Source organism: Microtus pennsylvanicus, chromosome 21 (genome assembly GCF_037038515.1).
Source record: "Microtus pennsylvanicus isolate mMicPen1 chromosome 21, mMicPen1.hap1, whole genome shotgun sequence".
NCBI lineage: Eukaryota > Metazoa > Chordata > Mammalia > Rodentia > Cricetidae > Microtus > Microtus pennsylvanicus.
The window spans coordinates 102,778-174,866 of record NC_134599.1 but is presented as its reverse complement, the minus strand read 5'-3'; the positions used below and the strand labels follow the sequence as shown (position 1 = coordinate 174,866).

Genomic DNA, 72,089 nt, shown 5'->3' with positions numbered 1-72,089 from the left:
ATCTCGGACTTCAACCTCTGGTTCCATATAATAATGATAATGATAATAATAACACTAAGGTTCTCCGGTTGCAAGGGTTCACCTACTATTATTATTTGCATATGCATATTTCTTCCTGCATGCAAGCACAGAAAAGGGTATTAGGGTTCTTTGGAACTGGAGCTACAGACAGGGAACTTTAAAAATATTTTATTTTTAGTTATGTGCATGTGTGTAGTGTTTTATGCCTAAAGGCTACTTATGAGTAAGTACATATTATATTTGTTTTTCTGGGTCTGGGTTACCTCACTCAATATAATGTTTCCTAGATCCATTCATTTGTCCACACATTTCAAGATGTCATTATTTTTTTCTGCTGTGTAGTACTCCATTGTGTAAATGTAACACACTTTCCTTATCCATTCTTTGGTCAAGGGGCATGTAGGTTGTTTCCAGGTTTTGGCTATGATAAACAATGCTGCTATGAACATAGTTGAGCACATGTCTTGTGGTATGATTGAGCATCCTTTAGGTATTTACCCAAAAGTGGTATTGCTGGGTCTTGAGCAGGTTGTTTCCTAATTTTCTGAGAAATCGCCACACTGACATTCAAAGGGGCTGTACCAGTTTTCAATCCCACCAGCAATGCAGGAGTTTCCCCTTTATCCCACATCCTCTCCAGTATAAGTTGTCATCAGTGTTTTGATCTTAGCCATTCTTACAGGTATAAGATGGAATCTCAGAGTTGTTTTGATTTGCATTTCTCTGATGACTAAGGATGTTGGGCATTTTCTTAAGTGTCTTTCAGCCATTTTAGATTCCTCTGTTGAGAGTTCTCTGTTTAGGTCTGTACCCCATTTTTTTTATTGGATTGTTTGTTCTTTTGATGACCAATTTCTTGAGTTCTTTGTATATTTTGGATATCAGTTCTATTTGGGGTTGGTGAAGATCTTTTCCCATTCTGTAGGCTGTTGTTTTGTCTTATTGACCATGTCCTTTGCTTTACAGAAGCTTTTCAGTTTCAAGAGGTCCCATTTATTATTTTTTTCTCTCAGTGCCTGTGCTACTGGGGTTATATTTAGGAAGTGGTCTCCTGTGCCAATGCATTCAAGTGTACTTGCCACTTGCTTTTCTATGAGGTTCAGTGAGGTTGGCTTAATGTTGAGATCTTTGATCTATTTGGACTTAAGTTTTGTGCATGGTGATAGATATGGATCTATTTTCATTTTCTACATGTTAATATCCAGTTATGCCAGCACCATTTGCTGAATATGCTTTCTCTTTTCCATTTGATAATTTTTTTGCTTCTTTGTCAAAAATCAGGTGTTTGTAGGTGTGTATATTGATGGAGGAGTTACTTTCATTGGTTAATAAAGAAACTGCCTTGGCCCATTTGATAGGCCAGTCCTTAGGTGGGTGGAGTAGACAGAACAGAATGCTGGGAGGAAATGAGGCAATCGCCATGCCTCTCCTCTCTGGGTCAGACGTGATGAAGCTCCAGCCCAAGATGGATGCAGGTCAGACATGCTGAATCTTTCCCAGTAAGACACCACCTCGTGGTGCTACACAGATTACTAAATATGGGTTAAGCAAGATATGAGAGTTAGCCAAGAAGAGGCTAGATATAATGGGCCAGAAAGTGTTTAAATGAATACAGTTTGTGTGTTGTTATTTCGGGGCATAAGCTAGCCAGGCAGCCGGGAGCTGGATGGCAGGAACGCAGCCCATCACTCCTTCTACAATATATTTTCTGTGCTTTGAGTTGGATTTCTTCTCCTTCTTCTATCCCTATTATTTTTAGGATTGGTCTTTTCATGGTGCCCTATATTTCCTGCATATTTTATGTTAAGCTTTTGTTAGATTTAATGTTTTCTTTGACCGATGAGTCTATTTCCTCTATTGTATCTTCAGTGCTTGAGATTCTCTCTTTCATGTCTTGTGTTCTGCTATTTATGCTTGTGTTTGTGGTTCCTGATTGTTTTCTCATGGTTTCTGTTTTTATATTTCCCTCAGCTTGTATTTTTTTTATTGTCTCTATTTCAGTTTTTAAGTCTTGAATAGTTTCTTTCATATGTTCGATCGATTTTCTTGGTTTTCTTTAAAGAATTTGTTGCTGTCTTTCAATTTTTTGTTTGTCTTTTCCTCCATTTCTTTGAGGAAATTTTTCATTTCCTCTTTAACATTTTCCTAAACTTATTTTTTTAGGTCATTTTCTTCTGCTTCATCTATATTTGGTTGGTCAAATCTTGTTGTTATAGGGTCACTACTTTCTACTGGTGTCACGTTGCTCTTTGTGGAGGTGCATGTGTTCTTACCTTGTCTGCCCATCTTTTCCTCTGATTGGTGTAGTTGGTACTGACTGTGTCTCTGGTGATTAATCTTCCAGATGTCAGTGGATCCAAGGCTCAGATGGTTGCTCCTCATGGCACAGTCAAGGCCATGGTTCCAGTCACCCCTTTGGTCACTCTGTGTTCCTGGAGGTCACTCAGCACTCCTGGGGGTTGTTTGGGCCTGCTCCCACAGAGGTTGCTTGCTTAGGGTTGTTTCTGTTAAGGTTGCTGCCTCAGGCCTGCTATGGCAGAGATCACTGATTCGTGCCCAGTCCTACAGAGGTCTCTGGTTTGGGCCTGCTGCCTCAGTGGTGGCTCCCTTGTACTGCTCCTATGGAGTTCACTGCCTCAGACCTATTTCCATAGATGTCACTGGCCTGGTCCTGGTCCTGTGGAGGTCTCCAGCTCCCTATTTATTCTTTTGAAGACAATGTCTCTTGTAGCTCAGGCTGGACTCAAAGTCACTAGGTAGCTAAAGATAATGAGGATGAGTTTGAACTCCTGATCTTCCTGCCTCAGTCACCCCAGTATTGAGATTATAGGCAAAATGAACTATTTTTAAGTGAACTATCTGGTGGCATTTAATGTATTTATCATGTTATACATCCATTCAGTGTTCAGTTCTGAACTTTTCCTTTACGCTGAAGAGACCTCATGCCCAAAAGGCAGTGGCACCCCACTTCTTTTCCCTCTTAGTCCCCAGGAACCATCAGCCTGTGTTCTGTCTCCATGTATTTGACAAACTGCAGGTAATTTGCAGTGTAGTTCAGATGTAAATTCACGTGTTACTGGGGATGCACACAGGAAAGAAAGGTCAGGGTAGCATCTTTCCCAGCACTGCTGTGACAATCCTCTCCCTTGTAGTCTGTGTCTTTCTGCTCTGTGGTTCTCTCCTAGGGCCTAAACAGGTAGAGTTCTGCCATACCTTCCCTTGGGCTCAGGATGTAGAAATGAGTTCACCTTTGAAGAGAAGTCACTATGCAACTCTTTTCTAACATTTTGAACCATGTACCTGTATGTGAAGGGGCATAGTAAAGACACTGCCCACGTGACTGCTCCATGATATGGTTTAGCTAGAGAGAGAGAGAGAGAGAGAGAGAGAGAGAGAGAGAGAGAGAGAGAGAGAGAGATTTGTTTTGCATGTGGGCGTTTTGCCTGTATGTGTGTCTAACAGACAGTTGCTGGCTACCATGTGGTTGCTGGGAACTGAATCCAGGTCCTCTGGAAGAGCAGCCTGTTGTTCTATTAACTGCTGAGCCATAGCTTCACCCCCTGTGCCCAGCTTTTCAGGGTAGAGTTAAAAAGAGTTACAGCTTATATGTCTATGGGAAGATTTTTTTTTTGTTGTTTGTTTTGTTTTGTTTTTTCAAGACAGGGTTTCTCTGTTGTAGTTTTGGAGCGTGTCCTAGAACTTGCTCTGTAGACCAGGCTGACCTCAAACTTCAAACTCACAAAGAGCTGCCTGCCTCTGCCTTCCAAGGGCTGGGATTAAAGGTGTGTGCCACCACTACCCACAGGAAGTTTATCTTTGCTTATGAATTGTGCCAAATATTTAGGAAGAAAGAAATAATGTTTATTGTGTCTCGAAAGACTTCCAGAAAACTGAAAACCAAAGAGAAGATTCTCCAACATCCGAAGCAGATGTGGTGCTTGGACGGTCTAATTAGGAAAGTTTAGCCAGAGGTCTCCATGACGGTGTCAGCAGTGTCAGGAGAACTAGGAAGAGATGGCTCTGGGAGCTGCTTCCATCGGGAGGGCAGGGCAGTTCTGGGAACTGGTTATGGGGAAGAGCTGCTCCAGAGGAGCTATGGCGTTGAGTGGGAGATGGTGCAGCTTGGAGTTGTAGTTTGGTAAGGAAGAAGCTGCCTGATAAAGCCTTCAGCACTGTCCTGCCCGTGAAGTCCTGCCTGAGGCTAGCTGAAGCCAGGGATGGGGGCTGGGAGCTTCTGCAGCTCAGACCTGCTCTGGGTCTTAAGAATGTGGGGGATAGTTGATCTGGAGAGACCTGTTCAGCCTGAAACATGAGGCTACCTTTCCCTAGAAGCCAGGACTCTGGAGCCTGGGCGAATGCTCAGTGATGCCCATGATTCTGCTCTTGAGGGTCCTGTCCTTATTGATTACATTGACTTTCACTTTTCTTTTTTAATGTCCTTAAATGGAGTTTTCCTGTACATAGCAAGCTCCCCACCCCTTTACTTCTTAGGGGAGAAGAGGCCTTATGACCAGCCTCCAGGGTGGATCAATATTTATTAAAGCAAAGACATGTTTTCTGAAGGGGCTCATCTATCCTAGCTCTCGGAAGGCCCATTCACCACAATAAGAGGAATTAGCACTGCTTATGCAGTAAACAGGCTAGCCCCCTTCTCTGGAATTCCCCCCTTTCCCTTGCAGTTTGGATGGGAAGTGAGAGCCAGTTCTTGTGTAAACGAAAGGCCTCATGTAGGAGCTATTATTGGGGGGCTCTTCAGTAGAAAAGGGGCTGGGCTAGCGAGGGACAGAATTTACTCATCTCAATCCAAGCAAAGGACAGTAAGTTTTTACTGGAGTTTGAGCAGGTGGGAGGTGTAATAACACACATCAGAAGAAAAAGCAGGGTTTGAAGAATGGAGAAAAGTTATGAACTGTAGTGAGCCGGACAGGATCGCCATTAGAAGATGGCGCCGACATCCTGTCTTGTTTGTTACAAACAACTCCATATTTGGCTATGGCTTTGAGAGCTGCGCTCCCCGCTTCCCGCATGCGCGGTGGATGTAGATTCTTGAGCCTATCCCGGTGCGGTCTGGTGTCAGCTGTTGGTGGCAGCCAATCACAGGGCGACCCGTTTGCCAATTCCCTATTTAAGCGGCTGCCTAAGTGCACCCCCTTCTCTTCGCTTCCTGCTGCCTCTTCCCTGTGCTCCCTGCCCCTTCGCTCCCTGTCCCTCGTTTTCCTGCCCCCTCGTTCCTTGCCCCCCATCAATCAAGGGCACTCCAGTAAAGCGTCATCTGAGTGGAATCCTGGTGTGGTGGTCGTTCTTCCGTCACCGGTCAAGAAGTCCGCCGCAATGAACAGCTTATGAGGAGACAGAGAAGGAGAAAGGAAACATTAAGAATGCAGGAAGACGATGGCAGAAGAGGGAGGATCTCTGGGGTCCAGTGACCCTCACTCAAACCCTGTAGGTGTTTATCTGGCAACAGCGGGGGGGGGGGGGGGGAGGGAGGGAGGAAAAAAAGGAAAAAAAGAAAAGAATTTACTGGTGGTTCATAAGTGGAAATGTCTTGTAGAGTTTTTAAGAGGACTAGCAAATAGTGATTCAGAAGTCCCAGAAGGCAGGTTTCTTTGGCTTTATTTGTCTGCAGGCTGTAGTGTTCAGGCTAATGGGATAATGCAGGTTTCTTGTTTAAAAACCAAGCAAGAAAGATATTTGAAGTCATACTGTTTCATAAAACTGATCTCCTAAGTAGCTCTTTTGTGGGTCTGTATCTTCAAAAAACAAACAAACAAACAAACAAAACCCAGTAAATATACACCCTGGAGAAAAATGACTCTCTTCCAGATCTGTGTGGGGACAGAATGCACCCCTAGAGCAGGAAGGACTGAGCAAGGTCCTGTCCTTCCTCAACTTGCTCCAAGTGGGACACAGATTGACAAGCACATAGGGACCTGCCACTTAGTCTGGAGAGCACGGGCTATAGGATGCAGGCAGCTGCGGACCCTCACGGGCCTGCAGACGATGCACGAGGGACCTGCATGCAGCAGAAATAATACCTCGCTAGCTCTTGCTGACAACTTCTTTACTTCCTCTTATTTTGCTGCCTAAACTTTGGATTTTATCCTGTGATTCCTTTTTTCTTTTTTTCTTTTTAATTTTTTTGTTGCCTGTCTAACTAAGACCTATAAGAGTGTTTTGCCTGTATGTCTGCACATCGTGTGTATACATCATGTATGTACATCGTGTGTGTGCCAGGCCTGCAGAGGACAGAAGAGAGCATTAGATCTCCTTGAACTGGAGTTACAGACAGCTCTATACAGGGGTGCTGGGAACCAAACTGGGGTCGTCTTCAGGAGCAGCCGGTACTCTCAATCAGCGTCTCCCCTTTCGTCCCAGGATTCACGTCACGTCATTGTTGAGGGAGCTGCGGGCTGTGTTCCTGCCGCCCCAGCTCCTGGTCGCCTGGCTAGCTTATGCCCCAAAATAACAACACACAAACTGTATTCTTTTAAACACTGCTTGGCCCATTATATCTAGCCTCTTCTCGGCTAACTCTTGCACCTGGACTAGCCCATTTCTAATAATGTGTGTAGCATCCCAAGGTGCGCTTACTGGGAAGATTCTAGCCTACGTCCATCCTGGGTTGGAGCTTCATCGCGTCTGCCCCAGAGAGGAGAGCTGTCGAGTCTGAGCTCATTTCCTCTTCCTCCCAGCATTCTGTTCTGTTTACTCCACCCACCTATGTTTTAACCTATGAGGTCAAGAAGTTTCTTTATTTTTTAACCAATGACCTTCCTCCATCATGTCATCTTGTTCTTTTCTAATACTTAGCATAAGAAGACACTCAACAAACAGCTTTTAGAGGAAAGAGTCAGAAAAAAGTCAAAGTGTCTAAACTCAGGGTTTCAAAATCCCCTCTAGGCCTGTCCGTGCCCCCCCCCCCCCGCCCCAGTCAGTTTTCCTCACCAGGACCCTCTGCGTCTCGGAAGTCATGGTGCATGGTGGGGTAGTTGCGTGGATGCTGGAGGCCTCTGCTGATTAGGTTAGGCAAGCTGGACAGTGAGTCACCTGCCTCAGACTCACTTGTGATTGGACCACAAGTGTCATCGGGCCTAGTTTTTACATGGGTGGAAGGAACCAGACTCAGGCCCTCACACTCACACAGCAGGCCCTTTACTGACTGAGCTGTCTTCCTAGCCCAATGGCTGAGTTTTATTACTTAGTACTGGGAGTGGGGAGAGATAGACTGCAGGCTAGAACAGAGGATGTGTATAATGCTATATATGCAGTTAAAAGCATGCAAAAATACTTTGTTGTTTTGGAATGTGTAAGCAATAAAACTAAGATATGCAGAGGAAAGGAAAAAAATTCAGGATAATGGTTACTTTCAGGGGGGAAGGGAGACTGGGAAATGCTATGCAAATGTGCTGGGCAGTGGGCACAAGACACTTATTATTCTTAATGCCTTTATATCAGAAATATGCTTTAAATATTTACAAGATATCTTGCCTTCAATTTTGCTAAAATTATTTTATTACCATGCAATCTGACAAGCTTGCTTTTGATATTTGCTCAAAAGAGTTGTGAGTATGTGCTCCCACAGAACCCTGCAAATGGACATTTATTCATAATTTATTTATAATTGCCTAAACTTGGACAGCTACGGCATCCTTTAGTAGGTGCCTGGGCGGGGGCAGGGCGGGGGAGTAGATGAACTTTACCTCTTCCTGTAGAATGTATTCCGTGCTGAATAGATGAATTTGTAAGCCATGGGGAGATCCGGAAGAGACAGAAGTGGAAGAAGCCAATCCGCAAAGGCCTGAGTGATCTCAAATGTGTGTGTCTGGGTTCTCCAGAGAGAAGGACCAATAGGATAGCGGAGGAAAAGACAGACATATGAAAAGACGAAGCCTATCATGACGAAGGCTGAGAAGTCCTACTACAAGCCGCCTGCAAGCTAGAGACTTCAGGATCTGTCTGAGGCCTCACAGCCAGGGAAACCCTTCAGAGGATGGTGACTGAGAACCACCAAGGAGCTGCTGCTGTGAGTCCTGGGGTCCAAAGACCAGACAGCCTTGAGTATTAATGTCCCAGGGCAAGAGAAGAAGAGGGTCCTTTGTATGTTATGTGGACCCCCTCCCCCATTTGGTGGAGCCCTTCCAGGAGAAGGGCTGGTCTTCCTACTCAGTCCGCAGACTTATGTGCCAACCTCTTGGGAAATACACTGTAAAATGGAGGCTTTTATGATCTACCTGGTACTGCAGTCGCTTCTAAATAATCACTCAGAGGCTTAATATTAATTATAAACCACTTGGCATAATAGTTCAGGCTTATTACTAACTAGCTCTTACATTTAAATTAACCCAATTCTATTAATCTATGTATTGCCATGTGGTCGTGGCATTACCAGTCTGCTAGAATCTTGCTTCTTGGGCATCTGCCCCTGACTCTGCCCTTCTTCTCCCTGTATCTCTGGTTGGATTTCCTGCCTGGCTCTATCCTGCCTTGCTATAGACCAAAGCAGATTCTTTATTAACCAATGGTAAAAAAACATATTCACAGCATACAGAGGGGTTATCCCACAGCCACACCCATAAATAGCTAAGTCCTCTTCGTGGTGCTTAATCTAGTCATGTTGACACATAACATTAACCATGTTGTACAAACCCTGTTACCTTCTGGAAAAGGCAAACCATGGAATCCAAAAATACATATATATACACATATATATGTATATACATATACATAAATTAGTAGAGGAGAGAGGGAGGAGCGGATAGGATTGAATACGTGGAACATGGAAGAGTTCTGGGTTGGGGAAGCTATTGCACAGATGTGCTAACAGCACGTGCCATTAGACATCTGTCCAAAGCCAGAGACTATGAACACCAGAGGCAAACTCCATGGTAGTGCTCTGTGGTCCTTGAGAAACAGTGGTATGCCAGTGTTGGTTCACTGTAGCGAATGTACCATCCAGGGCAGGACGGGGCTAGTGAGGAAGCTGCACATGGATGGGAGCAGGAAGAGACCGGAACTTAATACTTCTTGCTCAGATTTGATATGAACCTAAGATAGCTCTAAAAATAAAGTTTATTAATCAGTATATTGTGATGGCTAATCTTGGTTGTCAATGTGACTATATCAAGAATTAACTAAAACCCAAGGGGCTGGGCACACCTGTGGTTTTTTTTTCTTTTTTTTTTGGTTTTTTTTTCTTAATTAAATTATTTGAAGTGGGAATATTTTAATCTGGATCTTTTGAGGTGGGAAGATCCACCTTTAATCTGGGCCACACCTTCTGCTGGCAGCCTATATAAAGGACATGGAAGAAGGGAACTCTCTCTCCTCTCTTTGCCTGCTTGCCCTTACTGTCAACAGCAAGTCCATTCGTTTACTGGAATTAGTACTTACTTCTCTAGGATTCCAGCATATACTGAAGACCAGGACCAACCACTGGGTTCTTGGATTTTTTTGTTTTTGGACTAGCTGGACCACAGCCTGTAAGTCGCTCTAATAAACCTTCTAGAGAATCCTGACTAATACAGATTTTGGTACCAAATATGGTTCTAGAACAAGCCAGTAAGCAGTACCCTTCCTGGCCTCTGCATCAGCTCCTGTATCCAGGATCCTTCCCTATTGTGATAAACAGAGATATGGAAGTGTAAGCCAAATAAACCCCGCCCCCAAGTTCTTCAGTCAATGTGTTTCATCACAGCAATAGTGCCCCAAACTAAGACATGCCTATATTTAAATTCACATGTTTGTGTAGATAAATAAATACTGTTCCTTCTCCGCAGTGTTTCAGCCATAGAATAAGAATCCTAACTCTGTAATTTTGTTTTGTGTTGTGTTGAGGTAGGGACTCAACTCTATCTAGGTTGAGCTGGAACTTACTCTGTAGCTTAGGCTGGCTTTAACTCAAGTGATTCTCTTTCCTCAGATTCCTGATTGCCGGGATTATAGGCATGAGCTACCAGGCCTGGCCAGTGTGAAACATAAGGTGTTGTTTGTAGCATGAATTCTAATTGGTATTAATAATAAAAGCTTGGAATCAGACATAGGGGAAGATGCTGAGAGATCAGAGAGACAAAGGAACAAAACCACAGTCGCCTTACCCACTCAATTTCCCAGGTGAAAAGAGCTTGAGGTCCTGTCTCCTTCTGCCTTATCACTTCCTCTCTCTGCCCAGCCATATTATTTCCTGTCTGTCTGTACAGATCTCCAGACCTCTATGGTTAGCTAGTGGTTAGCTCTGTCCTCTAATCTTCAGGCAAGTTTTATTTGTATAGAGGTGGGCGGTCCTTGGGCTTCCCACAGGTCAGGGAACCCTGATTGCTCTTCTAGCAGATGAGGAAGGATGACTTGATCGGGGGAGGGGGAGGGAAATGGGAGGTGGTGGTGGGGAGGAGGCAGAAATCCTTAATAAATAAATAAATTAAAAAAAAGATATCACCACAGTTGTTATAGGGGCTTAAGATAGGGCTCAGTGGTTAAATCACATTCTGCTCTTGCAGAGGACGAGAGTGGATTTTAGCACCCACATCAGGATAGTTCATTATCACCTCTCACTCCATCCCCAGGATATTTGAAATCCTCTTCTGGCCTCCATGGGCACCCGCACTCATTTGCATATGCTCATGCACAGATACACACAAATATACACATTTTTAATAGTTAATAGTAACCTATTTGGAAAGAAATTCAAATTGCATATGCCTTTGTTTTTACCAATATTCTTTCAGCTATCCTTGGCTGTATGTGATAATTAATGAAAAATTATGGATTTTGATTTGGGTGGGTAGAAATATCCTTTCAAAACATAAAATTGAATCAGCTTTAAGGCTGAGTTAAGTCATCAAGAATGGTCAATGTTAAAAAAAAAACAAGCAAAGGAAACAAATGGAAGAGACCCTGTGAATACTTAAGAGACTGTTGAGAACTTGGTGCTTACTGCTGTGTATTTGGGACTTCTCATTCCTCAGAGTCCTACACATTTGACCGTATGGCAAAAGAGTGCACAGATGAGAAAGCTTTCCTGCCTATCATGGTTATCTCACATGAATAGGTATGACCACGATGGTGGCTGCCCTTGCCGTTTAGATTCCGGAACCACAGTGTTACACAGGTGTCGCCCATGTTTTGAATATGAGTTGAGTGGGCTCCAGCAGTCATGTGCTGCCTCTTGACTGCTACGACAAGCTACGCTTTTCTCTCTCGAGGTTCATGGGCTGGAATCTTGGAACCTTAAGCCTCTAGGGTAGGGTAGATAGTAGGGTTATGGGCTCTCATCCTCATGAGTGGATGAATGCGTGTTTTGCAGTGAGAGTTTGGGTTGTGATTCAATGAGGGAGCCTTACTTCTTCCCATCCCCAGCTACCATTGCTTTCTGCCTCACCAGGTGATCTCATCCATAGGAGCCCTTGTCATTGTGATGCCATCTTTCTCTTCCTTGTTTCCTGGTCAGTGTATCAGACACTGAGCTAAAGAAGACACACTTTGGGTTTAAGTGAACATTTTAAATAAAAATAATTTAAAATGTTTATTACAAAATCAATGTCCAGAATGTTCTAGGCTGGAGAACGCGCAGTGTCACCTAGAATCAAGGACTGAAGATTGATCTAGTCAGCTGTACAGCCTGCAGTTGTTTATGTGAATCACACCAGCACATGCTCTACCCGTCTACCTTTAAAGGTGGGGCTGGGCAGTGATGATCTTTTCTTCTTTTAAACACAGATATGTCATGAATTATCATTGGTATTGATATATCAAAATTCTCATGCAAAGGAGCTGTTTTCTTTTTTTAGTCTACCCCTGACCCAAAGAGTGGATCCTTGTCTGTAGCTAAGCTCTGGTCAGTGATGGAGGAAGGTCATTGGTTAAATAAAGAAACTGCCTTGGCCCTGCTAGGACAGAAAATTAGGTAGGCGGAGTAAACAGAACAGAATGCTGGGAGGAAGAGGAAGAGAGGTTAGACGCCATTTCCTCTCCTCTCTGGGGCAGACGTAATGAAGCTCCGACCCAGGATGGACGAAGGCTAGAATCTTCCTTGGTGCTACACACATAATAGAAATGGGCCAGGCAGTGTTTAAATGAATACAGTTTGTGTGTTGTTATTTCGGGGCATAAGCTAGCTGGCGGCCAGGAGCCGGGCCACAGGAACACAGCCCACAGCTCCTTCAACAAGTCAGCAGGCCGATCTTACCTTTTTGCTAACTGAAAACTAGATGTGGAATTATGTGGCCCCAGGGGAAATACATACTTGAGACCAGAGACAAAGATAACTACTGGAGGAAGTATGCATAATTAGGTTGGCAGAGAGTGTATCAATGAGCAAAGGTGAATTGAAGGTCTGGGGTTTTAGTAGGAGGGAATGAGGAACCAAGGAGGACACCGGGAATAGGCACAGGGCCTACAAAAGTGAAGGATGACCAGATGGAGGCCACTTATTGATGTGGGAGGTGATGTATGCTGTGAATATGTTTTATTGCCATTGGTTAATAAAGAAGCTGCTTTCTGCCAATGGTTTAACAGAATAAAGCCAGGCAGAAAATCTGAAAAGAGATGTAGAGAGAGAGAGTAGTTGGAGTCAAAGAGATGCCATATAGCCGCTGTAGGAGACAGACACCTGGAAACCTTACTAGTAAGCCACGAACCTCGTGGTAAAATATAAAATAATAGGAATGGGTTCATATAGGATGTAAGAGCTAGCTAGAAATATGCTTAAGCTATTGGGCAAACAGTATTGTAATCAATACAGTTTCTGTGTGATTATTTGGGGTCTGGGTGGCCCGTAATGAACAGTCTCCGGCTACAACTTATGGACTTATTTCCTAGTCTGGGAGCAGCGCCTAAGGTGCTGCATGGAGAGGAGTACAGAAGAAGGTAATTTCTGCTTTGGTGGATAGAAGTAGACAATTTCGTGTATGTATGTGTTCACAAGTTTATATGCACCTGTGTGCAGGTTCACATGTTTGTGGCTGTGCATGCATGTGCAGATGCAACGGGCCCTCAGATAGCACAACTGACACCAGGATGGAAGTATCATTCAGGCCTCGAAGCCCAGACATAGAGAGCAACACCTGCCAAAATGAGAACAAAGACCTATTCCATTCAAGTCTACGTTCTGGAAAGGCCCTGAATGTCCCTGTTTTGGCTTCTGTTCTTCCTACCTGAGGTATGTCAACCCAGGATGTAATTTTTCTGCTTAAAAGTTCACCCTGAGAAAGGCTCAGGGTGACACTCAGGTCCTGAATGCCCAGTGCAGTCGCTGGCCTGCTGATGAAGACTTTCTATTGGCTCGAACCCTTGTCAGAGTGGTCTTTGGTGGATACCTCACAGCACAGAGACCAGAGGTCAAGATTGTGTCTTATTCTTTAGAAGCCATCCGCCTTGGTTTTAGAGACAGAGTTTCTCACTGGGGTCTGTGGCTCTCTGATTGGAGCAGGTTGGCTAGCCAGTGAGCTCCAGGGGTCCTCTGGCTTTGCCCTCCCAGAGTTGGGATCACGAGTGTGTGTATCGAATGTGGGGACAGAACTTAGGTCCTCATGCTTTCTTGGCAAGCATTTTACCAACTGAGCTATCTCTACAATTCCTCAAATACACTATTTTTATGCCGGAAAATTCCAAGTCAGTGTGACTCAGCTGAGCACAAGCATACCGAGGAGACTTCCCATCAGCACTCTTCTCTCAAAGGAGAATGCCAATCTCTTTTGAGGCCCATTTCCATCTGTCCTTTGCCGCTTTTAAATGTCCTCAAGCCCAATGCTCTGCCTCATACTAGACAGTCAAAACCATGGTGAGTAAGGTACTAGATTCTCAAGAGACGCTGATGGACTAAGGTAACAGTTGCTTTTAAAATTCTTGACCTACCTTGTCTTCTGTGGCATGTGATATATTAAATTCACTTCACTGCCCCAGGATGGACCCAAATATCATTGCCTTCCCACCCAGGCAAAACTTTCTGGACACTTTCTTCTACCAAGCAGGAGGCCCTCCCATTCCCGTTCAGAATCTGAATATTTCTGGGGATGCTCTTCAGGGCTGAGGCTTGTGAGTACCCACATGCATCTTGGAAAGCCAATTACCTTTCCTAGATGCTGATGGGGAGAGCAACAACTCACTAGCAATCAGTAAAACCAAGTCACACACATCCCTAGAGGCAGCAGCAGGATTCGGAACCAGGAAGGAGTCTTACTGGCTGACCACCAGATTGGCCTGCTTGCCAGTGAGGTCACAGCTAAGTATAAAATGCCTGGAGCAAACTGGAGGAGAGGGGCCAGAGAGCGGAGTAATGAACAGCTCCCCTCAGCTGGTTCATTATCCCCACCTGCTCTGGTCCATCCAGTAAGAAATCCTATTGACTGCAGGATTTCAGCTGGGGCTTGCCTCTTTGCAATTCAGATCACGTTGCTTGCAGCTCCTAGAAACTCAAATAAACAGAAGGACTGATATTAGTTCTGCAAATGCAATTAAGGCACCCATTGTAAAGTAAAAATGAATTACCTCACCCTCGCCATATGGCCAGAACTGATTAACACCTAGAAGAAATCATCTAAAGCCTGTGAAGTCAAAATTATCATCTTAGATCATTGCGACAGACTTTCTGGGGGGAGGGAGGGGGAGAGAAAGTGCCTGGAAGTTCGCTAGACACCCACAGAAATCTCTTTCAGATTAGGTGAGAGTGACTATCAGCGTAAACTCTGTGAGGTGTGTATTTTGGAGTTGTTGAGTTGGGTGACTGTCTCCATTGGTTTTATTCCTGTAATTACAAGGAGTTAACATTATACACCAAGACTGACAGTTTCAGCCATTCTCAGGAATGGATTTAGCCCATCCATCAAAAAAATTTTTTTTTTCTTAAGTTATTTGTTGAGCTGCTGTTCCTTGGCTGGAAGATCATTTTGACCTATTCCTTTAGGGCTAGTTAAATGGTAGGAGTCAGAGACTTTCTGGGCTGGGCCAAACAGGTTATCATTACAAAGATGCAGACCCATCAAGGAGAGGGGGCACTGTTAAAGCTGCCTTTCAGGGGTACACGGGGAGCTGTGTGGTCCCCAGAGCTGTTTCTGACATCTGATTAGCATCTGTGTCCTGGGGCTGTGTACAGAAACATGCAGAAGTGAACCGGTCATCTGCCCCTCTCATAATCCCACAGATGACTTTATCTGTACAGGGCTGGAAAAGGTTTAATCAGCTCAAGGTTGCCCAGAATTCCTCTTTTATTTGATTTTTTTCTATAAATTCTCCCATGGAGAGTGAAGATATGTTTACTTGCTAATAGGAGAAGTAGCCACTTCGTGGGGGTGGGGTGGGGAGCTCAAACCTGCAACCCTTTGCTTCTGTGTAGAAAAAGAAAAGGAAAGAAAGAAAGAGAGAGAGAGAGAAAGAAATAAAAAAAAAGGAAGAAAAAAGGAAAAAAGAGGAAAGGACAAACTTCAGAGTCTTGCCTCTTTAGCTGCTTCTCAGGAAGACTCAGGCATTAAGTTAGGGACACCCTGCCATCTGGGTCAAGACCGGAGGAGAGTGGAATACAATCCCCAGGGTGGACATTTATTTCTAGGCAAGGAAGCCTAGATTGGGCTGAGGAGCCAGCTGGCTACCCTGAGGGCAAACAGCAAACTGTGTATAAGGTCATCTGGAGTTTTTGTAACTCAAGCTGGATTCAGAGACCTTACACAGCTGTTGTCAGCGTGGGGACACAGAGTCCCTCGTGGCATAGTTGAGAGAGGGGCTGCTTAGAGGGAGAAAACAACATGCCTGTCTCTGGAATAGAAGATTCTGGATTTCTCTTCTGAGTTCCTGTTTCTGAACTCAGAGATCGTCTACCTCTCATCCCCTGGACAATTTCTAGAAGGTTGTTCTACCTGGTCTCATCAGCGAGGGCCCCAGCTGGTCTCAAACTTGGTTCAGCTGTGGAGCTGTATTAAGAGAGCCTTATCTTGAAAAACCATGAACAAAGAGGGGGAGGGGTCCTGTACTTTGCCGTTTAAAATGCCTGGTAGTGACAGTTTTGTGTTGGTCAGATGCCCCTAGTTTTAGTGTGATGGGGCCCTCAGCAGGCCATTGCCTCTGCGAAATTTAAATATCTGAACAACGAGGAAGGATGCTAGTAGGGGCACACTTTGAAACTCGAGTTAATCAGATTTTAGTTGTCCTGGGACAGACAGGGGAGTAAATGGTTGTGCTTATGAAGCATGTTTGGGGTCTCTGGTCCTTTAGCTACAGAATGCATGGGACTGAGCTGTGGGTGGGGGCAGGGTAGAAACATCACCACTATTAGGGAGTGATGTGCTCCTTGGGCACAAACAGATGGAAGTGAGGGCAGAGACCAAGACCGTCACGAGAGGCGCTGAAGGGGAGGCAAGTGCTTCCTCCCTGTGCAAAAGGTCAGGATGTAGTTTTTAAAATCAGTTTATTTTTTACAGAAGGAGCCTTGTTATTCGATATGGTAGACTAAAAAAGAAATCCCCATTACCGATTGTTGGTTCTTAGTACTGAACCCCCTAGCCAGCTGCTAAGGTTGCTTGGTGTCCAAAGTCCATAAGCTTAGTACTGTGGACTCTCCAGATTGCTACTTCTGCAAACCTGAACCTTTATGAAAGGAGCCGGCCCCAGGATGAGCTCCCGGTCATGGTGAACTAGGAGGATGCTAATACATTTGAGATCGGCCGTGCTTCAAGCATTTACACAGACAACACCAGAGTATTGTAACGGCTATTAATGAGAAAAATCAAGGCCTGCTGAAAAACAGTTTTTAGTTTTTCTCACTTGAAACCATTTTATGATGAATTATACATGCTTTTGACCTTTTCCTTGTGCTAAAAGCATTTGTGCCTGCTCTGATGAATTTAAAAGCTCTGGGGAATAACTTCAGAAGTTTTTGGAGGTTCCCAAGATGTGAACACCTGACCTAGAAATACCCAGAACCATAGGCAAAGCCGGTCCTTTCCTCTGTGTGGATGGCACTGGGCATGGCAGATGGCACTGCCGCAGACGGGCCTGGCGGCATTCAGGCTAAAGTTCTGTGGGATTAGGTGGCCGCAGCAGCTCAGTCTCTATTCTGGACTCTGGCCCTGCAAGCCTCCCAGGGCTGGTGACAGCTGCCTTCAGGCTTTCAGGGTGGGGTCCTTCAAGGGGCAGCTGGGCACCTGTTGTGCTCCATCCTCCTGTCAGCCACACCCGTCTTCAGAGGTCCTCGACCTTCTCCCTCCTTTATGTCCATTCTGGCTAATAGACCGTTATGCCGACTACAGACTTTCTGTTTCTACCCTCCGTACTACATCTAGAGCAGCAGCCACCCCGCCTAGAATATTTGTATTGTAATGAAAAATTGATATCTGGTGTTCCTGGAGCTCTTTGATAGTCAGTGCTTCAAGTAAATAGCCTCTGAACCACTTCATCTGCGCCATACAACAGTTAATTTGATTTTAGAGCAATGTGGCTTCTTTTTTCAAGTAGCTGCTCATGAATGGAGAAGTTTCTCAGAGTACATGAGGGGCCGCATCTGCATCTAAAGAAGAGGGATGGGACTTGGCTCAGCTAAGCCCCATGTGGCCTGAGACGCTGTGCCCCATGACGGTGTTATTTCAGATGGACTAAGCCAGATGTGGGGAAATCTAATACGTGTGAATTTAGTATGCTTTCACATGAATGGCTGGTTGGAATTGTATGGTTGACCACACCGTTGGCAGGGGCTGACTTTTTCCCAAAGAGAGTAGATATTCCCACCATCTCTAATTCTGGGAAGATGTTCAGGGAATTAGTTCCTGACTTGGAAGAGAGCGCTGAGAAAATACCAAGTCTCTGGTCTCATGGGTGAACAGACTCTCAAGAGCGGCAGTTTGCTGTGAAAATAGTCATGCCTAGAACTATCTGATTCTTTTCTGCTATCCTCAGTGGCAGCAGACACCTGTTGCTGTTTGTGTGCTTGCTTTCCTTTCCCAATATCTATGTGCTCTTTCTGGAAATATCACCTGTACTTTTTGTCTAAGCTGTAGGATTTCCCACCCTGTACATTCAGACAGTCCAGTTTAGAAAGAGAGATGTTTTGTCCATGATGTGTGACAAGTGACATAGACCTGGTTTAATGAGCATAGATATATTCCTCCCATAGTGAGTCATTTATGGCCTAGCATTTTCACCCCATTTTCCCAGTAAGAAAGTCTGAGTGAGAACTTATTAAGTGGGAAAGAGTCATCCTTGGCTTGAACACACCAAGCGCTGTTGGGGGTGGGGGGCACCACTGGGATAATAAAGTGCACAGAGTTGGATGGAATAAAGAAAGGAATTTTCAATCCTTAGGGTGTTCTTGAGCATCTGAATCTAGCCATATCCAAGCATGTGCTTTTTCAGTTGTATGAACAACAACAACAACAATAAAACACACAGAGATTCTTTTTTCTGGGCTCATGTGAGTTTTAATTGTGGTTTCTGTCATTTGCTCCTAAAGGTACCTTGTTAAATTAAAATCTGTCTCAAATATATGTTATAGAATCCAGGAAAGTGCTATGCTCTTGTCTGGTGAAAAGTGTACAGCTACGGCTTTAGGAGCTGACCTTCACCCCACAGGAAGTAATTCACAGGGCGTAGGTACTGGCAGGTTACTGGTGAAGGCAACAACCTTGTAGTATGGAACATGCTACTGATAGGTTCCCATGTATACCCAAGAAAGACACCTAGTAAAGGGCACTATATATTAGAATAGTTTGGTGTTACTATCAATGTTTAGTTTCCTATCCATATCAGTTTTCATAATAGCCAAAAGATGATAACAACCTAAATGTCAATTGACAGGTGAATACATAAACAAAATGTGGTCTATACATATAGTGGGATGTTTCCAATTTTAAGAAATAAAGGCTGGGATTGAGAGATGTTTCAGTTGTTAAGCACACGTATTTCTCATCACGAGGACCTGAGTTTTATTCCTAGCACCAAAGTCAGCCAGCTCACAGCTGCCTGGAAATCCAGCTGCAGGGGATCCAATTCCTCTGGCCTCCTGGGACACTGACACACACATGGAATATACTTGCACAGACACACACAATTAAGAATAAAATAATTCTTAAAAACATAAAATGAATGAAAGTTATTCTGATACATGCTACCATGGATGAACCTTGAGGACATATACTAAATGAAATTAGCCAATCACAAACATAAAATTCTTTAAGACTGTTTGTATGAGGTATGTAAAGGAGTCAAATTTATAGAAGCAGAAAGTATAATGGTGGCTTCTAGGGTCTTGGAGGAAGGATAAATGGGGAGTTATTTAATGTATATGAAGATTCAATTCTTTTTTATTGTCTTTATTGAGCTGTGTTGCGGGAGGTCCTCCCGCTCCTCCAACCTATAGCTGCTGAGATACCAGCCCATTGGGGCGTGGTCTCTCTCCCTTTAAAAAAGCGGCCACTTCCCTCTTCTCTCTCTCTCTTCACTTCCTGCTCCGTCGGCGACTAGACTCCTTTCCTGGTTGCGTAGAGGGCTGTTGCCTGGGACAGTGATCTGTAAGTTTTTTCCCCTTTAAATAAATACCACCCTATTAATCATAATCCCAAACTGGTGTGGCATTGTTTGTGACTTACGCCTTCATCTCTGTTCCCCTTCCTTTCTCTCCTCCCCTTCAACCGTCCCCCATGGTCCCCATGCTCCCAATTTACTCAGGATATCTTGTCTTTTCCTACTTCCCATGTAGATTAGATCCATGTTTGTCTCTCTTAGGGTCCTCTTTGTTGTCTAGGTTCTCTGGGGTTGTGAATTGTAGGCTGGTTTTTCTTTGCTTTATGTCTAAAAGCCACTTATGAGTGAGTTCATATGATATTTTTCTTTCTAGGCCTGGGTTAACTTACTCAATATAATCTAGATCCATCCATTTGCCTGCAAATTTCAAGATGTTATTTTTTTCTGCTGTGTAGTACTTCATTGTGTAAATCTACCACATTTTCTTTATCCATTTTTTGGTCGAGGGGTATTTAGGTTGTTTCCAGGTTCTCACTATGACAAACAATGCTGCTATGAACATAGTTGAGCACATGTCCTTATGGCATGATTGAGCACCCTTTAGGTATATGCCCAAAAGTGGTATTTCTGGGTCTTGAGGTAGGTTGTTTCCTAATTTTCTGAGAAATCGCCATACTGATTTCCAAAGGGGCTGTACCAATTTGCACTCATACCAGCAATGGAGGAGTGTTCCCTTTAACCCACATCTTCTCCAGCATAAGCTGTCATCATTGTTTTTGTTCTTAGCAATTCCAACAGGTGTAAGATGGAATCTCAGAGTTATTTGGATTTGCATTTATCTAATGGCTAAGGATGTTGAGCATTTTCTTAAGTGTCTTTCAGCAATTTTAGATTCCTCTGTTGGGAGTCCTCTCTTTAGGTCTGTACCCCATTTTTTTTTATTGGATTATTTGTTCCTTTGATGACCAGTTTCTTGAGTTCTTTGTGTGTTGGGGACTGCAGACCACCAGACCCTGAATTTCCTGTAAACAATTTGTTTTCCTCTGCTCTGAGCAGCCTGCAGTTGCTCTGAGCAGGAGACCCCGATGGCAGGGGAGTGGGTTCTGATGGGTCTGCAGTGAAAAGATCTTGAGAGCTGGGGCATGGCCAGAGCACTATTTAAGATGCCCCTGAACACAATAAAGGGGGCATTCTTGTTTCAAGGATGACCCGTGTCTCTGTGTGTGTGTGTAGGTGTTTAAATCTCCAGCCCCTTTCCCGACTTGTGTACCATCCCATAGTGCAGGCGCTACATTTGTATATTTTGGAGATCAGCCCTCTGATGTGGGGTTGGTGAAGATCTTTTCCCAATCTGTAGGCTGCTGAATGTTTTACTGACCGTGTCCTTTGCTTTATAGAAGCTTCTCAGTATCAGGAGGTCCCATTTATTAATTGTTGCTTTCAGTGTCTGTGCTACTGGGGTTATATGTAGATTCAGCTCTACAAGATTAAAAAAAAAGCGTGTAGTGTATCAGTGTTCTAATTTCTGTGGCCTATCATCTCATCAGTGAGAGTTCACACTGCGACCCACTTAATGGTGTTTTCCTGAGATATCTTTCCCTGGCTACCTCAATCGTGATGGGCTCTACTGAGCTATAGACTCCAGGCGCAGGACCCCTTGTTTCACAGCCTGGGCTTACTGCAGTGCCCTCTTTTGCTCTAGAATCCATCCAAATGCAACCGCCCTCCATATGCAGATACCTCCTGGCTTTTAGAGTAAAATTAGTTAAACCTGTGTCCCTGAAGATGCTGAAGGACAGCCTGGCAGTATTCGCGGAGGAAGATAAAGACTCCTGTGCTCTTCAATCATTTTTCTAAATATAACAAGTCATAATTTTTAACTTAGTGCCTTAAATTTTCTTAGATGCTTCCGTTATTACTAAAAGTTCAAGAACCTTAAGAGGAAGTTTAAGATCTCAAGCAGCCCCACATCTATATGAACACATCTAAGAAAGTGTGACAACTTCCTTCAGCATCTGTCTGTTTAGGAAAAGAAAACATTTTCCTGGTAGAATGGTGAGTGTGAGTGACTTTGGGTAACTGACTGAAAACACAGGACTAGGGACTGGAGAGACGGTTCAGCATTAAGAGAGCTTACTGCTTTTGCAGAAGACCTGGATCCAGCTTCCAGCATCTACATGGTGGCTCACAACTGCCTCAACTCTAGTTCCAGGGGATCTGATACCCCCTTCTGATCTGCATGGGCTACTTACTGCACGCACATGCTACACACACATATATGTATAAAAATAAAACAAAAAAATTTATAAAACACAATACTAAGACTCCAGACAACACACCAGGAATGCTGTATTTATTGGCTACATCATCAGGTGTCCTAATTTAATTTCTGTTGCTGTGATAAAATACCCAGACACTATCATTGCTGGGAAGACAAGGCAGGAACCTAAAGCACCTTCACACCTACAGTCAAGAGTAGAGAGAGGATGAAGTCATGCATGCCTCTAGTGCTTAGTTGACTTTCTCTACCCTGTACAGTCTAGGACTCCAAGCCCAGGGAATGTTGCCATCCACAGTGGACTGGATCTTCCCACACCCATTAACATAGACAAGGTGATCTCTCCGACGTGCTCACAGTCAAACCTAATCTAGACAATCCTTGACTGAGACTTTTCCCCCAGGTAATTCTAGACTGTGATATTAACAATTGAAACTAACCACCACAATGGGGTTTTTCATTTCATGTCTACAAGCAGGGCTTTAAGCAAACACATAAGCTTCAGTTTCTTGAAATCCAATTCCTTTCTCCAGTGACCTATTTGTTAAAATAATGGCAATTAAAGTCCTTGGATTTTACTTCATCCTGTGGATAAAATCTTGTTGTGTAAAGCTGTGATCAGAGTAGCAGTCAGGGACTGGATGTTGGTAAGTGTCCTCAGTTAGAGTTAAGTGAACACAGTAACAATCTGTGATCAAAAGGAAATGGTTTCTCCAGGGCTGAGTATGAGCATGAGTACAGAAGGTGGCAAAGAGAGTGACCCTTACCACTCTTGGATTCATTCCTTTGTCATACCCATGGTCCTGAGAGAAGAGGCTGGCACATTATGACCATCCAAATAGAGGAGCTCAGCTTGCCTTATGAAAGATGATTTTAACATGTTGAGCCAAGCCAATAATGACTTCTTACTGCAAATTAACCTAAAAATGGTCCTTCCATTAGCTATTGGGGAGCACACCTCTTGCCACCGTGGAACTCCTGTTGCCTGTGGAGCAGAGGGTCTGAGACAAAAATGTAGGCTCCTTAGCAGTGGTTAAGATAGTTCCTGGCTTGTCAGGACTCTGGAGTAAGTCACTTGCCATGAGGTCTGGGAACAAGGCATGTGAGAGGGTCTGTGGGAACAACCCAAAGAGCGAGGCTTTGTGTCCTATGTTGAGATTCAAGCACGCTAAGGAAACTCTAAACAACCAAGTAGATAATACAACTCCTCTTATAAATGTCAGGTGCCTGTTGTTGCCACCCCATTGTTTGTGCAGTGGACAGCTGAATGGGATGACTGTGGTGGGTGGGGGTGAGGCTGAATGACTTCCATTTCTTCCACTAAGGCTAATCTAGCAATGATAGCGCTGCCAGCAGCCGAGAGACTGGTGCTGGGTTCCCATGCAGTCACGTGGTGGCAAGTTGATCATATTAGATAAACTTTCCACCTTGGAAATACATGGCAGTGATTCCTATAGGGCACATCTATTGGATCTTTCAGGCATGACCCCTGCCACCACTAAGGGCTCACACACTGCCACTTATTGGTAAGAGATGGTTCACAATGTGCCCCCAATTGAGGGGCCCAATTTAAAGCTAAGCACATACCAAAGCCAACGCAGATCAATTTAAAGCTAAGCACATACCAAAGCCAACACAGATCAATGTTGCCCTATTCTGTGACAACTCCTTTTCCAGTCATTTAGCCTTGGTCCTTCTGTGGTCCTCCCTACCCAGAGACATCCATGTTTGTTTATTTTTTTTTACTTCTCTTCCCTGGTGAAGAGGAGGGATTTCCTCTTACCACAACTTTTCAAAGTCACTGCTGAATTGGGTTAATAAGACGGTCCACGTACATCTTCAGTGAACCTATTCATGAGCTAGGTTGGGATTTTGACCATAAGAACGTTGGCGTGTCCTCTTAAAGGCATAACTTCGTGATGATACCTTGTGGAGTTTGATAACAGTCTTTCTAAATACAGTACAGCCCTGGGAACCAACAGTCATTGTGTGTGTGTGTGTGTGTGTGTGTGTGTGTGTGTGTGTGTGTGTGTACTGTCCATGAGAAGTAGCACAGGTGACTTACAAAAGTCTGGGAACAAAGGTGAGGGAGGCCTTTGCTCTTCTTACAGTTTACAAGTGTCTGCCTTTTGGGTTGGTGAGGGTCCCATAGATGCCTCTTTAATTTTGGTAAAGTGGTGACTTTGGTGTCTTGCTGCAAAAGTGTCAGCAGGCTGAGGTGATATTGTTGAAGACCACAGAGAGACGTATGCACAGATTGACCGGCACATTTTTAGTGCTCTGAATTTTTAACGGTGAGCAGGCGATTCCAGCAACTAGTGTGTGGTAAGGGCTTGGTAGCCAGGGGTATAGGCACCTCAGAGATGACTGGTGGGGTTGGGTGTCATCTTTCCTCTCCCCCCCCCCCACCTATCAGACAGGTAATGCCTAGGATAAAGGAAATTTCAAATGGAGTAGGGGAATGTATGTACACCCTAGCATTTTCTCCACGTCAAATGGCTCTGGAATTGGATCGCCTTAGCTCTGTGGTCCCGCCATAGCTTTGCTCACAGACCTTGCTGCCAGCTGCATTCTGACTAGCTGCTCTTGTGGTGTTTCTGCAGGGTCAGCACAGCTTCCCTGCCTGTGCAGCCATCGTTCTGCTGTGACTTTCAAGTGGTGGCATCACTGTTCTTTGCAGCACTGGCCCTCCTGTGTGACAGCTGCCATAGATATCCTACTTGCAAGTCAAGATGGCGTCTTCCCTACCTGCTGGCAGTTTCTGAGCCAGCTCAAGTCCTCAGCTGGCCATCTTGGACTGATATTCCCTCTCTCGTGTTAACTGGAGCCGACATCTAGACATGTCAAGCTTTTATTAGCAGAGGTGCCTGTGTAGGAGGGAGAAAATTGAGGCTAGGGTGGGCTCTTAGACCAGAGTGTAAGTCTAGTCCCAAGAAAAAGAGGAAAATGGAAGCCCTGATGTGCTAGAGCTTATACCAGCCCATGGAAGCTGACAGAAATTTTTTAAACTGTTAATATGCACAATTAAAAGATATTTAAAAATTACTTAACAAACTTTATTTCTACCTGTGCTTTTGGGGTCGTGAGGATCCACTGCCTCTTTTGGTGGACATACTCTAGGGCAGCGGGGTAAGGACCGATGTTTCTTGCTCTCTTTTTTCACTGTGTGCCGGTAGCTTGGAGTCAGCAATGATTGGCAAGTGCTTCTGCCCAGGGTCTGATTTATGTTGTTGATCGCCAGGCTGGAAGAAATGAGTCACTGCCAGGATGGGGGTGCTGCTGCTGCTGGTGGGGAGCTAGAAGTTTACTAGCTTGGCCTTGCTTCCTGCTTTATAACAGTCTCTGCTTTATCCCCTGTCTGCTTTCTAATGGTGTGGCCAGCTGCCTCAGGCTCCCGCTGCCATGCTTTCCCTGCACTATACTTTTGAGCTATAAGTTAAAACCCTTCCCTCCTTAAAGGGATAGGAAAACCCACTCAGTATTCGCCTTCCAGTGTTGGAACACCCTTCTGATTGAACAAAGAACTCACTCATGTCATTGTCCCACAGCTCAAGCTCTGAGACTCACATGTTTCCTTTTTTCCTTGTTCATTTGCATAAATTGTGCTGTCACCAAGTATTCACCCAGTTGTCCCCTGTGACTATGGCTGAGTGTAGAGGAAGAATGCAGCAGAAGTCAGCCAGAACACCGTGCAATGCCCGCAGATGTATAGACCTGCACCGCACACCCTGCATGCTGCGCTGTTCTTCGAACACACGCTTTGCATTAGCACAGTAGGTTGCCTAACACATCTCTGAGGCTGCCATCAGTCCATGACAGAGTCAGAGTCCACTGGTGAAGAAGGAATGATGTGGCTCAGAACAACACACACAGTCGTGGCAGGAGCTGGGGGAAACACGGCCTCAGAACACAGGACAAGTTTCCAGAGGCAGCTTTTGGTCACTCAGGCTCCTTAGAAAAAAGTATTTGTTATTACTTTGAGAACTTCTGTTTTAAAGATTTAATTATTTTATTATTTTATGTGTACGGGTGTTTTGCCTATATGTATGTAAGTGCACCACCTGCAAGTCTGGTACCTGCAAAGGTCAGAAGAGGGCGTCTGATCCCCTGGAACTGGAGCTGCAGACAGTTTCAAGCCACCATGTGGGTGCTGGAAATTAAACCCAGGTCCTCATCACAAACAATAAGTGCTCTTCACCAGCGAGCCCACTATTTGGCCCCTGAGAATTTTTATACTCAGTATTTTGATTACTTACATTCTCCCTTCCTAACTTCTCCTGGATCCAGTGTCCGTTCTATACCTATGCAACTTTGTGTGCTCATCTTTTGTTTTTAAACTTGTCAATTCCAATTAGTGCTGGTCATATACTCTTGGGTGTGTAGCCATCACTGGAGCACATTCACCCTACTGGAGGTCATGTCTTTGAAGAATACTGACTCTTCCTCTCTCAGCAGCTATTGATTCCCAAAGCTCCTCAGCTAGGGCTGGGAATTCTGTCTTGCGTGGCCTGAGCTTGCGTGGGTCTTATATGAATCCTACTGCAGCGAATCCTACTGTGTCTAGAAAACACTGTTTCATCATAGTCCTCTACTGCCTCCGGCTCTTACAATCCACCTGTCCCCTCTTACACAACCATCCCTGAACTTTGGCTTGGAAAGGGTGTGATACAGATGACGCTCATGCTCCTTGAACTAAGGTTGCTTCAAGACACATTCCTATGGCCACCACACCCCACTGTGGTTGGAAGTGAGGCAAGCCTGCCCTGTGGGTGTCTGGGGATGAGGGTGGTACTTCAGATGGGTCCCAAACTGAGGTGAGAACTTGAGTCTTTGTATGGCCAGTTCTGCTGTGGTATGAAGTGAGACACACACTTTTTCCCCTTCTTTTTCAGTTTTTCAAGACTGGGTTTCTCTGTAGCTTTGGAACCTGTTCTGGAACTAGCTCTTGTAGACCAGGCTGGCCTCGAACTCATAGAGATTCACCTGCCTTTGCCTCTCAAGTGCTGGGAGTAAAGGTGTGCAACTACCACTATCCGGTGAGACAAACTCTTAAAGATAGTTCTCTGCGACTGAGGATAATTCCTGATGCATAGTCAGGTATATGCACAGACAACAGTAGATTTTCCCAGCAGCTCGGGGGCTGTCTACCCTGCTGAGAAGGCTTTGCTGGATCACCAGAGGGTATATACTATTAGAGCCACTTCAAAGTCCTGCCTTCGTTTTGTCTGATGTAGCATTTCCTCAATGTATTGAACCACTTTGTGTGGCTGTGCTTGTTACCATCCATAGTGTTAGCTAAAATACAGGAACACTGGAAAGAAAGGCAAGAGCCCACCCTAAAGGACTAAATGCCTGCTAAGCACTTTCCCTTAGGACTGTAGGGCAGGGGAGCCGCTCCTATCGTGACCACATTTTAGTGAAAACATTTGGGAGACGGGTGGCGATTGATGTGGTGTGGGAGCCAGGCTTCAGCAAATCTATTTAAGAGTCTGTTATGTCTTCCACTGGAGAGGCCATGTGAGCCTGGGTCCCTGTGGCAGAAGGGAGATGCAAATCAGAAGAATGTGTAAGAGAGAACCAGTAGGGTTTAGTGGTTTTGTTTCCTTGTCTTTGTAATCTAGCATAGTGATGCTCTGCTCACACTTTGCTCCATTTCCAAACTGCTTTTCTTCCTTCTTTCCTTTAGTTGCCTTCCTCCATCATTTGTGTGTCCCTAAAAGGATGTCTGTGCCAGAATCGCTTTGATATGCTCAGGCTGCAGGCTCCTGTGTTCTCCAACGAAAGGCAGCATACCCTGATCACTTCACACTTGGGAATTTCGTCATCTGATGGCTTTTCCAGCATGTCAGAAAGGCTTCACAATTAAACAGAAAGGGAGGTGACGCAGACGTGTTCATGTGTTTGACCGAGTGTTGATTTACTCCTGTCTTCTGTAGTGTTTCTTCTCAAGAAGGTGCTATATCAACTCTATGGAGGGTGGGCTGCAAAGTTTCTGGACAGTGTCCTTCCTTCTTCTGTGTTATATTATCTAAGCATCTCTCCATACTGGTAATTTAAAAAACTGCAGTTGGATCTGGTGTTCTTTTTCTACTTTTCCCAGGAAATAAGTGTAAATGAGCAACTGAAACAGACTTCTGTGTTACTCAAGGTGCTCACCGGGGCCTTGTGAGTTAGTGTGGGGAGCGGGGAAGTTAAGGCGCAGACAGAATGAATGTGTCTCTGGGGAAGGAACGTGCTCTTAGACACACTAACAAAAAATGAAAGGCCGAGATTTCTTTTTCCTACCTCTGGATTTTTAAAATTGCAGTGGACTAGACACCAAGCAGGTTTTCAAATAGGACTGTGGAATTAACTTTGGATTTCTAGTTTGAGGAACTTTCTCAGACCTAGAAACTATTTCTTTTTTCATTTTCTTTACTTTTTTAGTTACTATTTGGAGTGGGGATCATGATTTCAAGATAGGGTTTCTCTGTGTAACAGTTCTGGCTGTCCTGGAACTTGCTTTGTGACCAGGCTGGCGTCAGACTCACAGAGATCCCCTTGCCTCTGCCTCCCAAGTACTGGTATTAAAGGTATGTACCACCACCACCTAACTTATTAATGTTTTTAATAAGCAGCCAAAATATTAGATTTCATTATGTTATTTTCATACACATATATTACCGTACTTCGCTCATATGTGCCCTCCCCATCATCCAACTCCCTTTTCTCCAACCGATTACCACACCCCCTCCATAGTCTCCCTCTAGTTCACTGGCCAAGAATCCAGTGTCTACACTCCCCATGCACCCTGCATATAAGAAAAAGATATGATTTATTTGTCTGAAAGTATAGAAATGCTTCACAAATTTGTATGTCATCTTTGCATTGGGGCCAAGCAAAATCATATAAAATCTCCATATTGTTCTGATGTTAGTATCTGTGAAAACAGAAGCAAAGAGTGGGAAATCTTTCAGGTTGATGTAAGGTTACCCCACACATTTTCCGTCTTGCTCTTGGGAGATTATATGTGGAACTTGATTTTCATCGCTTCCTATTTGCAGAGGGAAACATCAGGCCAGGGGCTGGCAAGTCCAGTGCTCCTCACACACCACAGAAGGTGTTGGTGGGTTCTCTTGGCTGCGTTTCTGCATTCAGAGAGCAAGGAAAGCTAACGGTTTCCCATCTCACTGCCCATAGATGAATGTGTAGAAGGAGCTGTAAGTGTGATGCCATGAAGCCTGGCACTGCCTGCCTTCTCCAGCCAAGCAAGCGGACTCCAAGCTATTATTATTATTATTATTATTACTTTATGTTGGTGTGAGCTTGAAAGAGCGCAAGCGCTGCTAAGGGGTTAGCTAGACCTTGTCAGAAGCCATGTATAAATAACTGAAAGCTGTTTGCTGAGCACTGAGTCGTCAAGATCTCAGCTTCCAGGGACTAACCTGCCCTGAAGCAAAAGCAAGGCGAATCTGTGGGGGTGGGGACCTGCAGAATCAAAGCTTGAGAGCAGCTGTGAAGGACAACGGGAAACTGGCAGCTGAGGATGCCTAAGCCAGCATGTTCTGCGGTTCTGTGAGGAGGCACAAAATTCTAGTTCAGATGATCTGTGTCTTAGATGGAGTTGTCACAGGCCTTCTGGGATCCTGTACTGGTCCAGCAGGTTCTGTTCATCTATCCTCAGATTCCAAGAACCTTGTACTCTGAGCCAAGACAGGAGAGTAGGTAGCAGGGCTTGAAGCTCTTTGGTACACGATCCCCTTGCAGGGATAGTCTAGGAGTTCAGAAGCTTTATTTGTAATGTTTAATAGACAAAATACTAGGAGCCAAAACATATAAAGATGATTCCTACAGATTGATAAGAAAAAGACAAGAGTCAATAAAAAAAATCAATTACTAGGAAAAAAGCATAAGAAAAATGGACATGAATGAGCATTTCATAGAAAGATAAGTGATCAATAAATTTAGGAAAAATACTATCTTCATTATTAAGCAGGGAAATAGAATTTGAAAAACCCACAAATAGGGGCTGGAGAGATGGCTCAGTGGTTAAGAGCATTGCCTGTTCTTCCAAAGGTCCTGAGTTCAATTCCCAGCAACCACATGGTGGCTCACAACCATCTGTAAAGAGGTCTGGCGCCCTCTTCTGGCCTTCAGGCATACAGACAGAATATTGTATACATAATAAATAAATAAATATTTAAAAAAAAAAAAACCCACAAATAGATATCAGTTTATACACGATTAATTGGCAGAAGTAAACACTCCATGGTGTGGTTGAGGCTACGAAGCAGAGAGAACTCTCACACAATGCTGTAAGCCTAAGAAACAGGCCCAAGTGCATCAGAAGCCAATTTAGCATCCATTAGCAAAGCCGAACAGTTCTACGGCGCAGTAATTATACTAGAAGGAGGATAAGGAAGTGTATATAACATCATTACAACTGTAAAAATCAGGCTCGCCCAGTATAAGACATTTCTGTATACTCCTAAAACAGAATATGTGCATTGAAGATGGAAAGACCGCAGACCACTTGTCAGTATCCATGGATCCCATTGAAGCGAGTTATGGAGGATGCATTTAGTGTGATTCTGGTCATACAAAGTTGAACAACAGGCAAAACTCAACACTATCTTGTTAAGGGGCATGGGGTTGAACTGAACAGAAAATAAGAAATTAAATAACATGAAAATTAAGGTAGTAGCTACCTGTGATAATTAATTGTCAGATCCTGGACAGGTTTGTGAGGGCCCCTCCCAGGAGGATTAACTGAGGGGGCCCTTTTCCAGAATGATGTAACCTTCCAGCTTGCTCCAGACATAAAGAGGTGTGAGGAGAAAGCAGTGCTTCTTGCTTGTCTGCATTTGCTTCTTGCTGATAACTGTGTCTATTGGTGCTGTTGCCATCAGACTTCAGCTTCCCTAGGCTTCCCTCTCCAGGAATCTTCTAGGCCTTCGGTGCTAGATTGGAGCTGCTGAGATGTCCCATTTCATGGACTGAGGAGCTGCTGAGTTCTAATCTCTCCGATATGTAGATGGCCATTGTTGGATCATGAGGCCTCTACTGGATAAGTCATCCTAGTAAATTCTCTTTTATGATATGTATGTGTGTGAGAGTATACATACTTACACATCCATCCATCCATCCATCCATCCATTCATAATACACTATCAGTTCTGTTCCTCTAGAGAGATCTGCTTGATAGCTCTAGGTGTGGTGGGAAATGGAGAGTTGAGGGCGTCACAGAGATGGCTAAACAAGAGGTGCCTGTTACTTATGATGGACCACTAGCTAAGCTACATAATGGCCACAGATGTTTGCTTCATCTAACTTAAACTGTAAGTTAGACTATGTGGTATTTAAACTATGTGTGCATATATGTATATGTTTATATATATACATACATCTATGATATTTTGAATGGAGGCAGAAGGGAAGGAAGAAACAACAGGTAATGTTTCCAGTCCCCATCTGAGGTGTCTTCAGCAATGGCGGTCTACGGGAGTAATGAGGTGAAGTCTGCTCTGACTGCAGTGTATCCGTGTTTCTGTCTTGATGTATGATTCTCCTAACTGTGTGCTCAGGCATTGCTTCCCGGAGCAGGCCATGCTGGAGCTGCTTTCTGAAGTGTGTAAGACAGCATGCCCCAAAGTACAAAGGCTTACTTACAGAATGATACATTACGGCTGAATAAATATGTATTGAGGTCCTATTAAAAACCGTCTATGAAAGAGAAAAAGAATGGGTATGCATAAAGTTGAATCTAAAAACAGTGTCTCAGTTTGGCCTAAATGGAAAAAGTGATGCTGGAATAAGGTATTCGGTTTGAACAGAGTCAGGATGATAGTAGAGCTGGGGAGATGGAAGGCCCATCCACTGGACTCCGGTGTGACCTTCAGAGGGCTTCTTACTTATCCAGGTGGGCGAGAGGCATGCTGTACAAAAGGAATGGCAGGGCTCATTAGGGGCACGCTGAGGGTTCCGGTTGGCACCTAGTAAACTGCCAGCAAGCAGGCATTTATTGTAGGCCTTGGAGGATTTTTCCTTGAAGTCCATTGAGGTCTCTGCTGCAAAGACTCATCTTTGCTTCGGTGCCTGTGATCCGGGCGTTTGCATTTATAGAAGCAGGCAGTGGGCTGGATCTGGCCCATAGAGCCAAGTGCACAAATGCTTTGTTTACCGTGTGATAGGGTTCACACTAAACATTTTCCATCCATTAGCTCAGCTCCAGAAACGAGCCGGGGGCAGGGCAGTCTTGTCACCAGTCCCCTCTAGTTACGGCTGTGGAAACGGAAACTCAGACTGAGGTCCCCAGGAACAGTGATACAGTGATTATAAGTGTTACAGTGGTACAGTGATTATAAGTGTTACAGTGATACAGTGATTATAAGTGTTACAGTGGTACAGTGATTATAAGTGTTACAGTGATACAGTGATTATAAGTGTTACAGTGATACAGTGATTATAAGTGTTACAGTGGTACAGTGATTATAAGTGTTACAGTGGTACAGTGATTATAAGGGTTACAGTGATACAGTGATTATAAGTGTTACAGTGATACAGTGATTATAAGTGTTACAGTGATACAGTGATTATAAGGGTTACAGTGATACAGTGATTATAAGGGTTACAGTGATTATAAGGGTTACAGTGATACAGTGATTATAAGGGTTACAGTGATACAGTGATTATAAGGGTCAATAGGAAGGACTGGCCCCTCGTGGAAATCCTTGGTCAGACAGTGGAAAGCCAGGGGACATTCCGAGTGCTATTATTCTCCTGTGTTGAGCTGTAATTTTTTGTTCTGCCTTTCACTCAGCCTCTCACAGATAGGGAGGGTATCAAGGACAGATTTCAAGCTAATCTGAGGTTGGTCCTGTTGAAATGCCAACACAGCAGCTGAAGGGCGCACGGGGGGGGGGGGCAGCTGTGAGAAACAAGACCCTTACTCCTTAATAAGGAACATTGGAACGTTCAAGTGGAGAAAACAAGGCAGATTTTCTTTTCGGGTCTGTGAAAGTGGGTGTAACCCCACACAAAAGGCAAAAAAAAAAAAATGGCTGGTCTACTAAATTGGTAGAAAATAGTGGATTTTCTATTCCTAGTCGCATCTCTCCTTCCTCTGGTCCTCGCTGGCTGATTGCTCCTGGAAGGCACCATCTTCCTGGTGTCTAGTATTATACCTTATCTAGTGTATACATTAGGACTCAGGGCTTCTCTTCCCCCCTTTCTGAACCACTCAGTCATGTAGTGGTCGTGGAGCAGATGGTATCTTTGCAACCCTAAAACTGACTGAAAGCTTCTAGACATGCAGGCCTGCTAGGGAAGACAGGGACCTAGCGTCTCCTACTTGTCTGTGACTCATTGCTGACCTACAAAGGCACCTCACATGGACGGCAATAACTTGTTTCTTACAGTAGCCTCATGAAGGGGGTGGCTGTCCTGCTGTGGGCACCCTTTCCACGACAGGCCAGTGTATAGAACCTGTGCACAAAGCTGAAATCGTGTCAGATGGTCCATCAGGGTCACAGACAGCACAGAAAATCTGGCAGGTTCCTGGTGGTTGGCTGCAGTCAGGAAGAGTAGTGTCCACACTGGAAGAGCTGCCATGGTGTCAGCCAGTCCCAGGGCTGTCCTCTTGCTTCTGAGAGCAGTTTGGCCAGCCCAGAGTTTTTATTTTCAAAGTCTTTTCAAACCTGGGTAACCAGTCACTTCCACTCAGAAAAATAAATGATCTCTTTCCATTTTGCTTAGAGGCACACAGAAGGCGAGATCTTAGGAGAAGCGGGCCCTTCAACCATGTTTGAAAATGGACTGGGCAGAGCATATATCTTGTCAAATTTTACTTTATGTGTTTGGATGTTTTGCCTGTATGGTTGTCTGTGTATTACATGTGTGTAGGGTCTGTGGTGACCAGAAGAGAGTTGGATCCCTTAGGATTGGAGTTATGAGCTGCTATGTGGGTGCTGGTAGTTGAACCTAGGTCCTCTGGAAGAACAGCCAGTGTTCTTGGCCACTGAGCCATCTGTCCTACCCTGGATACAGTATATCTTAATTTATAACATCATGGATGAAAAAAGAATGTGTTATAATTAAGCCTCATGTCTTACGAATATTTTAAACTATGCTGTTACTCATAATATATTTCTATTTATTTATTAGAACAGCATCTTGCTATGTAGCCCCAGTTGTCTTCTAACTCAGTTTCCTTGCCTCAGCCAGCTGAGTGTCGGGATTATAAGCAGGCAACACATGTCCAGATCTATTCTTTATCAGGAGTTTAAGAACCAGCACAGGCTGTACCTACCCCTTGGGCTACATGATACACAGCAACGTCAAGGTGGCTCTAGGGAGTTTTACAATGAAGAACAGCAGGTACATTTTCTGACTTAGAAATTCTCAAAGTTAGATGGTCATATAAAGTCCTTCAAGTAATATCTAGTATATTCTATAACATTCGAATTCCCTGAATCTCGTTTAGGGAAATGGTATTATGGGTTATTAGGGTCATTGGGGTGTTTTGGAAAAAGTGGGGTCATTAGATGATCTGTGATTCAAAAATGACCTGGGAAGTAGGTTAAAGTGGAGTTAGAGTTACATTGTAACTAAAAACCAGGTAAAATAGTTTAGGAGAAATAAAGTCTCAAGGTATTGACAATGCCAGTGAAGATGGAGAACTATTTCTTCAAAGCATTGTTTTTTTGTTTTTTTTTTTTTTTGGTGATGGGATTGAAAGTGGATGGTGAGGGGAGGTCGCACCGAGAGTTACCAGAGAGGTTATTAACCTAAGCTGGAGAGTCAAGGGGAAACCTTCCAACATGGCTGCCTTTGGTTCATTGGCTTTCAGGGTCCACATAGTTGAGGTACAGAGAGAAGACAGGCAGAACAGCAGTGAAGCCCCAGGCTTTGGGATGGGAACTGAGACTTCTGGGTTTGTGTCCCACAGCTCCTTCCATGCTTCTCTGCTCCTTTTACATTCACAGCTCAGAGTGTGAAACCTGGCAGAGTCCATTGCCTGGGAACACAAACAAGTCCCTCTCCTGTCGAAGTGTTTAAGTATGGCAATCTATTATGACATAATTGGCTAGCCTGGTCTGTCAGAAAGGCTGGCGAACAAGAGCGATTGTTTCAGAGAGGAAGTTTCCAGGCTATTTGTCAGAGTTTTGGGAAGTCACATTGCTTTATTTCTTTGTACAACGGTTTCATTGTGTGTGGCGTACCTGCTGGGGATTGAACCCATGGCCTGTGCATACTGCGTCATATCGACACATCCCCAGACCTCCAATCGTTTAAGAATTTAGCACAAGGAAAGCAGAAAGCTGTTTGCTTTTCTGAGTTACCATGGATTACTTTTTAGTTGTTCAGAAGCAACAGCAAATTTAGTCATCAAAGGGGCTGTTCCATTTCCTAAAATACTGGTGTCTTCAAGCAAGCGACACAAAAGAGAGCCTTGCCAAGTGCCTAGCTATGGCTGGGAAATGCTGGACACCATATTTTCCTAACACTTATTGTACCTAAGGGTTCAGAGAGCCTACAGAAAAGAAACCAGTTATCCTTCCTATTTGAGGATAGAGCTCCAATACTCAGAATATCCATGGCGCATAACAGACCCTCAATAAACATTTGTTAAGTGAATGAATGGTATTATATTTTGTATTAAAATCAGACGTGAAGTGACCTGTTGTAACTATTTAACACATAGTATTCGAGTGAATGCATAAGAGATTTTACAACTATTACAGGGAGGCAACAAAATTGTTAGTTATTAATTATAGATAAAAAATCCATGATAACTAATTTATACACAATTCAGAATTATATAGTTTAATAGTAAAGTTGTTTGTTACAGGAGTAATGGCTAAAAATACATTTCTTTACATGTTGAAAAAAAAAGAAGAGGAGATGGTAAAGTAATGAAAGCCCCTACTAGTAATAACATCAATCAAAACTAAGCAAAACCCAACCAAGCAAACCCTAACCCCAAAACCTATTTCTTGAAAACAAACCTATGGGGACTATGTGAAGAAAATGATAATGTTAGCAGAAACATTTATAAATTGGTTTTTAAGAATTAAGGTGAATCTCTCCCATTTATCTTTGACTGAAATGAGTCTTATCCTGGCTAAAAATGTAGAGAGAAGTGATGAAAGCATTCTGGTGTCTGAAGGAAGAATATGTAAAGGACCGTCAGATCTGAGATCCATACTGTCAAGGCACACATGGCTTCCTCATAATGACAAAGACTCATCTATTTGATTATGTCAAAATGAAGAACTTTTATATATATACAGAACCATTATAGGGACGGGAGAGATTGCTCGGCTGTTAAGAACATGCACTATCTTAAAGAGGACCTGAGTTCTGTTCCTGGCACCAAGGGCCTTACAGCTGCCTGTAACTCTAGCTCCTACCTCTGGTCTCATGGCCACCAGCATTCACGTGCACAACCCTCCCCTTCATATAATTAAAAATAATATAAATCTAAAAACCCCAGAAACACCATTACACACACACACACACACACACACACACGCACATGCACACACACACACACGCACGCACACACACGCACACACACACTTGTAAATGTATGTGTTGGAGATAGGCTAGTGGTAGAACACTTGCAATGTCCTGGATTTGACCTCCATCATTGCCAAAGCCTGAACTCTTTTTTTTTTTTTTTTTTTTTTGGTTTTTTTTTTTTTTTTTGGTTTTTCGAGACAGGGTTTCTCTGTGGTTTTGGAGCCTGTCCTGGAACTAGCTCTTGTAGACCAGGCTGGTCTCGAACTCACAGAGATCCGCCTGCCTCTGCCTCCCGAGTGCTGGGATTAAAGGCGTGCGCCACCACCGCCCGGCCTAGCCTGAACTCTTAAAAGCAGCTCTCTTAAGGTACAGTTGATCTACAAAAATAGGATTTTTTAAATGTGTACTTGTGGGTGAGTATTAGGTACAAAGCAGGCCCCCCAAATGGCAGCGGTGCTGACAAACACCTAGGCTCAGCTTGGGCTGGGCTCTGACTGGGGAGACAGAAGAACTGCAAGCAAATAAACTAAACCTAGTTCAGCATTCCTCAGAAACCTGAGAAGCACGTTCCTGTTTGTCAGGAAATGCCTTACTTCCTTATCTACCCCATAGCCAACTGTCTCCAGCAAGGGCTTCTGGGCTCTGATTAACTCAAAGAAGCCTGTAAAAGCATGTTAGATCCCAGGCTATTGTAACTCTCATGCTCCCCCATCCCCATCCCCAACTGCTACCTGTCCCCTTGAAGCTGGAAAGGCTCCTCCCTTCCTGCTGTCCTCTCTGCCCCTTGGGAGACAGTTTGAATCCCCAGTAGACCATTCTACCCACTGAGTGAGTGATCTAGTTTGCTGGTTTCACTGCACCCTTGCTTACAGCGAGCAAGGATGATAGTTAAAGTAAATAAAAAGTATTTCTGATGCAAATGATACATGATTAAGTCCTTATTATATAGTAAATTCATATAAATCAATAATAAAATTGTTATCACACTGGGTGAGAAAAAGATCACTATCACAGTTTTGGGTCAAATTTGAAGCTAGCTGTAATTAAATAGCAGCCAGGATGGTGGACTCTGGCCAGGTCCACTCCTGGATTCCCAGAAAATGGCAACAAGTCACATCTTACAGAGGCTTAGGATGGCAACCCCATGAGGCCATCCTGTTTCCCATCAGGTCCAATCGGGGGCAAGCTCATATCCTGATGTATTTCCTGCATTTTTGTTCCATGGATCTCTTAGGCACAGTAATTAAAACTTAAAACATAACTTTGGCTCTCAAAAGATTCCAGTAGAAGATCATCAAACACTTGAAATAAGCTGCAACTGAACAGAAAAATAGTGGCCGCTCACTTTTTGAAAACGTGCCCAGCCTCAGTAGTAATGAAAAGAAATTATGGGTAAAATAATGAGATGGTTCTTTTCTGGAAAGTTGGCAATTAAAAAAGAGTGTGTGGTCCCCCATCCCCCACTGTGGCCCAGGACTGATGTTTTCAGGAGGAAAACACCCGTGGCCTAGCTGTGGCAGGTGACCCACTGAGTCTGAGTCGGTCAGGCCCATAGCAGCGGATTCCCAAATCCTAAAAATGGTTAATCACTGGCCCATGACAATAGTGATGCTTAGACAAGACTCATTCTAGAATTATGTATTCTAAAAAGAAAGAAAAAAACAGATTATGAAGATATGTTTAAGGAGGAGAAGTTTGCAGACATTGAAAATAATAGTCTTTATTTATTTTTAATTTTATTATTATTTTTTTTGTTTTTTCAAGACAAGGTTTATTTATATAATAATCCTGGCTGTCCTGGAACTTGCTTTGTTGACCAGGCTGGAAAAATAACATTCTTAAAGTATATTGAAGCATCTGAAAAATAATACATCATATATTTGTTACATGAATAAAGCACTGTATATACTTAGATATACCATATTATCTTAAAAAATTAAACTATATTGATTTAAACTGATATGTGGGAGCACACATGTGTCGCGACTGGTTTTCTCCTTCTGTAATGTAGGTCCCAAGGTTGGAAACTTAGGTAGTCAGGCCTGGCTGCAAGCACCTTTACTCACTGAGCCGTGTGGCTGACCCATTAAAATTGTTTTAATTAGATTTAATTTTCTGACATCATATGTTCCAAATTTTGCAATATACATATACATATAACACATACATATAATACATACATACAACATATACATATAACACATACATATAACACATACATGTAACACATACATATAACACATACATGTAACACATACACACAGAGACGCCTGTGTGGAGAACAGATGCGAAACAGCGGCCGTCTCCGCATCAGAACATGATGGATGACAGCTGCATGGTTTTATTACTGAGCTTATTTTTCTTCCAGTTTTTTTAACAGACATTCAGACATTCATTGCTTTCATAACCATAAATGGATATATTCTACATGGTTTAAATATCATTACAGTGCTCTCTTGTTTCTGTCATTGTAAAGACACATTTTCTGGATAGCCTCTGGGCTGAGCTCAGGAATTACTGTCCCTTGTCACAGTTTTCAGACTGGACCAGTCCCCAGCACTGAGAGGATCTGTGAGCAGTGAGGTACCGTATTGAAAGCAGTATCTATGACCTCCCCTGGGTCCTTTAAACCAGTGTTTCTCAAACTATGTGACTCCCTTGGGGGACGAGAGGCCCCTTTCACAGGGGTCTCCTCAGACTATCGGAAAACACAGATATTTACATTATGATTCATAACAGTAACAAAATTACAGTTATGAAGTGGAAATAATTTTATGGCTGGGGGCCACAGCATGAGGAACTGTATATAAAAGAGTCACAACGTTAGGAAGGCTGAGAACCACCGCTTTAAGCCCTTCACTTGCAGTTGTAGTTCAGAGTTAGAATACGGATCATGGCATACTCTGCCATCCAATGTATCTCTCCAGCTCATCTAGCCATGATGACTTGATATTTTTGAGGAGGAAGGCCAAGGTCTGTCTGACTCAAGAACAGATGTGAATCCCCCCCCCACACACACACTCTTCCTCTCTGCGTGAGGTCACACATCTAAATGCAAAGTAGCAGCACTGCCCTCCTTTAGGGAATTGCCGCTGTGGTTTGTCCATCAGGCTGTGTGCTCTTTTTGCTGGGTTTACATCAGACTTATTCTCAGTGTCAATTTAGTTAAGAAGGCTGAGGACCTCGGGTTGCTAACATCAGTCGTGGGAATGGGTGCTGATATGTAGTTAAAAAAAATGCCTTTGGATTAATGTTTTCCTTGGTGGGAGGAAATCGTAGTGGTGAAAGTTGCCTGAATAAGCACAGGAGTTGTGCTGGACGGAACGAGCAGGTGGGGTTTGTGTAATAAAGCTGGGAAGGGTATGGTTGACTTTCACGGTGAGCAGGGATGAAAACCCAAAGCTTCCTCCTGAGCCCTAACCCTGGAAATGGTAGAAACAAACAAATTATGTTCTAAGTAACTTCTATTGTAATTCATTTCTATAATTGTTCTATTATATTCATAGTTACTGTCAATGTTTTACTAGGTTTAAATTATAAGCTAAACATTATCATAGGTTGGTGTGTATTTCTGAATATATATATGTGAGAAACCATGGCCAGTGTAGGATTTGGTACTATTGGAGGGCATCTACGCTGGATCTTGGACATATCCCTGTCCATTGCAGCTAAGGAGGGGATGATTGCTGGGCACCTTTCTACCTCTTTAGTCTGTGTGGGTTTCTTGTTTATTGCAGCGGCACCCTGACGAGAGCACCGGGCCCTTGGCTTAGCCAGGGAAAGCTCCACGTCACCAGCAGACAGAAGCCTTTCTCTGCTTCGCGTGATAGAGAACAGTGCTCGTAGGCAGCTTGACATCAGCCATCCATTCTGCTCCCTCGCCCTCCCTTGTTCTTCAAAGAGTCCCTAACAGACAGCTTGTGTTTCCTGGCTTCTGAGCACTGTTTTCACTGTAATTACAACCACTTCTGTTGCTAAGTCACTGTGTGCCAGGCAGGCCCTTCGTAAGTAGCACTTTTTAACCCTCCCAAGGAAATTGTGTACAGAGCAGGAACTGAACTCAGGCTAAGCTTGCAGTTCTGGGAATCTTCTGCCGCACCTGTCCAGCCGTGCACAGCAGGGGACAGTTTCTCTCTGATGTCACTTACCATTCCTGTCTGTTTATTTGCAATTTTCAAAAATTACATTTATGTCACATCTTCCATGAAGATATAGGACGTATAAATACTTAAACATGTGTGCATGTAAATGTAATGTGATAACCCACAGTAACAACACACGTGTGTGTGGATGGATCCCACAAGCAGACATGGAAGAACTGGGAGACATGTCTCTGTCAATGCAGACTCTCACAATCAGTCTAAAAGAGAATTTCCTGGGAAAAATGAAGCCAAACCAAAATTAGCAAGCTCATCTAGCTTATTAGCCTGCTTGCAGCTGGGTATTTTCCTCCAAAACTTTTCAAATTGCAATGAAAGGTATTAAAGTATTTGCATAATTTTCGAATGGCACATAGCAACCACACTGACAAACCGAGGTTTAATTTTCATATCCCAAAGGATAAACTACTCTATTGAGATAACTGAATTTTGTCCTGAGGAGTGGAGAAAGAGCCAAATTGACTTTGAGTTTGTTTCGACTTTTGATTAAGGTGGCCAAGTGCTAAGCATGACACCGGCTGTCACGGGAAGGAGGGGGTGACTTGTGGGTCAGTCACAGCAGTGAATGCCACTCAGCAGCCACTCAGACAACCACAGCAGAGCAAGGGCCAGCCACAGCCTCTCTCCAGTGACATGGAGGGTGTCACATGGCTTATGTAGGATAATCAGAATTTTTACTTTTATGCTCTTGCACCTAAGCAGGAGCCAGTTTTTGAGCAAGATACATAGCATAGAACACTTGATAGCAGTTTTTTCTTCCTGCACATCACTGAAGATTGCTATAGAAGGAGCTTTTCTTTTCTTCTATTAGTAGGAGAATTTGTACCAGTTTACCCCCCCCCCCCGAAGGAAGGGTGTAGCTTGTCTCTATCTCACTATGGAGGTGAGGATGGCTTTGGTCTCCTGGCCTTTCTTCCTCTTCCTCTGCTGAGTCCTGGCATACAGATGAGCATGCCCAGCCCAGTCTGTTTCTCTTGGGATCCGAGAACCATGTCCAGCATACTGCAGTGCCTAGATCTGTTCCTCAAGGAGTGAAGCATCATTTCTTGCAACATTGGGTAAGGTATCAACAAGAGGTGGATGAGCAGGAGAGCCACATGTGACCCAGCTGCTGAGTTCAAGTGTGCCTAAGATTTGTTTTTCTTCATCAGAAGGCACCAATGGCATTATGGAGTATGTCTAATTGCCTGTCCAAATGCTAAGGAAGTGAGAAGAAATACTTTCTAGGGCTGGTAGAATGAAGGAGCTAGTAACACAATGGCTAGAAGTCTATTCCTTGCTTTTGAAAGTAGAGTGCTTTTCAGATCTTCACATCAGCTTAGTGTTAGTACAGGCAGATAGATATTAGGCTTTGGTGAAGGTTCTCCACAGTCAAAGGGCCTTTTTCTCATCTGCTCATCTAAAATGACTATGTCAGTATCATGGTTCCGATGCTGAGTTATGCTTTTGTAGAACTTGGGACAAAGGACTCGTGAAAGATCCAAATTCCTTCCCTAAAGTGCCTGGATTTAGAATCATTTTGATCATTGCTAATGTGGCCAGAGAACCCAAAAGCCTTACTTGACCCTACCTGCTCTGCAGATAAGTGCTGTTCTGAACCTCTCTCTCTGTGTCTGTAATTATAGCACACTATTGTGGATGCAGAGCACAGAAAGAAGTGTACTTAGCCTTGAGCGCTGAGCGTGGTCTTTCTGAGTTCAGCCTCATTTTAACTTCAAGGTTGGTTCCTTCTAGAATGATTATTTTGCACAATTTGTAACAAGCTTTCTTTTCATTTCCTTGGACCCAGGAGAATTTCAGGCCCTTTCAACAGTTCTGCACTTCCCTCCTTCATCCTTTGTCTGGTCCCGGCAGAAGGCAAGGGGGATGTGAATTCTCAGATGTGCTTTTTTATTTTTGCACATTTTTTGGTTTTCATTTTTGATTGTATATATCTTCAAGCCAGAAATCATTCCCAAGCCTTTAAAATGGCCATTTCTTGGTGCTTCTTTTTGTTAATAGGTATGAGCAATTTTGAAGAAATACCTCTTATAAGCAGATATTCCTCTTTTTTTGGTGGCTAAGAAGAACATGTGCAAGCAAGTGTGTGTGTGTGTGTGTCACACATCCAATCTTCTTTCAGAGTCTTGGGGGGCTAATCCAAGAGCTTGTTCTCCACATTACAGTCAGTATGGCTGGGCCTCCTCTCTTCAGCTCCTGTTCTCTGCTCCCAACCTCTCCTTGCACAGGACAGCTGTGCCCACCTTGAGTTTCACTTGGAAAACTTCCTTGCTCATTCTATGGACCTGGTAGATTTTTCCTTCTCTTTCTTTGACAGCCACCTGAGTCTGATTCTTTTCTCTTCGCTGTCTCACCACGCCATCGGTCAGAGCCGCTGCTCTGCTCCCAGTGCTTCAGCCACGCATCCCCGCCTTTCTCTGACCCCTTGAGGTAGCCACAGTCTGTTATGATGATGTGGCACCTATCTAATTCTCCCTCCTTTCATATGTTTTTGCTTTTCTACACATTTTGTGACAGACACTGAGCACACGATAGTTGTGCAGGTAAATAAAGAACATTATTTTCCTTACCAGAAACATTTAGGACCTGACCTTGAGTTGTACTTTCACTGTGTTTTGACCAGATAGTTTGATCCTTTATCTCAAAATAAGCTCTGTAGGAGGAGTGGCCAGCCACATCCCCTTTGTCAGTGTTCGACTACACATTTTAGAAGCTGACTTCTTTAACCCATTACCACTTCCTCTTAATCAAGCCTCAGACTTTTCTAGTTCATTTTTTCAGCTCTGAAGTCAAGTAGACTTAATCTGGCACATCAAATTTTAAATTGAATATTTTATTTAGTGTTTGTACATCCATTCCTTTCCAGTTTGCCATCCATTCCTTTCCAGTTTGCCCTCTATCCTCCCTTTCCCTACCAACCTCACCTGCTCTCCCTCTCCCTCTGTCTCTGTAGGTACATGTGATTAGCTTCTTCAAGTTCCTGCTGCCATGTCTTCCTATTGCTATGGACTGTATTCTCCAACTGGGAGCCAAAACAAGCCCGCCTCTTCTTCTTAAAGTTGCTTTCATCAGGCATTTTGTCAGAGCAATGAGATCAGTAACTAATACACATAGATAATCCAGTGTCCATGCTAGTCAGATCAGTGACCATGAACATGTCCTTTGGGTTGATACCAACTATAAACAGATTTTTCCCTGTCCCGACTGCCTGGACACAAATAACCAACTCAGAGACTGAATATGAATTGTAAATGTTCAGCCGATAGCTCAGGCTTGTTAAGCAAACTCTTAAATTAATTTATAATTCTTATCTATGTTTATTCACATGGCTTGGTACCTTTTCTTGGTATGGCATTCTCATCTTGCTTCTCTGCATTTGCCAGAGACTCTTTGACTTCATCCTTCCTCCTCCCTAAAATTTCCTAGTCTGTCTCTTGTGCTCAATCTCTTTCTGCCCAAATATCAGTCATTCAGCTTTTTGATAGCAAATGAAAGTAAATTCATAGTGTAGAAAGGGTTGTTTTACAGTATTTCCCCCTTTTGTCTAATTAAAAAGAAAGGTTTTAACCATAATATAGTAAAACTATATACAACAAAAACAGTTATTAAGTAGGAATTACAGTAATAATATCCAGTCCATTTGTACTTGGCAAAATTAGAGAAAATACTTAATTATCTATATTATCTTGCTTGAATCTAAAGTTTTATATCTAATTTACTTTTTGTTATAACTAAGGAAAACTATAATTATAACCATTTACTCTTCAACCCCATCAAAGATGCTAGAAGGATGAAATGTAACCTCATAACAGGGATAAAGCTTGTCTGGACAGTCACCCAAAGTTCCTCTGCAATGTCGAGGCACCCATTTTTGGCCTACAGACATAGAATATCTGACAGACTTTTCTGTGAAGCAGGAGTTTTGAAGGACTGTCCTACCTTGTTTTGGCAAAGTTCAACAGTCACTTCTTTTGTGTTCTGCCTGTCCAAATTGGACAACAACAGTCAAGGCAAGGGCAATTTCTTGTCTAGTGGCTAACTTTTGCCACAAAGAAAGTAAACTCTACATGCAATTTCTTTGATATCCATCATTTTCTTTGAAGTAGATTAGTGCTGCCAGGAGCAGATGTATCTCACTGTCATGAAAAGCCTTAGATTATTAAACATTAAATGCCATATTCTGTAAAGCCTTCAAAGTGTTTGAAGGTTACCTATCTATCTGAAATATATCTCTGTATTACTTTGAAAACCTAGTATGGCTATAAGTTTGCTATTATAGATGACTATTAACCTGATTTTCTTAACTATATATTACATTTTAATGAGCTGCATAAACATAATACCCTAAACAATAATAGAAATATGCATACAGTATAACAAAATTAACTTTGAATTTGTATTAATAAACCAAAATCTACTAATGTAAAATATGTAAGATTATTAGTTTTTTTTAGATTAAAATCGATTCAATAATCTACCACTTTGTCCTTTCATTTCTATATCACCCCCCTTTTTTTTCAGAACAAGATTCCTGAATCTAATTTCCTTTGTTTAGCTTTTTTCCTGACCATTATCCAGAGCAACTTGTAACCAACCACCCTAAACAATGACAAACATTTGGGAATGTGGGCATAGTTCTCTAAACTACTTCCTGTTGATTGGGGGACCTGTAATCTTTGGGGGACCCTGAGATAATTTATGAGTATGGTCAAGTACTGAATGGAGTAGTCTGTGAGCCTTGATCATCTCAGCTGTTCTGGATGTAGAACTCAGAGGAAACTATAACAAAGGAGCCCTAAAATGTTGGATCATCATCTCTGCCATCCTTTCTGATCAGAATTTTTTTCATGTGTTCTTCCTCAAACAAATCTGGTTTTTCTTAAGCCAGAATGAATTCACTGCTTCTCATTTCCTATATAAATAAAAGCAGTACCTCCTTCCCCAAGTAATATCTCTTTTGACTTAAATTTTGAAGTCAAGATTTTTTTTAAATTATAGGTTGGCTTAATCTAACAGCTTTCATAATCAAAGGTCTCTCAACAGTTATCATTCATTCACTAGCAGTCAAAAAATTTAAAGACAACACAATAACATAAAGTATCTAGACTCTGAGTATCTTCCACATTTATGTGACTTATTATATATTTTTATTATTCTATTTCTTTTTAAGGACTTTATTTTAAAACTCTATTTTTTAATCCAAGACTGTATATATTCTTCTTCTTCTTCTTCTTCTTCTTCTTCTTCTTCTTCTTCTTCTTCTTCTTCTTCTTCTTCTTCTTCTTCTTCTTCTTTTTCTTCTTCTTTTCTCCTCCTTCTCTCTTTTTCTCTCTCATCTACGCATATTTTTAAACACACCCTGTAAGAGGCTCTCATCTGAATCTATAAATTTAGATCATGACATGCTGGTACTGGCTTCTCCACTTTGGTTTCCTGAGAGTCTAGTCTCATGGTTGAAACATGTTTACTGACAGCTCTGGGAGCCATGTTCATTGCCCCAACTCTGGGAAGTTTCTAGGTCCACCCCACCACTAAGTAGTGTGCCATCAACTGCTCATAAACACCATATAAGTGATGGTAGTAGTGCCTCTTAAAAGAGCTGCCTATTTTCCCACTAACACTGAGCCAGACAGTCATCTCTTAAAGAAGCTGTGCCTCTCCTCGCTGCCCACAAACAAAATCCACGGGAGAAAGGCAGCTACCGCGAAGTCCTGTTGACTCCATTCTTGTGTGTCTAGAATCATTTTAAAAGCTTTGTCAGGGTTTATGTGGAAATTTTGGCCACATGTGGAAGCCATTTGTAAATAGTCATTTCCCTGTCTTGACTGCCCGGTCCCAAATAACCGGCTCAGAGGCTGAATATGAATTATAAATGTTTGGCCTATAGCTCAGGCTTGTTATTAGCTAACTCTTATACTTAAATTTCTTATCTATGTTTAACCACATGGCTTGGTACCTTTTCTCAGTATTTCTCCACAGCACCAACTAACCTGTTTGTCAGATACCATCTTCTATGAATTGTCACTTTCTGGGTGCATCTCCTTTTGTCATAATGAAGTAGAATAGGTGCACCTTGGATTGCTTGTCTCTGAATCTCTATGACCTGGAATAACTTTGAGTGTGCTATCCATTTTAAATAAGTGGAATGAATGCAACCAACCGGTGAAGCTGCACAGGCCATAAGTTGCTCTGAGGTACCTGTCACTTTATGGTTCTTCCTGAGGCAAGGGAGATGAACAGCAGGTGAGTCAGCTTCTTTCACTCTTTAGGTGGTTCCTACAGCCTGTCGGACCCACCTCCTGTGCTTGGAAAAGCTTCTTTGTTGCTGACCCCACCCCTTACTCTCAGGTCAGCTCTGGTTATCTTTTAAACATCATCATCTGTTCCGCTGCCTATCTTTCTGTAGGTCTCTTTGGTTTCACACTTCACTGTGGCTGTTGGTTTCTGTGTATGTTGTTTCTCACTCATCTAAAAATTCTGTAGGGTTAGGGACTGAGATTGTTTGGTGCTATTTATTCCTGATATATGAGGGAGAAAAGGAATAATTCTTGAAGTGATCATCAATTATATGCAGTGACTAAAAATGTATCATCCTTGTCCTTTTGTAACATGAGGGCCTGCTTGTTGGGGTTTCTGTCCTTCCCAGTTCTCACAGCCAGTAAGCCACAAAGAAAATCACACAGAGGTCTCCATAAGTTATAAACTGATTGGCCCATTAGCTCAGGCTTCATATTAGCTCTTATAACTTATATTAACCCATTATTCTTATCTATGTTAGCCACATGGCTCGTTACCTTTTTCGGTGGTGCAGGTCACATCTTCCTTCTGGGCAGGACTGCAGAGGAATGGGCTTCCCCCTTCTCTGAATTCTCCTGTTCTCCTTACCCTGCCTCTACTTCCTGTCTGGTTGTCCTGCCTAGACTTCCTGCCTGTCTACTGGCCAATCAGCATTTATTTAAAACATAATTGACAAAATGTAGACAATTCTCCCGCACCATCCTTTGGACAATAAAATTTATTTACTTATTAATTTATGTATGTATTTATGTGTGTGCGTATGATGCTTGTATGTGAGTGTGGTTACATGATGTGTGTTGTGATGCACATGTGGAAATCAGAGGACAACCTTGGTGTCAGTCCTCATCTTCTACCTCGTCTGAGACACGGTTTCTTATTGTTCCTACACTGTGTAGAGCAGGTTAGATGGCCTTTGAGCTTCTGGAAATTCTCTGGTCTCTGCCTTCTATCTCCCAGGAGGAACACTGGGATTAGAGAGAGGTACATGTTATTGTTCTGGTTTTCTGCGAGTTCCGTAGCTCACCAGAAATGACCATTTAGACACAGTATACAGCCAATTCAAAGTCTTTATTCAAACCAGCTGTGACAACACTCAGGCGTTGGTGGGTAGGGTGAGAGGGGAACCTAGGTATGGCCCTGAATGTTCAGAACATGAGAAACCAGGTCCTGGCATCCCCCCACCCCTACCCAGCAGTCACAGGGGACTTGGCAAAAGCAAACGGTTTGAAACAAACAGTTTTAACAGAAGCTAAGATAAGTGGGTTAGCTGGAGGGGGTCCTGCAGAAACAGGCAGTTTTAACAAAAGCTAAGATAAATTAGCTAGGACATCCTGACCTTTGATTCCTAGCATAGAGTTAGATTGTTTTCCATGGGATTCTCCATTAAGGAAACCAGATTCTAGTTAAATCTGGAAGAACCTCAGCAAGAATACAAGATGGATGAACTCAGTCACATGGTGATTCAAACTTAGGTCCCCATGCTTGCTAGGCAAGTGATTTACTCACTGAGCTATTTCTGCAGTACCCAGGAAAATATTCTTACACTAATTTTAAAGGGAATCGTGGGTTGAATTTGGGGAAGGAGGGCAATTTGTAGTATTACATCTTGCAATTGTTGGAGAACAAGGTTGAGAAGACCCTGGTGGCCATTCTGAGAAAAGAAATTTACTCATGCAAATAGGAAAGTTAAATTGAATGAGAGCAGCAAAGACAGCAGCACCCAATCCTGGCCTTCAGTCTGTAACAATGCTGTAAACCATAAGTTGGCATTTTTGTTGTTGTTCAAGGCCAAGTGGTGAATGGTTTAGGCACTGTGGGCTCATTCTCACAACTCAACTGTGAAAACGAAAACAGATTAGAAAATGGGCGAAAGCAGAAGACTGGAGCAGAAGGAGAAGACTTTAAGGGAGAGGGTTCAGGAGGGCAACAGAACACACGAGCTGAAAAGGGAAATGACCAGGGCAGAAAGAAGGGGTGAGGAGATGGAGGGAGGAGAGGAGCAGGAGAGATACTATCTGAACTGAACATGCACACACTTGTTTCTTGTCAATTTTCTCATTACTGCATTATGTAGTACTTACCATGTATTCAGTATTCTAAGTAATAATAAGGGGAAATGGGCAAAGAGCAAACACAGATGTTTCACTGCAATAGATACAGATCACAATAAATGCCTGGAGAAGGTGTTTGGTATCACCAACCAAGAGCATGATGTCAACTAGAAAGAGAGTTTACTATACACTCACTGTAATCCCAAACAGTAACAAAAGACACCCCAACCGACTACCAACCAACCAAGCAGACAAACATGGTGGTAAGGACATGAAGAAAGGGACTCTCTCACACATTCCTTGTCGGAACATAAATGTCACAGCTACTCTGGAAAACACAGTCAACTCCCTATAAAACTACACGTGTGTTTACCATATAGTCACGAGTAATTGCGCTCTTGGTCTTTTTTTTCCCAACATAAATGAAACTTATTTACACACGCGCGCACCCCCCCCACCCCCTCACAACTTTATGTGAATTTTAAAAGCAGACTTTAGAACTATACTTGTTCTAAACTGGAAACAGCACATATATCTCTTATTGTATGTATAGCTAAACACACTTATGTTACAGCCATGGCATGGAATACTATTTAGTAATAAAAATGAGTAAGATAGTCATATATACAACAATTTAGATGGATTTCGAGAGAATCATTCTGAATAAGATTCAGCCAGTTCCAGTAGGTCCATATTCTGGGCTTCCATTGATAAACCTTGAAAAGACTCTAATGATCCTCATGATTCACAGAGGTTGTGGGCCAGGAGGCATGTGACCATGGCTATAAAAGGATTTATTGGAATGTTTTGTATGTACCCTGACTGGGGCAATGGTTACATGGATCTATACATGTGATAAAACTGCAGAAACTAAACCCACAACCAAATGAATGCTGGTAACATCGGTGAACTCTGCATGACATGGATAGACTTGTGCCAGTGTCAGGCTCCTGTTGCCGTAGCTGCTAAGATGGTGTCGGGTGCATGTGCAGTGAAGGGAATCCATTAAATCTCACAACTGCATGTGAACAACCAGTAATTTCCAAAGGTTTGAGAAAGTTCCACATCAACTCATGATTAAAAACAGAAACCAAAGTCGGACTCAGCCTTCCTGGCTTCAGAGTAAATTCTTTTGTTTTGATAAAGGTTACTTACCAAAGTCAGATACAACGTCAAATGTAAAATCAGATTGCAGAGAAAGATGCTTGCAAGAGTATGAGGTCCAAACTCCTATGACAGGAAAGAAAGAAAGTCATGAGAGGCTGGGAGGTTGAAGAGACTGTGAAGAGCTGTAGATAGGTAAGTCATCCCTTATTCCCCAGCACTCAGGCTGCTAGGCAGGCATCTGATCACACACACACACACACACACACACACACACACACACACACCCTCACACACATACACAGACATACCCTCACAGACACACACCTACACACACGGCCTCACAGACACCCTCACAGACATACACACAGACATAGGCACACATACAGAGACATAGGCGTACACACACACACACACACACACATACAGAGACATAGGTGTGCGCATGCGCGTGCGCACATACACACACACACACACACACACTAGTCCACAGGCTGCATGGGGGTAGGCAAACAGACCTAAGGGATCACACAGGCAAGCTGTAAAAAGCAGAGGTGGAGGTCCCAGGCCTTTGACCTCAAGGGCTTACTTATGCAGAATGGTATAAGGTCTGGGTTAGCAAATGAAGGTATCCCAGATTCACCTCTATTTCAGAAAGTTCTGAGGTTCAATGGTACTTTGAATGAGAAATGTTCTCCACAGGCCCATTTACTTGAACACTTGGTCCCCAGGTGGTGACGCTGTTTAGAGAAGTACCTTAGTTACTGTGCTATTGCTATGGAGAAACACCATAATCAAGGCAACTTATAAAGAAAGCATTTAAGTGGGGGCTTGCAATTTTAGAGGGTTGGTTCATGAACATCATGGCAGGGAACATGGCAGCACACAGGCAGGTAGGGAACAGTAGCTGAGTCTGATGTGGAATTCCCCTCTGCATGCTGTGAATATATTTTACTACTATTGGTTCATAAAAGAAGCTGCTTTGGCTTATGGCAGGGCAGAATATAGGTAGGCAGGAAAACTAAACTGAATGCAGGGAGAAAGAAGGCAGAGCCAAGGAGACACCATGTAGCTGCCAAAGGGGAAATATGCTGGAGTCTTACCAGTAGGCCACAGCCTCATGGTAATATATAGATGAATAGAAATGGGTTAATTTAAGATGTAAGAGCTAGTTAGAAATATGCCTGAGCCATTGGTCAACAGTGTTTAGTAAAGTTTTTGTGTGATTGTTCAGGTCTGGGTGGCTAGGAAACCAAAGTGCAGTGATGGGGGAGAGTCTTCTGTTTTGTGTTAATTTCATTGGTTAAATAAAGAGACTGCCCTGGCCCTTTAATAGGACAGAAAATTAGGTAGGCAGAGTAAACAGAACAGAATGCTGGGAGAAAGAAGCTGAGTCAAGTAGTTGCCATGATTCTCCCACCGGACATAGTCACAGGTTAAGATCTTCCCTGGTAAGCCAACCGTGGGCTACACAGATTATTAGAAATGGGTTAGATCAATATGTAAGAGTTAGCCAATAAGAGGCTGGAACTAATAGGCCAGGCAGTGTTTAAAAGAATACAGTTTCCGTGTAATTATTTTGGGTAAAGCTAGCCGTGCGGGCGGCCAGGTGCCAGGGAATGTAGCCCGCCGCTCTTATTACAACAGTGCAGAAGTCTTACATCTGATTTATTAGTTGTGGTGAGAGGGAGGGAGGGAGGGAGGGAGGAAGGGAGGGAGGGAGAAGGAAAGAGAAGAAGGGAGAGGGAGGGGAGACATGAGATTTTGAAACCTCAAATCCTACCTCTTGCCCCCAGTAAGATACCTCCTCTAATAAGACACCACCTCCTAATCCTTCCCAACAATTTCACGAACTGGGGACCCCCGTGGGGCCGTTCTCATTAACCCCCCACAGGAGGTTATGGAAGCCATAGTATGTGCCTCCTTTCTGGGGGAAGTCACTGGGAGCCGACTTTGAGGGTATAATGCTTCTCTGCTTCCTGTGTGAGGTAAAGATGTAATTAGCCAGGATTCTGTTCCTGGTGGTGTCCCTATATTCCCTGCTATTATGGACTGAAGCCCTCTGGAATCACAGCCAAAACATTTTTAAAATTAAATCTGACCTGCCCAAACTATATAGTTATGAATACTTACCAGACTGTGGTTTGATACCAACTCTTATATTAAACTTATATTTAATCAATACAATAACCATGCCAAGCATGATATAAATATTATGTACTTACATTTTATTGATTTTCAGCTTTACTGAAGTATAATTGACAAATTAAATATATTTAAATATATAACATGATAACATAAACATCATGAAATAATTATTACTATCAGATTAATTAACACTTTACTCTCTCACAGTTATCACACACATATTTTTAATTACTAAAGAAAATCTTATGGGGATAGATAGTTTTGTCTGCATGTATGTATGTCTGTAGTGATGGGGCGAGCCGGCCTGCTTTTTATCCCGCCTGTCTCCCACACAGCTAGCTTTACACCCGAAATAACAACACACAAATTGTATTCATTTAAACACTGCCTGGTTTGTACTGGCGGCACAGCCCCAGGAAGCCACGTTTTAAAATGACATGGCGTTTTTTCCACTGCTATTGCTGAAACAGAAGATCTCTCTACGGCACATCCTAGCAAACAGCAAAAAGGTGTGTTAAACTCTCTCTCCCCTTTTTTAAAGCCCTCTCAGGTTTTTAAGTGGATTTAGTTACCACATTGGGTGCCAATCTGTAGAAGGAGCAGTGGGCTGTGTTCCTGCTGCCCAGCTCTTGGCTGCCTGGCTTTACACAAAATAATTACACCAAAACTATATTCATTTGAACACTGCTTGGCCCATTAGTTTCTAGCCTCTTATTGGCTAACTCTCACATCTTGATTAACCCATTTCTAATAATCTGTGTAGCACCAAGAGGTGGTGGCTTACCGGGAAGATTCTAACCTACGTCCATCTTGGGCCGGAGCTTCATGGAGACTGACTCATTGCCTTCTTCCCGGCATTCTGTTCTGTCTACTCCACCCACCTAATTTTCTGCCCTATTAAAAGGCCAAGGCAGTCTGTTTATTAACCAATGAAAGATTAGACAGATGACCCTCCTACATCATATGTCTGTGCACCACGGCTGTGCCAGGTGTCTGTGGGGGGTCAGATGAGGGTGTTGGACCCTCTGGGACTGGAATCACAGATGGCAATGTCTGTGCTGGGAATCAAACCAGTTTCCTCTGGAAGGATGACCAGAGTTCATAACTGCTGCGCTGCATCTCCAGCTACCTCCTGCTCCATGCCCCATTTTAACAGCATGGATTACAAGGACAAAGGCAGAGGCAGGATCTAAGCCCAGGTCTCCTTCCCACAGCACCGTTCTGGTTACCCAATAGCCATCTAGTGGCAGGAGTGTGAGTCAAGGATGAGCTCCGGAGCATCTGGAACATAGGAGGTAGTCAGTACAAGCTGGGGATGTACAGCATGCTTTCTCCTGGGAGAGAACATTTGTTTCTCCTTGGGTCCTACTTTTTATTGATCTCTAGGAGACAGGAGTAGGAAATAAGTAGGGTTTTTATTTGATCATTTTCCCCCTCAGGAGTCATGTTGCGGACACTTTCTTGATTAATCTGGAGCTAGTATTTGATTCTGAACACATTTTTAAAAATGGTCTTGGGAGTGGTAATTTTTTTTTCTTTTGGGTCTCTATTTGTTCCTCAAACTGTAGTAATCTGCCATCTAGTGGCAAAATGCTGAAATTGTTTTGTCCTGTCCTGTCTATGTTGGAAGAGAAATTTCACACTGTTCCTCTTTATTTAAAAACAGAAATCTACCAGCCTGGTAAGAACAAAGGAAATCTTTCCACTAAAATAAAGTCTTGAACAGGAAGCCTATTCACACTTTGACATAGGTTGTTGGACAATTTGCTATGATAAAGAACAAATTTCCAGGTGGTATTTGCCTCTAATAATACAACTGAATGGAACACAATTAGTGTCTGGCAGACTCCAACCATGGGCAGGCTCTGTGAGAGAACTCCTAGTCTTAAGAGCCTTAGGACACGTAGGAAATGGGGCTCACACTTTCCTACACGCTTCTGTCTGCCATCATTCCTGAGGGCTGATTGATTTGATTTTACATGTCTGAGTGTTTTCTTCCTGCATGTGTTTCTGTGCACTATGTGTGTGTGGGGAGGCCTGGAGAGGTCAGAAGAGGGTGTTGGATCCCCGGAACTGGAGTTAAGAAGAGCCGCCATGTGGGCGCTGGGAATTGAACCAGGGTCCTCTGTGAGAATGTGCACTCTTAAGCATTGTGCCTCTCTTCAGTGTCTGAAATCCTTATTTTGCATGAGTGTTGTCCACACTTTCCAGACTGGTCATTCCTGCTTCGTTGCCTGTTTTCCTGGTTTTGTTGCTGTCTTCAGCTCCTCACCATTTCCCTATATTTACATGAGTATATTAAATATATTTTACTCCTTCCTGTGAATGTGGATTTTTGTCTTTTTACTCTCAGTGATGTCTAATGATGCAAATATGTCAATACTTTATCTATAAATAATAAATTATCTATATTTCCTTATGAAAAGGAAAAAGTCACTATAGTTAGGAGCATCCTAAAAACAAAACAAAGAAGCAATAACCCAATGACTATGCTTCTTTGCATGGTTTTTAAAAATGCTCCCCAGCCCCCACCAGTGAAACTGTCAGCATAACACTGTATTTGCTCTGGACTCTATTACTATACATTTTTACCCAGAAAAGCAGATTGGTGTGACCCAGCACCCCACTGTACCCTGTGTACAGTACCCACTACCGACTCCACCCTAGAGTCAACTGAAGGCCTCCCTCAGCAAAGTGGAGCTCGGGTGCTGCTGCTCTTGCCAAGGTCCGTGGGAGGAGCATGGAGTGGCGCATTGCCACTCAGTACCTCTGTCTGAGCTGGCGGGAAGCATGCAGGTGTAGCCCAGAATGGGTTGTGTCATCACTGTCTCTTTCCCAAAGCTCGCACAGAATACTCCGGAATACTCCGGCAGATCAATAGGCCGGCAACACTCAGGCCACAGTAAAAGGGAAGCAGCCTTTTACTTTTAAGCCAGAAGGTGCCTTAATGGAACAGACGAGATGTATTCAACAGGAAGAAAGGGCTTCAAGGGACAGGCAGAGACTTCAAAAGGGACTTCTCCACTCCCCTTTAGGCCCCTTTTGTTCCCCCTTCAGCTGGAATGAGCCCAAAGCACCAAGTGTTAGTCCTGATGTGGAACCACCTGCGGTGGTACTCCTCAGGTTGAAGAGAGGATTTGAATCTGCTTGGGTGTGACTTGGATTTGCTGCTCTGAAGTAATAATTTTAGACACAAGGGAATGGCTTCAAATATGTGTGGAGCTGCCTGGAGAGGGTGAGATTTGGGGAATGCGGGTGCTTAGGGCTGGAAATGCACAATGCTTGTGGAACTCGCTTCTGACACACAACACTACGGTCTGCAGAAACCCCCCTGAAAACAAGGGTAGAGCCGACGGGAAATTTCAGAAGGCTTTGCTAGCGGAAGTGCTTTTCTCTTCCTGCCACACTTCCATCACATGTGGCGTCATTATGCTATCTCTTTGGATCAGGATGCTGCGCTTTCTAGCCTCCTCTGTTTGAATCTGGGAAACACTTCGGATGTGTTCCTAAGGGAAACACGCATATAAGGAAAAGCATATTTCTTTTCATCAGCATTATGAGGTAGGGACTACTCATTTAAGATGGAGTTTAAAGGGGGAATCCATGAAAAAGATCTGCTTCAGATCTCCAATTTACACTACAGAACAACTGAAGGGCGCTTCGGTTCCCCTAAATGCCTTGTCTACAACACTAGAGATAGAGAGCCGCACTCTTGCTCTGTTGGGTCAGCCACATCTGCCGAGAGCAAATGAGGCTCTGTGCAGTATCAGGGGCTGTGTAGCCTAGTTTCAGATCAGCAAATGACAAGGTCTGCTGATCACAGGCTGCAAGGCTCCCCACCGCGCAGCAGGCTGCAGATGTCTGTTTGGAATTCCCATGCTTAACCGGAGTTGGGTCTTGGCTATTGATAAGAATTTAGCTCTTGGGCTGGAGGGATGGCTCAGAGGTTAAGAGCATTGCCTGCTCTTCCAAAGGTCCTGAGTTCAATTCCCAGCAACCACAATGGTAGCTCACAACCATCTGTAATAGGGTCTGGTGCCCTCTTCTGGCCTGCAGGTATACACACAGACAGAATATTGTATACATAATAAATAAATATAAAAAAAGAACTTAGCTCTTATTTATCACTTACTATGTGATTGACATGGGACTAGCACACCTCACACATGTTTATTTATTTATTTTTACTTTATGTTTACCTTTGAAATAGGTGTTATTATTTTTGTCGTTTTATAGTCAAGGAAACCAAGTCAACTAGTCCAAGATCATGACACTACCAAGGAGCAGAACCAAGACCAAACCTGGATATTTCTGCCTCTGGAATTCTGATTCTGGAATTATTTATCTGTTTTTTACTGGTTTTTGAGACAAGGTCTCATTATGTGTTCCAGGCTAGCACTGAACTCATAGCACTGTCTTAGCTCATCAGTGCCGGGATCACAGGTGTGAGCCACTGTTTCCAGTTCAGATCCTGGGTTTTAAAAGCGCACACTGTAACACCTCTGTGGTCAAAGTATGGTGTACCTTTTCTCCTGCTGCCCCTCTTTTCATTGCTCTCACCTGCCCTGGTCATAAATGTGCCTGGCCCCATCTCTGTCCTTACCCATTTCTCTCTTGTCACATGCTAATGGCCTTGCTGCCCTTGAGAACCTTGTTGCATTGGTTTTATTTTTGCCTAACACATAGCCTTTTCCTGATGAAAGTAATGGTCTTTGGCCAGTTGTCTTAGATTCAGGACAAAATGTCATGTAAAGTCCTGCATAGATGGACCTGGGGGTGCACTGCTACAATTCCAACATCTCAGGACTGGACTGCAAGTTCAAGACAAGCTGAGATTAAAGAGTGAGTTCAAGGCTAGCTTGGACAATTTAACATGACCCCATTTCCTCTAGAACCCCTCCTCAAAACCCGCAGCTAGCATGCTCCCGGGGGAACGTCCTGTTTGCTTAAAAAAAAAAATTCTCCGGATCAGCAGCCAGCCTGCTCTCGTAAGAACATCCCATGTGCTTGAGAGAGCAGGATGTCTATGAGATAGGAAGACTGCAAGGCAGGATATCGATAAGATAGGACATCAACAAAGCAGGTTGACTGCAAAACAGGATCCATGCTGAGAGAGGAAACCATTCATGCCCCCCCGCCTCATTCCGATAACCACGCTTTTGCTTCTGTAAACTTGCTTTTTGCTCTTCCCTATAAAAAGCCCGCCCTCCAGTTGGCAGGCGTGCAAGTCTTCCAAGAGATCTTGCCGCCCGCAGGTACCTGTGTCTACTCAATAAACCTCTTGCTAATTGCATCCTGTGGTTTGGTCTCAGAGTGTCCTGGTTCTGGGGTCTTCATCATTGGAGGAAAGGTCCTCTCTGAGGGTCTTTCATCTTCCCTTCTCTCTCCCTTGCTCAGTGGTAGAATACTTATTTCTAATATCCAAGGCCTTGGGTCTGCCCTTAGCCCCACAAACACACACTTACAAGAGGGGGCTAGGAGCTCACTCTGTCAATCATTCAGCATTTAATGAGAGCCAGTCATGTTGCTTCCTCTGTGTTAGGAGGAGACAGAGGTGACTCAATTCTGACCCCTCTCCTAGAGATTTGGGTCTCTGTGGAGAAAACAGACACGGGGATAGAAACTACCATCTGTTTCAAATACAGTGCTTCAGTCTTGGCTTCTGAAGACAGAAGGACACCAAACCTGGCTGGTGTAGGATATGAGATCATCAAGAAAGGCAAGATGCAGGAGAGGAACCAGCATGTCCTGTGTTTGGTGAGGGCTGTACTTTCACATCGTATCAGACCTGTAAGACCCCTCACACACACACACACTCACACACACACACACTCACACACATACACACACAAACACAGACATTTATATACATACTCACACACACATATATACACATGTACACATACACATGCTCACATATACACACACACTCATACAATACATACACAAATACAGACACTTATATACACTCTCTCACACACATATACACAACTTACACATGCACATGTTGGACTCTAGTGTCCAAACACCGAGAAGGAGTCACCCCCAGAGACCATCTCATACACCACAGCCGATGCAAAAGCATGAGGATTTTATTAATTCTGTCATGACAGGGTCCCCCAGCATTTGGGAAGCTGAGGGACCCTGAATAGCGGGTACAGTCTACTTTTAAAGGGGCCACAGAAGCAAGGGGAGTTGTTCTTTGACTATTCTGATTGGCTTATTTGAAAGGACTATTACCAATAATTGACTGGAGAGCTGTTGCCAGATCAGATGAGGTAAGAGGTCATTTTGACCCCGTTTCCCAGGGGACCGAACCAAAGCATACGTATATGGGTAATTGTTCAGGAACTGAGTACGTGCGAGTGTAGCTGTTAGGTCCTTGGTTCCCAGGGGAGGAGGGGAAGCACTATGGCACAGAGGCTGAGAGGATTCAAAAATGGCTTCAGGATTGTCTTATACACACACACATACACACCCATATATTCACCTACACTTACATAATATACATATATACATATGCACTCATGTATGTCTATATACACAATACATACACATACACACATATACATATAGTGAAAACAGTCTCACAGCTCTTGAACACCTTGTTCTGTTACTGCTGCTTCATTCTCCATTCCTTTTCTTTGTAAGCTGGCTTGGGAAGTTTCTAGTCACTAACCCTCAGGCTCCCTAGTCCTTTCCTCAGCTGTGTCCATCCATCTCCTCTCCTGGTGTGTTTGTCAGTCTTCGTAATTTATAAGTGAAGTTTGTTGCTCACAGTGTGGGAGCCTGGGCAGTCCGCGACCAGTGGGTTCCATGCTGATGAGGGCCTATTCCCCTTCAGTGGCACTTTCTGTTCATCCTTACTAGGAAGAAAGAAAAGGCTCTCTCTTCTGTAGGGCACTAATATCTCTTACCTGAATTCTCCACCCTCATGGCCTGCTTACTTCCCAGCTGCTCTGTCTCCTAACAGCAAGCATTGGTGATTAAATTCTACTGTGTCGATTTGGGGAGAAAAGGATGTTCACGGATGTTAGATCTAAGACAACTCTGACAGTTACACACGTCCATCGTTCAGAGTTCTGTTGAAGGAAGTCACCTAGACAGATAGTTCCCCTCACTTGGCCTCCTTTCCCTTAGGGATCTCTCCTGCCTGCCTCACTACTTTCTGCAAAGTGCACCTTACTAACATTTTGGACAATTTTAGTCTGGAAAGGACTTCTGCATGCTAACCCATCAAACCATTGCCCTGACAAATCCTCATGTCCCAGTGCCATATTGTAGATTCATTTTTACTCTTTGTTGTTCCAAAGTACCCACACTACTCTGGAGCCTGAGATGCTAAATGTATCCTTTAGGGTCCTTGTGTTTTGCCAATTAACTTTGGGCTTTCCCAAGAGTGCCTCCTTAGATGGACAGGTTGCCTGCTGTTTTGCCTCCGGATGGTGCACATGTGTGGGGTGTCATTGTCAGGTTTAATTATAATTGCCAACTTGATTGGACCAAGGAACAGGTAGGCCTGCTTTGTTTTGGGGTGATGGCTTCCCCACTTTAATTCTGCCACGAGTCTAGGAACGTCACCGAATTCGAATTTGCTGACTTTTGTTGTTGTGGATCAGAATGACAGCTTTTAAATGGCTCTTAATACTCCAACTATATTATGCAACTTATCTTGATTGTATGCTAGGTTGGAATCCTATTTCTGCATAGTTTTATGTATGCTATCAAATTATTTCTGGTTAAATTCAGCTATCTCCTGTATATCTCCTGTCTTAGCACCAATGGAAAAAAGGCAGATATCAGGTGCCATTCAGCCCTCAGAGGTGGTCTCTGAGTCCAGGAGGTTCCCAAATATACAGCCACCTCCCTGCTTTCCTGTTTTTGTAAAAATGAGAGCCAAGTTTCTGATTTTGTGTACTATATGAGATTAAAAAAGGGCAAATAGACTTCAAAATCAACTTTGGAGAATATGTTATTAAGATCTTCAAACTGAAGCCAGCGCCAGCAGTGGTGGTGCACTCCTTTAATCCCAGCACTTGGGAGGCAGAGGCAGGTGGATCTCTGTGAGTTCGAGGCCAGCCTGCTCTACAAGAGCTAGTTCCAGGACAGGCACCAAAACTACAGAGAAACCTTGTCTCAAAAACTAAAGCAAACAAACAAAAAACAAAACAAAACAAAAAACAAAACCAAAAAAAGATCTTCATACTAGCTTCCCCCACATGACACACAGAAGGTTTAAGCTGCTTCAGCAGCCTAGTTAGTGGACAACTAAATGTATGATCTCTGGATTCTGTCACTCACTGACATTTCCACCGCATGGGAGCTGAGCAACCCACACCATCACAGGCCATTGTGACCAAACTACACCACACCATCTCACCTTGCACTGAGCTCTCTTGGCCACATCATGGGCAAATATTGTGACTGATGAGAGTCACATCAAGGCTGAGTAGAATGAATGTGGCATCTGTGAATGACAGTGTGAGGTACCTGGGAGGATAACAGGCTGAGACCCTTTCTGCCCAGAGTGGTTTCGCTTCTCAGTCTCCCAAGTTGGTGTCTGGTATCCCATCTGTGGCTCAAACTCTCCTTGGTTATGCCAGCAAGCTGCAAGTCACAGGCAAGGACCAGTCCAGGAGGCAGGTTCACCATAGGCTGGACCCGATTTTCCTGGCTACATCATTCAGGTCTGTAGGGAAGTGGTCCTCCCCCTGGGAACATATGAGGTTCTCCTGGGGAGTGATTCAAACATACTGGGGCCTGGAGCCTTCCCAGGGATGCTGCTGTAATCTGCATGATAGGAACCTGATATTGAGGTTATTTGAAATAGTCAGCTGTTCAAAATCCTTTAGCTCTCTCTCTCTCTCTCTCTCTCTCTCTCTCTCTCTCTCTCTCTCTCTCTCTCTCTCTCTCTCTCTCTCTCTCTCTCTCTCTCTCTCTCGTCAAAGCGCTTCCTTTGTTGTTCAGAGCATGGAGAAGCCCAAGGGCACTGAAGTTCCCTGAAGGTTCTTGGGGACCTTGAAATGGGTATGTGGCTGTTCTTTATCACCTACACTAGGCAGATGTACACCGGAAAGGTCTGGCTGAATAACAAACATCTGGATGGATTCATCAAATCAGAGTCCCCCAAGTTTGCCCCCAATTCATCTTCATACCCCAGTGGTCTGCTAGAGTGCAAGCAGATGAAAAGCAAAAGAGCTCGTTCATCAAGGAGGACAGAGTGGGAGAGAAAGGCACTGGAGACAATGGTAGCCACGGGCATTTAGAAAGGGGTGCTGGAGTGAGACTCATAGCCACGGCGATTTAGAAAGGGGTGCATTTAGAAAGGGGTGCGGGAGTGAGACTCACAGCCACGGGCATTTAAAAAGGGGTGCTGGAGTGAGACTCACAGCCAAGGGTATTTAGAGAGGGGTGCCAGAGTGAGACTCATAACTATGGCGATTTGGAAAGGGGTGCCGGAGTGAGACTCATAACTATGGCGATTTAGAAAGGGGAGCCGGAGTGAGACTCATAACTATGGCGATTTAGAAAGGGGTGCGGGAGTGAGACTCATAGCCATGGGCACTTGGTAAGGGGTGCTGGAGTGAGACTCACAGCCAAGGGCATTTAGAGAGGGGTGCCGGAGTGAGACGCATAGCCATGACGATTTAGAAAGGGGTGCCAGAGTGAGACTCACAGTCACGGGCATTTAGAAAGGGGTGCCGGAGTGAAACTCACCAGCAGCTGTAGCTTTCGGTTCCCACAGGTGCCTTTCTGCTTCGCTCTTTGCCACCAGCACCTTGGTTCTTTGCCTCGCGATTTGGTCCTCCTACATCCATTGTTTTCTGCTCTCAGTAGCTCAGCTTCAGATGTGGAATCCGTTGGGTCAGGAGAGACTGGGTATCAACCAGGCCTGAGAAGACTTTGTGGTCTGCTCTGCCAGTCCTGAGCTAAGGAGCTACACCGAAAGAGTAATTACTAAGGCCCGACAGTGCCCTCTCGTGGTCGGTACCGAGACAACAGACTTTTCTATCATTTCTAAGATTGACAAGTGTCTTTTAGGCACTGAACCTGGTCTCCTCAGCTCAAAGTTTGAATGAGAGTTTATTAATAAACACCATAGAGTGGCCAAAAGCCTGGAAAAAGACACAAGAAAACTTGGGAGAAAAATGATTTCATCAGCAGCTTTTTAGGGAAAAAAAGTGTCGTTTCTATCATTTAAAAAGTATTAACGTCTTTAACTCAAATGTATTCCCATTTTCAGTGGGAAGCTTCCCTAAGAAATTTTTCCTGTACAATGTAAACATCAAATTAAGTAAATTTCATTGTCTTTTTTTTTTAAGTCTAAATATGTAGAATACACAGTTCCCTGACTGGCAAGGGTTAAGTTCAGCTTGTCTCTGCCGTGTACTTATGCTGGTTATCTATCCTCACAACAGCCTTGTAAGACCTCATTGGGGAAACTGAGATGCCGAGAGTTAGGTAGCTTGCCTAGGGTCACACAGCTCTTAAGTAGCAGAGCTGGGCCTAGAATTCGTGTTCTAAAACAGTAATTGAACAGAAAGGCCATGGCTCAGTGTAGGCGTCCTGGCTGCTGCTGGGAGCCTATGGCCCCTCGGTGGCCACTGTCATCCCATCCTCTGTGTTGGTGCTGTGGACGAGTATTGGCTGGCTGATTGATGGGTGACTTTCCTAGGCCTTTTACAGCTTTAGAACCTGATCTGTTTCCCTACCAGAAACAGGTTGCAAGGAACGAAAGGCGATTTATCTTTTAAAATCAATTCAAGCAAAATCTTTTAAACTCATGTTTTTGTGCCTAGGGCTATCCTCTGATGAAAAATGTTTTTTTATTGAGTTGTCTCAGTGGCACAGGAATTTAATCTGGCTTTTGAAATTACTGCTTTATTTTTTTAAAGTTACTTTTATTTAAAGATAGATTAAATTGGATCGATTAGGTGCTATGAACAATGTGCGAGGACATGGAACATTTGTGGGGTTTCTATAGCAACACACATTTTACTGTTTTGGTTGTTAGTTTTGAGGTGAGGTTTTAGGCTGGCCTCAAACTCAGATGTAGTCTAGAATGACCTCACACCCCAGTCCTCTTTAATGCTGGCATTGCAGGTGTGTGCCTGGCTCCAAAATATTAATCCATTAAAACTCCCTTCCCTCGCAAATGCTATGTAACCCCACCTCAATTTTCTGAGTAGACCTAGTACCCCTGGGTCTGGCACAGGGCCAGGCACAGCGTTGGGTAGCTCACCATAACAATTTGCTTCAATGAGAACAAGTGGAAATACTGAAGGCTGGTCTGCCCGTCTCTCTGCTGTAATCTGTTCTAGTAAATACTTCCTGGGACAAAGAGAGGGAATTTCAGGAGTAAGAGAATCCATTCTACTACAACAGAAAAGTACTGTGTCAAAACTCCAAGCCTAACTTTGGAAAGTCAGGCTTTTGAAACTGTATAATCTCATTTGAAGTATGTCTTTGCATTATCTAAAAATAAACCCTGGTTGGAAACAGTGACTGGGAATTATTGGAGTTTATTCCATCTGCACAGGACAGAGGTTTCTAGGGGCCCAAATCACTCTACAGTCATAGAAATATTATCCTTATCTTTGGGTCAGAGAACCTTCGTAACATTTGTCACTAAAGCCATTTTTAGAGTTGATCTGTGTGGGGACAGAGGAATGCTACTTCAGGAATTCAGGCAAGGCTCTGGGTTCTTCCCACTTGGTGCCCAGTTGTGTCTGCTGGTGGAGCCATCACTGTAGGGAGAAGCGCGTGCTGTAAACTATGCTTTGCCTTCGCATCATTCCAATGCTCTGGTTTGGCTTCTTTTAGGTCCTGATCAGCCCCATTGTTTGTCATACAAGCTAGAACTTGGATCAGACCAGGAGATTCCCTTGGATTGGTATCCATTTGCTACTGTCCAGTTCTCAGTGCCTGAAGCCTCAGCCTCAAAGACAGAGGTGAGGTCTCTGGGAGTGGAGAGTGATGTCCAGCCTCAGAAGCACACGTGTCTTCGGGCTTGCTACAACATCCAGGTATCCTCAGTGCCTTGGTTCAAGTTAGGGTTTCTAGATCTGGGGTGGAGCCTGGCCTGGCTGCAAATACTCAGTTTTCCCCTTCAGAATCAGTCAGTCTATCTGTCTGGATGTCTGACTGTCTATCTCTCCCCTCTCATTTCTCTCTCCAGTGATTTTCAAGAAGGCTCAGAGCTCAGTCATGGAAATTTAGTGGTCACCACTGACAGCTCTTGAGAAATCTGTATGTGTGGCCCCATTGATGTCTTTCCCTACTGATAATGTTAGTGAGGGGCAGCTGGCACATTGTCCTTTCCCCTCCCCTAAAGGCTACCCCACCTCCTGCCCCAGCAGCCAGGAACTGTACTTCAGAAAACTGGCTTTGCCCTGGTCTTGTTTACTCTTGGGTCAGCTTGTTCCAGTGATGGGGAAATGCAGTCACTTAAGGACCACTGAATGTCCCTCTGTAGGGACACTCCATGTCAGCTTCCCAGAGCATGGCAGATTTAAAATAAAAATTGTGATGAAAGCTATGACTTCAGAGAGCTTCAGGTTTGATTCTAGAAGGAAGGATTGGGAGCTTGGTTCCCACAAAACAAGAGTGCCTCACTATTGAGCTGGTGTGGATGAATGGAGGGGCTGTGTCTGTGTCCACAGGGTAGGTAGCCGGTGTCACATCAGGTGTAAACCTACCAAAGAGCTGGTGTCTGTCTTGTCTCTAATACTGTCAGTGCTTTGATTTCTTCTAACAGGTTGAAATAGAAAAGAAGTGGATCCAAATAGACGGAGAAGACCCAGGTAAAGCCAGTGGCTGTGTGACTCAGTAAACGATGATGCCCCCAGCTCAGATACGCAACCCAGGCTGGGGCAGGAAGCTCTGCTACAACATGGTCGGACTGAATTCTAAGTAGCATCCTGATGCCACAGATCCAGTGGATTCTGGAGAAATGTATGCCCCAATGCAGGCCGTGTGAATGTTACTTTTCTGATAGATTTTTGCTCTGGGAATGTGTGCAGGAATGTGTCCGTGGTCTGTGCCAGTTCCGTCTTCTTGAAAGTTGGTGGAGCTCTTTCTGATGGGAAACCTGCTGGCCAGTTTGACTGGAGGGTATTTGGGCTCTCTTCACCCAGTGACTTTGTTTTGTAATCTGGGTTAAGTGATTTCCCTGGCTTTCAGTGTAGAGAATAGACCCCATAGACTCATTTATTTGTTTAGCACCAGGAAGTGGAACTGTTTGGGAGGATTAGAAGGATTGTGAGGTGTGGCCTGATTGGAGTAAGTGTGATCTTGTTGGAGGAAGTATTTCATTGAGGGGCTGGGCTTTGAGGTTTCAAAAGCCATGCTAGATCCCGTCTTTCTCTCTCTACCCGTGGATCAGGATGTAGCTCTTAGCTAGGGCTCTAGCATCATGAGCACTCTCAAGTTCCTACCATGCTCCTGACAAGATGATAAGGTACTCACCCGTTGAAAACAAGCAAGCTAATAAGCAGCTCTCCCCATGGCCTCTGCATTAGCTCCTGTCTCCAGGTTCCTGCTCTGTGTGAGTTCCTGTCCTGACTTCCTTCAGTGATGAACACTGATAGGGAAGTATAAGCCAAACAAGCCCTTTCCTCCCCACCTTGTTTTTGTCATGGTGATTCTTCACAGCAATAGAAACCCTAGCTTGAACCATTAGCATGTGGATCACCAAGGAAGGCAGCCAAATGAGACAGAGCCCCAATTATGCAATGTGCAGCAGATGGGTGTGTTGAAATGGAGATTTGGATGTATCTGTGATTGTGAATTATCTATGCTCCTGTCCTGTGTCAACACTGGGGAGTCATCCTCGGCTGTGTTTGTTACCTGTCTTTCCCTTGCTGTGGGGTCATTTTCAAAATGCCTTTGTATTCTGATTTGTGATCCAAAGAAATTATTTCCATTGATATACATATTTTGGAATGAGTCCCTAAAATACAGTGCTTTTTGGTCCAGGGAGAATTCCTTTCAAAATGAGATCAGAATCATTGGACATAAATTAAAATATTTATGTTCATTAAAGGTGAACTTTAAAGTTCATGAGTATGGTTTTCTGAAAGTAGCAATGCTAGGACTATGTCTAGCCACAGTGTTTCCTGTAATTAACGCAATCCTCTTGCTAGAAGGTTAAGCCTTGGCTTGATTCTGTGTGCTGGTGCCATTCAAATTCTGTTTTATTCAAACTCTGCTTTGTTAAGAGTGTTTTCTTGGGCTGGAAAGATGGCCCAGTTGTTAAAGGCTAGGCTCACAACCAAAGCCATGAGAGTGTTTTCTTTGGGAGATGTGCAAAGTGAGAGGTACCATGTAATTCTAGCTGTACTACTACAAGGAGATAGTTCAACTCTTCCGAGTCGGAGGAATGGCTTGATGGTCCTGTTGTCTAATGAGATGTCAATGGCATTAGTAGCTAAAACTCTGCCTGGAATTTCCTTTAGTACTTACCATGACAAGTTAGAATCCTAAAGTTTATGAAATTGACTTTCTGAGGATTTTTTTTGTGTGTGTGTGTGTCTGAAAGAGTCCTCTATGTCGTGTTAATACATGTTTGATTCATGGTTGAGCCTTATCTGAGACTGAAGACTTCCTTCCCCACTCACTGGGTTTGTTTTGCGTTGGAAAGTGACACAGCTGTTCTAAACCCCATTTTTTGTTGGCCTACAGAATTTATTTCATGCATCTATCTTGTGTTACATTCATTTCGTCTCTTCACACAGATTACAGCAAGCATCCATGATGGTTTGTACCTATCAGATTTCATTGCTCTTACTTCACTGTGATGGCACAGAAAACAGAAGTCCATGCCAATGGGTTATATGGCTCTTCTTTAACTTTGTTTGATATGTAGATCACAGTGTTGGTTTGAGGCTCATTGGTGATGTGTAGAACACGTATGTATGTGAGTGCATACTTTATAAAAACCCCACCGTCTTTCCTTATCTTCCAGAGTAGGCATGCTTTATCTTCAGTCTTCTTGAAACAAATATGCGAAGTGTTGCTGGGAAATCCCAGGGAAGTTAGCTGGGTTAATTACATCTTTTTCTCTGAGGTGTTTTATGGCCTCCTGCCTGGAAAACACTCACAGTGGATGCAGATGAACTTAATGCATATTCATATTGCAAAAGAAACCCAGCAAAGGGCCGCAAGCATTACTCCTCCTCCCCTGAAGGTTGGCTAGTATGTGTGGGTCACACTGTTGGGGTCTTTAAGTCACAAGCCTCCCAGACTTCAGGACCATCTCAGGCTTCAGTAAGGGAAGACTGCCACACACCCAAGTGATGTGGGAGTGTCATATATCAATCTGTTGATTTCATTGGTTAAGTAATAAACAAATTGCTTGGCCTCATAGCTTAGAACATAGGTGGGTGGAGTAAACAGAACAAAATGCTGGGAGGAAGAGGAAGTGAGTTCAGACTCGACAGCTCCGCTCTCTGTAGAGAGACGCCATGCTCTCCTCACCTGGCCAGACACACGCAATAAAGCAAGCCACCAGGTTAGACATGCTGAATCTTTCCCGGTAAGACCGGTGCTCACAGATTATTAGAGATGGGTTGATTGGGATATTAGAATTAGCCAGTAAGGGCTAGAGCTAAAGGGCCAAGCAGTGTTTAAATGAATACAGTTTGTGTGTTGTTATTTCGGGGCATAAGCTAGCCAGGCGGCTGGGGTGCTGGGTGCTGGGGTGCTGGGGACACAGCCCCACCACTCGTATTACAACAGAGTGGCATGCCAGACGTGATGGGCTACATCCACTTAAAAACCTGAGAAGGATGAAAAAAAAACCTGAGACGGCTTAAAAATAAGGGAGAGAGAGTTTAACACAGTGCTGTTTGTTGGTGGCGTGCTGTAGAGAGATTTCCTGATTCAGCAACAGCAGCAGAAAAAACTCTGTGTTATTTTAAAGTGCAGCTTCTTGGGGCTGTGCTGCCAAGGTGAACTCTGGCTTTAAAGCATTTCAATGGCTTTTATGGGACTGGATGTCTGTGTTCCCACTTGGGATCGGAAGGAGAGTGCTCTAAGACCTTGCTGATGGCTCAGCGCTCCCTGCCTGCATTTGAGTACTGAGACTGTGACTCAGTGTAGAGTATTTGTTTAGTATGAGTGAGACACGGGCTTTGTTCCTGATATCCCCCAACAGTCCTTCAGTCTTCCTTTTGGTGCTTAAATTGATTTTCTTTTAGGAAGAGAAATTTCTGTTGCACGAATAATAAAAACCTAGAGATAGATATTGGGGTTCAAGTTGAAGATCAGAAAAGCAAAGCAGTCAAGCAACTAGAGAGATCTTATCTCTACCAACTCTCAGACGAACAAAAAATATTCTACTCTCTGCCCAGTCATATTGCTCCTGTCTTCACCTCTCTCCATTAAATGTGTGTGATTCCCAAAAGCTGGGATTAAAGGTGTGAACCATCACCACCTGGATCTGTTTGTGGATTGATTTTGTGTAGCCCAGGGTAGCCTTGAACTCAAAGAGATCCATCTAACTCTGTCTTCTGAGTCCTGGGATTAAAGGTATGTGCCACCACTCCCTGGCCTGTAGGGCTGACTAGGGTGGCTGCTTTGCCTTCTGATCTCCAGTAAAACTTTATTTATTAGAACACAAATACTATAACACTAAAAATGTCCAATGTTTTTGAGGTTGCAGTGATTTGACCTTGTCAAAAGAGATAAAAGTGTACAATTTATTAGCTTTGAAAAGCAGTATGCAATTTTTTGTAACTCTCTCAAAGGTCTTACTGCTTGAACTCATAAATTCATTTTAGAAATTTGTCTAAAATAGCCTGAAAAACAAACATAAGAAACTGTGCATAGGGGCTGGAGAGATGGCTCAGAGGTTAAGAGCACTGATTGCTCTTCCAGAGGTCCTGAGTTCAATTCCCAGCAACCACATGGTGGCTCACAACCATCTGTAATGAGATCTGGTGCCCTCTTCTGGTTTGCAGCATATATGTAGGGAAAACACTGTATACATAATAAATAAATCTTAACAACAACAACAAAAAAAAAACTGTGCATAGCAACTTTAAGCCCAGCATGGAATCAGGAAAATGGATCACTACCAGTTAAATACCGAATGTGAAAACATTCCATTTCTTCCTTCATACTGGACATTTCCATGTGTGTTTGGGGAAATCTAACAGTTGAGGAAAAGGCTAAAGGAAAGAAACAATGAGTGAGCTCTGTGTGTTGTATTTTTTATTTTGCTCACAAGGAAAGGAAAGACAACTTAAAAAGTAATGTAGCAGAAACAGTAGACTGGGGGCACAGAGGTGAGGGGGGAGGGAATGGGAGGAGAGGAAGGAGGGGAAACTGCGGTCGGGCTGTAAAATAAATAAATAAAAGTAATTCAGAGGTTGTCATTACCATCAGAAACTAAATGTTTGCTGTTGTGATCCTTCTGCATCATCCTGAAGTTAAACAGTCTGAAAGTGATCTTTGAAACCTTGGAAGATGGCTATAGAATGCTACAGGGATTACTCTGGTCACTTGTTGGTTAGTTGGTCTTTCTTCAGAGATAGGGTCTTACTGTGTGGCCCACATAGGCTCGGACTTGATGCATTCACTTGCCTCTGCCTCCTAAGTTCTGTGATTGTAGACCTGCCCTATCAAGATATTTACAACTCCTGTTAGGTCTTATTAATGTACATATTTTTCATGTGCAAAGAAAGTGATGTTTTCAAGCTTTGACATGATCCATTGTTTTTGAAAAAAAAGTATAGATTTGACTTTTGTATACACAATTTTTTGATCCTAAATTCTTGGCACCCAGGCCATTCTTTAGGAGCTGTGGTTATCTTTGTGATTTAAAATTTTGCTTTACCTTGCTATTTTCTGTTTGGTGTATGGTTTAAGGAGAAATAGAACAGTATCTCTTGCCTTAAAATGACAAGGAGTTGGGGCTAGAGGAGTGGTCAGCAGTTAAGAGCACTGGCTGCTCTTCCAGAGGTCCTGAGTTCAATTCCCAGCACCCACATGGTGGCTCACAACCATCTGTAATGGGAGCTGATGCCCTCTTCTTTCGTGCAGGCACACATGCAAATAGAAGCACTCACACACATAAATAATTCTTCTAAAAATAGCAAGAAATTGGGCTATGTTTAAGATTAATGAAAACCTTAGTTAGGTAGTGTTCATTTTTACTTTATTTTTTCATAAAATTTCTTTATTCTCTGGATTGCTTAAACTAACTACTTGCTGCTGATGTTTTTTTTTTTTCTTTTGTACTTTTGAGACACGATTTCAATGTATCCTTGACTGTTCTGAAATTCTCTATGTTGACAAGGCTGGCCTTGAACTCAAAGAGATCTGCCTGCCTCTGCCTCTCAAGTGCTGAGATTAAAGGTGTGTGCCACTATGCCCATGCCCAGGTCTAACTGCTTTCTTAAGATTCTTTATAGTGTGTGCATGTGTGTGTATGGTGTGTGTGGTTTAGTGTGGTATGTGTGGTGTAGTATGGTGTGTGTATGTGTGTGTGGTGTATTGTGATGTGTGTAGGTATGTGTGTGTGGTGTAGTGTGTAGGTGTGTGTGATGTGGATGGTGTGTATATGTATGTGTGTGGTACATGTGATGTAGTGTGGTATAGTGTGGAGTGTGTGATGTGTGTATGTATGTGGTTTAGTGTGATGTGTATTGTGTATATATGTATGTGTGTGGTGTGTAATGTGTGTGTGGTGTGTGTATGTATGTGTGGTGTGTGTGTGATGTGTGTGGTGTGTGTATGTGTGTGGTGTAGTGTGTGTGATGTGTGTGGTGTGTGTATGTGTGTGTGGTGTAGTGTGTGTGTGTGATATGTGTATGTATATGTGTTTGGTGTAGTATGGTGTGTGTAGTGTGTTTGTATTGTGTGTGTATGTGTTGGTGTAGTGTGTAGTGTGTTTGATGTGTGTATTTTCATTTCAGATTTCCTTTGAAGAGAAATGAGAAAGAAACTTAGACATATTAATGAACTGTCTTTATACAATTTTAGACTGTTTTAAGCATATTTTGTCCTAGTTCACTTACTACCTGAGTTTGTTTTAGTTTAACATTAACTGGGTGTGTGTCACAAAGATAGAAATTGTCCTTTAGACAACTCGCCGTAAGCTGTCACTGATCTCATCCTGAAACAGTGGACTTTTATTGGTGTTGGTTTCTTTCATGGACCCGAAGGCTTTGAGATTGAAAACATTATGTGTATCATGTGATAGCAGCATTCATGTCCTTGTTATTACGCTTTGAATTTTTTCCTTCTTTAGAATGTTTACATTCCCTATTGGTATTGACTCCATTTATAAGATTTGAATTTATTAGTAATATTAACTAATATATCTAAAGTCTTCATAAAATTGCTTAGATCAACTTTTAGAATTTCATTTAAGTTAACTCATGGGTTCTAAAGCAGCAGTGATTTTATTTAAGTCCTAGGAGACATAGAGCTATATCTGGACTCAGCTTTTAGTTGTCACATCTAGAAATGGGGATTTTGGTGATTGATCATTGGAAGGCAGAATCCTAAGATTCACAGACAACTATAACATGGTTCTTTGGGCTCTATATATTAATAGTGCTGAGAATTTAAAGTCCTGGTTTAGTGTAACAACGTTATTCAAAAGTAAATACTCTTTAAGTATTACCATTGTTAGTAGATATTATACTGAACTTTATTTTGGACCTTTATTTTTGACAGAAAGGCTACAAGGACATCTGTGTTGTCTAATGGACACAAACTTTGGGAAGTTGTGGTTTATAATCTGCTGGCTTGGGTTTCAGCCTGTCTCTATTGTGCATGTTTACATAGTGCAGCTTCACAGATGTTTAAAGAAAGACATCATAAATGCTTTTGTCGGTTTTTAAAGTTAGGTACCAAACATCATGATTTAATCGTAAGTTTTTAGTACTTAGAAGCATGGTGTAAGGGTTTAAATTAAGCATTGTCACACCCGAAGGCTATCTGCTTGCTTGTTAACAGATGGGGTTTGGAGAGGCAGGAACATGCCAGAGCCTCTAACCTCATCACTGGAGTAGCTGGTTGATGGGACAACAGTTTGGTTGGCTGTTGGGAGATGGAGCTTCGCGGGGTATTTCTGTGAAG

The 72,089-nt window shown here is 43.4% G+C and overlaps 1 long non-coding RNA gene across 1 annotated transcript; it reads right to left on the bottom strand.

Moving 5' to 3' along the window:
• Nucleotides 1–38,016: 38,016 nt before the first annotated feature.
• LOC142839528 (uncharacterized) lies at nt 38,017–61,931 on the bottom strand. Its single transcript, XR_012908776.1, has 3 exons — nt 61,716–61,931; nt 49,902–49,976; nt 38,017–38,095 (listed from the first exon to the last, which is right to left on the bottom strand). It is a non-coding gene; the product is annotated as an uncharacterized LOC142839528 (long non-coding RNA).
• Between the last annotated feature and the right edge of the window lie 10,158 nt (nt 61,932–72,089).